The sequence below is a fragment of the Mytilus trossulus genome, chromosome 3 (genome assembly GCF_036588685.1).
Source record: "Mytilus trossulus isolate FHL-02 chromosome 3, PNRI_Mtr1.1.1.hap1, whole genome shotgun sequence".
Taxonomy (NCBI): Eukaryota; Metazoa; Mollusca; class Bivalvia; order Mytilida; family Mytilidae; genus Mytilus; species Mytilus trossulus.
Genome location: NC_086375.1, coordinates 52,538,578 through 52,610,666, shown reverse-complemented (window position 1 = coordinate 52,610,666; position 72,089 = coordinate 52,538,578). Strand labels below are relative to the sequence as shown.

The 72,089-nt window shown below is 31.7% G+C and overlaps 4 protein-coding genes across 4 annotated transcripts in view; all 4 read right to left on the bottom strand.

Moving 5' to 3' along the window:
* Window positions 1-13,200: 13,200 nt before the first annotated feature.
* LOC134710878 (splicing regulatory glutamine/lysine-rich protein 1-like) lies at window positions 13,201-17,279 on the bottom strand. The gene is made up of 2 exons (XM_063571288.1): window positions 17,251-17,279; window positions 13,201-14,371 (listed from the first exon to the last, which is right to left on the bottom strand). The coding sequence occupies exons 1-2, from the start codon at window positions 17,277-17,279 to the stop codon at window positions 13,201-13,203; spliced, it is 1,200 nt and encodes a 399-aa protein (XP_063427358.1).
* Window positions 16,937-39,668, bottom strand: LOC134711804 (coiled-coil domain-containing protein 39-like). The gene is made up of 21 exons (XM_063572691.1): window positions 39,473-39,668; window positions 36,612-36,731; window positions 35,723-35,869; window positions 35,061-35,219; window positions 34,417-34,638; window positions 33,902-34,093; window positions 33,576-33,679; window positions 32,192-32,429; window positions 31,204-31,458; window positions 30,700-30,837; window positions 30,112-30,228; window positions 29,452-29,591; window positions 28,529-28,604; window positions 27,324-27,483; window positions 26,956-27,062; window positions 26,526-26,597; window positions 25,991-26,059; window positions 25,199-25,261; window positions 24,580-24,696; window positions 23,957-24,107; window positions 16,937-17,728 (listed from the first exon to the last, which is right to left on the bottom strand). Exons 1-21 carry the CDS (start codon window positions 39,569-39,571, stop codon window positions 17,646-17,648), a joined length of 2,829 nt encoding a protein of 942 aa, XP_063428761.1. The 5' UTR covers window positions 39,572-39,668; the 3' UTR covers window positions 16,937-17,645.
* A 14,451-nt stretch (window positions 39,669-54,119) lies between these two features.
* On the bottom strand, window positions 54,120-56,704 carry LOC134709533 (extracellular tyrosine-protein kinase PKDCC-like). Its single transcript, XM_063569693.1, has one exon. It carries the CDS (start codon window positions 55,780-55,782, stop codon window positions 54,523-54,525), a length of 1,260 nt encoding a protein of 419 aa, XP_063425763.1. The 5' UTR covers window positions 55,783-56,704; the 3' UTR covers window positions 54,120-54,522.
* Window positions 56,705-67,706: 11,002 nt separating this feature from the next.
* Window positions 67,707-72,089, bottom strand: part of LOC134711803 (transmembrane 9 superfamily member 2-like) — a 19,767-nt gene continuing 15,384 nt past the window's right edge. The window contains exons 15-18 of the mRNA XM_063572690.1: window positions 71,979-72,089; window positions 71,436-71,547; window positions 70,611-70,782; window positions 67,707-70,086 (exon numbers count right to left, since the gene is read on the bottom strand). The exon at window positions 71,979-72,089 is cut by the window's right edge and continues 41 nt beyond it. Of these exons, the coding sequence (XP_063428760.1) occupies window positions 70,019-70,086; window positions 70,611-70,782; window positions 71,436-71,547; window positions 71,979-72,089 (463 nt within the window). The 3' untranslated portion in view covers window positions 67,707-70,018. The remainder of the gene's footprint in view (window positions 70,087-70,610; window positions 70,783-71,435; window positions 71,548-71,978) is intronic.

Genomic DNA, 72,089 nt, shown 5'->3' with positions numbered 1-72,089 from the left:
AACATCCAGTGGAGTTGGTGTTCAGACTTCATAAACAGTCAGAGAAAAACGACCTTGTGCAATGACAAAATATACAGGTATCGTCAAGTTGGAGAGCCGTGAATGTATACATATGTGTATAAAAAAATTATTAAGTATGGTTTTAATTCACTTATAACAAAATCAATATTCATACAAGTAAAAATAATATTTAAAGATCTAATTCATTGTTAAATTGGCAACCTAAGGATTGGAAGATTCACTTAGGTCATTTTTAAATTGCCGGGCTCGGTAAACACCATCGTTCCGTAAAAATTAGGATGTACTATTCCGTTCAAATAAGATGTGGGTTTTTTTATATATAAGAAAAGGTATTTCTAGTATTGACTGTTCCATACTAGTGGAAAAGTGAATTCCAAAGAATATGCTAGCTTCGAGGAAAAGAAAAGCATATGTCGAATAGACTACGCATGTTAGTGAATCTGTAAATTATAACTCTGCTATATTTAGTCCTCAGTCCTAGTACGATACCATTTGACCACGACTTCTAGCATTTAACTGATGAATACATATTCTCTTAACTACATACATCCAACTTGTCCAGTGTCAAATATTACGTAAAAGTTCACGTGTATAACATACTGAAGTTTTAAGAATACGGAAGAACCTGTTTAACTCAGATCAAAACTCTAAATTATGGTGTTAACCGACTCTCATGTCTTTACTATTAAAATTTATTCTATTTCTTTAAATTTAAGTTACTAAAGTATTTGAACTTTGATGGTTTCATTGGTAATCATATCACCCACACCTTCACCTTACTTTATTGTTTGCGTCCTTATTGTTAAATGCTGCGTGTTTGAAGCAGCATTCACCAGTAATAAAGTCTTTATTTTAACCACTACCAGGTTATGTCTCCCAGACACGAACACGATACAAACATACCACGTGTCACGAGATTATGATGCGATCAGTATCGAGCAAACTTTATAAATTTAGATTGAGACGATACAATTTTTTTAACAAAAGAAAATACAATTTCCTTCTAAACATGATTGGATTTGTCAATGTCATGAAAGTGATATTATTTTGAGGTATTATTTCTTTGCAACTTCATCTCATAAAAACATAACGGCAAAAATCAACGTTTAATTTTATCAATGAAAAGCTACTTTTCAGCGATTAAAAGGAAAAATAGTGCTTAATTTGATATTTGACTTTGAAGAGCAATTTCAACAAAATATAAATATTTGCATAACATCTATGTTGTAATTGGTTTCCAGAAGTTCTATTGTATAACATTGTGCTTCTGTATTCTCTTGTGATTACCGAAGCAAATATCCGTTATATTACATCAAACTCAGCAGTAATATTACATTGAGATGTAGTACTGTAAATGCAGGGGAAATAAATCCATTACCGTAGTAAAATAAAAACTATTTCACACACAGAAATAATTGCATTTGTATTGCTATCCGTGGCTTGAGAAGTAAGCGACTAAAATTAAAAACAATAATGGTTTTAAAGAGATGTTCAAATGTGTTGTACACACAGCGCCAAAGCAAAGAAGAAGAAAAAAACACAATTGAATAAGGTGCAAACAAGAACAAACGACTGACTGTCAAATAAGTGCAAACATGTAAAAAAAAATCAATGATAACATGCATATCCATTATCGCCCTATTCTATATATGTATACAGACATGAAAGGGCGAAGGAACTTATAATTTGTTTCATTGGATGTATTGAATTCCGATTAGGAAATTATTACACCAAGTTGTCTTTGTTCAAGATCGCGGTATTTCAGACACTCATCGTAACAGACGTATTGTCACATTAACAAATTATAGTGGTATGTATACTGAAAATCGGTAGAATCCATCATTATTATCGTGATTTTTTCAAGGCTGAAATTGTTGAAATTCAGTTGCAAAAAAAATAATCCATTATTGAACGTATGCAATACTTTTTTTTAAATTATATAGAATTCATATCTCTTCTTCGATGTTTAACATAACAATATTATCGATTTCAAAGATATATTCCAAGATAGAACGAACTATATTCTACCATATTATAACGCTTGTTGTTATAAAAAGCTAGTTCAACGTACTTGATCTGATACAATCAAACTTCTACCATCTGTATACATGTAATATAGTGATCTATAGTATCAGACGGTCTACTTCAGAAAAGATTTTATAAGGAATGACTGTTATATTTTTTTCTGTCTTTAAAGAAAAACATCAAAAATGTAGTGCACACTGAAATTGACTGGTTATTGTTTAGTGTGCAACACATATTTCGAATAGACATAAAAAAAAACATAACGGTCTTTCTTATAAATTTAAAAAATTTAGCCATTTTAAGCCAGAGTAAATCATGGAAAAACGTTGATGACGTCACGGTCATATAACAAAAATTCGTCTATGAACTGGTAGACAAAACAATGTCAGCCAATCTGAAGACATGCTACATTGAAAAGTAATTATATACAGATACACCATGTAAAGGGTAAACAGACAGTATTGTGCAAATACAAAAAATATCAAAACAAAAAAGAAAATAAATGAAATATATATACGTAATGTTTCCTTTTTAAAAATAGCGAATTTGTATTATTGATACGAGACTCAATGATTGTGTTAAAGCAGTATCATAGAAACGTCAATCAATAATGTTATAAGGGCAAGCAGAGTATTTGAAAGACATAAATATAAAATTTCACTAAAAATTATATATCCATAAAAAAGCTGATTCTTTGGTTATTTTTGTTCCACTAATCGGGATTAAGTTATATTGTCATTCTGCAGTCTGGCTACATTAAAAACACAAAAAATGCCACATCCGCACAGCCAATGTGTTCATAACGCCTGCTTTTGATTTATAAAGCTTTTAATACCCTATATTTTCAAATTAATAATAAAAAAAAAAGTATTTCATTTGACAACAATATGAAATAAGGAAATGTGATATGATTGCCGATGAGAGAACTATACACCAGAGACCGAAGTAGATGTTAGATATGTAACTGGTTTTAACATAAAATAAATTGAATTCAGTGAAAATGCCATCACGGAAAAGGCATCAGCAATATTAATCTCAGTAATCCGAATTATATGTAAATTAATTAAATTAATTTGATGAACAGAAGCTTTTTAAGAGGAAGATTTTTCTTTTATTACATTTCTATTTTTCACATGTAATATTGTCAAAAAAAATTTGGGGGATGTACAAAATTAAGTCAAACCGTTTAAAGTCTTCCCTTTGCGTCGAGAAAGTTGGAATAACAACTGAAAATCTATTAAAATCTTTCAAGTTGGAATTGAAAGCAAGTGATTTTTTTAAAGACTTTATCTTTTTCAAAATAATGCGAATCTGCTGATATCATTTACAATTCTAAAAAAAAATAAAAATGCTACCCTTTCTTTTCCCAAAATTTTGATTAGAATACTAATAACTGTTTCTTCAAATATAAATTTTCATTTTTGTTAGTATTCTATACAAAATTACAGTAAGTGACTCCTATTGTCTGGAAGAGGAGTTTGCGATGCACATACGGGCTGAGCATACGGGCACTCAAGTTATATCAAACAGTGTATATTGTATCAGTATTGGCATGAATTCAGTTTTTAAAATACGTTGTAGTTGCATTTTTTGATTTTATTAATGTTGTGGAAGAGGTCACAACTTTTAAATTAGAATCATAGAATAAAAAATATCTTACCATTGTTGTTTCTGTGATAAAAAAAATCAAATTGGATATATTTGTTAATTCTTTAATCTTTCCATGGAGCAGCCTTCATATTTTTCAAACATATTTGGGAAAATAATAGAGAAAAATAAAATTACAAATCGAGCGTATCGTTTTATCTTAAGTGAATTGAATTTATGGATATAGTCCCTAGTGTTAACAGTGGGTTACTTGCCAATAATTTTTATACCCCTTCCAAATTTATTTCTCCATGTTTAATGCCTCAAATTGTAACTAGGGGGGGGGGGGGGGGGGTGAAATTACACTGTAAAAAAATTTGGGTCCAGAATTTTAAAGGAAAGTAGTGATTTGGTCCAGCTGAAAAAGGTTGAAAATGAGCACTTCGGAAGCTGTCAAAAGATTTCAAGACACCCTAAACACAAAATTGTCCATATTTTGAGTTAGAGGCGATGAAGTTTTCTATTATTTTGATATAATTTGTCCCAAAAGTAGTACAACACACTGTAAAAATTTCATTGAGAAAGCGCAGGCGGGATGTTTTTAATTTTCATTTATGTTCTAAAAGAAATGCACTACGAATTAATTGTGTTCTCGGACCTACTGTATCGTGTTTATTAGATATATAATTATTGCAGGTATAATTATCCTGCTTTGTATACAAAATTGAATTAGTCGGATTTTTTAATGTGCTGGCTCAAGTGGTAACGGAACACAGAAAAACATGTTACCCTACTTATACACATCATTCTGTATTTAAAATGCTGGAATCTTTAATGTTACTCCTAAGGCCGTGATGTGGAGAAACAGCAACATTGATTTCAATGTCTACTGTTTTTTTTAGCATTTCGATGATCGAACTGATTTGCTTCTGCAATAGTAGCGAGCACTATACAAGTCAAGCGGTCAAATTATTACCGAAAGTAAAAACATAATAGATCAGGAATGTAAAACTACTTTTTGAGACAATGTTAATAACTGAACGTGCAAGACCCTCGTGAATAATCGTTAAAAAAAACCTCGTCGTATTATAACAAGCAAAATAGATTCATTACTTTTCATTTGAGGCAAAGTTATTCCAGTTTGGTCGTATTCCTTTCAGACAAAGTTAACCTTAGATACTTTCGACTATTCCAGTAAGGTCTTATTCATTCCAGACAAAGTTAACCTCAGACAGTTTCGACTATTCCAGTTAGGTCTTATTCATTCCAGACAAAGTTAACCTTAGTCAGTTTCGACTATTCCAGTAAGGTCTTATTCATTACAGACAAAGTTAACCTTAGACAGTTTTGACTATTCCAGTTAGGTCCTATTTGTTTTCGGGGATTGACGTAAAGAACATGTCCGATATCATTTGTGAAACGGTAATCCCATTACGGTCAATCAACTTGTGATGGCGTCCGTAAAAATAACGAAGTGGGGATTTCAACTTCACCATTTGGAACTCTTTGTTTAATAACTTCCCTGAGAGCAGCAACCCTCTATTAAGAAAATCATGATAGGAAATGCAAGCACGGGAATATCGTATCAATTGGGAGATATATACACCGTTTGCAGGTCCTGCTGGAATGTTGCTACTCAGAAATGGAAACTTAACAATTGGAAAGCTGAAATCATCTCTTTTGTCGTAAAGTTTTGTTTTCAACCGACTCTCATTGTCAATTTCTAGATGTGAGTCCAGATATGAGGCCGACTTAACTGTATCTTGTGTATCCTTTATCTTTAGTTCGATTGGATAAATGAGTTCAACATAGTCACCAAATTTTGAATTATTTAGTGAAAGAACATCATCTATATAGCGGAAAGTAGAGTTTGAACTGAATTTTAATGTGCGAATTGTTATGCGTTTAATTTTCTACATTGACTATAGGTAAAAGGGGAGGGTTGAGATCTAATAAACATGTTTAACCCCGCCGCATTTTTACGCCCGTCCCAAGTCAGGAGGCTCTGGCCTTTGTTTAAGTCTTGTATTATTTTAATTTTAGTTTTTTGTGTACAATTTGGAAAGTATTATGACGTTCATTATCACTGAACTAGTATACATTTGTTTAGGGGCCAGCTGAAGGACGCCTCAGGGTGCAGGAATTTCTCGCTACATTGAAGAAATGTTGGTGACCTTCTGTTGTTGTTTTTTCTATGGTCGGGTTGTTGTCTCTTTGACACATTCCCCATTTCCATTCTCAATTTTATTAAAGGATATTGCTAACTTCTTATCTTTCTTCCTAAGAAGTTCCTGTATGAAGTCAGCCCCATAATTATAAATTAACAAGTCTGCAAGAAGAGGGGCATAATTTGTTCCCATTGGAATGCCGACAGTTCCCCGTGTTGTGACAAGCATCTTGATAATGTCAGTTTCAGAGAATTTTTTGTTTGAATCAGAGTGATCCTTTAAAAAGTAGGATTTATCCCTCCCGAAGACAAGATACTTGTTTCTACGTTGGCAATTTTATTTTATGAAACAAAGCAATACCAACTCTTTCAATTTGTCTTTTAGTTTGGAATGTGGAATACGTGTAGAAAGTGTAGAAAAGTCAAACGTTTTAATACTATTACAAGATGAAAGAGAGTTAGATTGTATGTTTGGAATTTTGAAGTATCCACATCTGATTCACGCCACCTCTAGAATATGCAGTTTCACAATAACTTTGAATTGCTGATAAAATAGATGTTAATAATTTAGAAAGTGGTTTCGTGGAGCACTTAGAAGACCCAGCAATATACCGTTGTTTGTAAGGACACTTATGTAAGTTTAGGTATCCAATACAGTGATGGAAGATCCATTGTGAATTGTCAATACATAATTCATTTATCAAGCAGTAAATATAACGAGTTTTATACACGATGTTGTTTGTGGTTTTATCTGCGGGGACAACAACATATTTGTCATGAAGGTAGGATAAGTGTTTTGCAACATTTGGGTCTGTAAAGATTGGCGTAGCATGGGCATTGATAGACCAATTTAGTTTCTTAATTCTGATTTGTATCAACGTCGACCGACCTCACTGCCTTAATATAATCCATGATATATATATTCATAATTAACATGATATATATAAATATATGAATTTATCTTATGCAAGGCAATGGGCTAAGCGCGAGAAGGAAGACGTAGACACTCTTTCCGAATGACTCTTTCCGATAGCGTACATAGACCATGAAAGGTCTATGTACGCTAAATCATGACGTATTATTAAATAAATTCATATGCTGTATTAAAGATTAAAGATATACTGTTTATCGGAAAGAGTCATTCGGAAAGAGTGTCTACGTCTTCCTTCTCGCGCTTAGCCCATTGCCTTGCATAATCCTCGACTGACGCGTACTTCTCTGTAAATGAAACAAGTTTTACTTCGCCGGAAAAAAATATTATTAATAAGATCAGCGGGAGCTATCTTATAAGGTGAGGGTGTAATATGTTGTGTCCATGAAAGGTCTATGTACGCTAAATCATGACATACATCGTCCTTCTGATTAATTTACGATCACGTTGAAGATCTATTTAAAGAAGATGGCACATAAGACAATGGAGAAAGTATTCCCCTTTCATCTGTAAAACGTGCTTTGTATATATATTTTGACATGAACAAAAGTCATCATTTATGAAATCAAGAAAACATAATCTTGATATTAGTTCGGGTTAATCTTTTCATTTGCTACACACATAATAGGATAAAACGAAAATAATAATTTAAACAAATGGTCTGTTTTTGTTTGAAAAAAATGTATTTTGAGTGATAAATTGGTCACTTCCTGTTCATGAAAGAAAATTCGAATATGGCACCGGAATATCTTGAGAAAGGAAGTACTTAAGTTGATTTCCTAATACGCACGTGCAGAGCCGAGCCATTGGTAAACTTGTTTCGATGAAATGAATCGCCATAGTAATTACAATAAATACCATACAATCTTCTTAAGGTAAATGATACCATCAATCTTTAATAGAACAGTTGTCCAGCCTCATCATAGACCATTAGAATTCGACATCTTAAGCTTTTGTCTGAGAATCCTGAATAAGCATCTTATTCGTTTTTGTTACGTGTAATGAAAGACAATGGCAGTACATTTACACGCTTCACAAACAGAACAAAGGGAGTGCATTTTCTGTTCTTAATGCTGATATCTCAGTCGAAAAAAGTCATTGATTTTTTTTTAAATCTTGTACTTTTTTATGATCGGTGTGAGGTGGCTTGGTGGTTTTCGACGGTGCTGTATTAAAGATTAAAGATATATACTGTTTACCGGCTGAATTCAGAGGGTGATATGTTTACATTCGTATAAAAATAAGGCACAAATGTTTTACTCAAATCGCCCCTTCATGAAAACACTATCAAAGGTATTTAAAGATATAAATCATCACAGACATGTCTAGATAAAAACGCCTTATACGGAAACACTATCAAGAGAAGAAAATCCAGAAGACAAATCGCAGCGACAAGAAAAGGCTAAACGTTAAAAAAAAGCGTAGCCACAAATATATGTAAACTTATGTTTTCTAGTGTGTAAGGCTGATGTGTTTGGTCTATCTTCTGAGTCATCCAACACAAGAGAAATGTTTGATTGTTTTAATGCTGCTGGACTGATCTATTGTGTCAAGCCAACACGAACAAAATGTAGTATTGTGTGTATTGCTGACTTGGTCTTCTAATGAATCAAACCAATATTAGTGACATTTTTAAATTCCGAATTTGATCGATTAGTGGATGCTTTTAAAGGATAATCCAGTACCGAATATTTCATACAAAGTTATAGTCAATTACATTTCAATTAATTTTATATGAATTGTATCAGTTTGACACGATTCAGCATATTTGTAGCGTGCTTTTAAGCTCAGTCAGTACCTCTAAACTAGCACGTTATCATGGTACCAACGAGGCGGTTCTTACAGGTTTTGTTTCTTAGAAAGAAGAAGATGTGCTATGAATGCCAATGAGAAACTAAACTCTCCACCCAATAACTTAATGTTAAATGAAGCTCATTTCGAACTACATATTATAACTATCCCCATTTATCATACTTTTGACAAAACTGCTTTTTATGAAATTGTTACTGATGTTAAGTCATCTGTAATTGATTATGTGTAAATCGGTTTTTCGTATTTTTGGCAGTCTGAGCATTATGTATATCATTGCTTCTCTTTCGTCTTTTCTTAAAACAAAATTAGAATAGAAAATGTGTATCCAGATAACAGGTATAATCATGAGCGGATCCAAGCAAAATATAAATATTTTGCCGATCTGCTACAAGTAGTTTTCATTGCAAGGCTGATCGCTCGTTGACATTCTTGAAATTGTTGATGTTAAATTTCAAAAATTATTGACATATTATGAATTTATTTATTAACAAATAAATATATGAAATAAGCACTAACCTCTTACGCTCGTGGTCAACCAAAATTTAATACTTATAAGTCATGAACAGATTAATCTCTATCAAAGCCAATCATCATTATATATAATCTCTTATGGTGACATGGGTTTGTTAGCGCTTTCGTATTTTACCGAGAAAATTCCTTGCCATATAGTACAATTAAGATAAACAAATGATAAGTAAAGTGGAAATCAACACACGGATGGATCATAAAAATATGTAAATTCGTTAAAGTACGACTTTATGTCAATAAGTCACGATCTGTAGTTGAATACTTTAATATATTTGACCTTTATTAAATAATAAGAAATCATCTCCGAGTGTGACTCGTGGACAAAAACGCTGTCTGAATTTGTTTTGTTTTTTTACCTCCCTCCTGGTTTTTTTCTCAACAGATTCAAACAATTTATCCTTCTCATTTCAGTATAATTTCATGGAATATTGAATTATTTGATAACGTCAGTGTATTTTCATGAATGTGACCTACCGAATTATACTATTTACCGGGTTTGTATTAACATGAGCAATACTACAGGTGTCACATGTGGAGCAGGATCTTCTTGCCCTTCCTGAGCAACTGAGATCAACCCAAGTTTTTTGGGGGGTTCGTGTTGCTCAGTCTTTATTTTTCTATATGTTGTTTCTTGTGTACTATTATTTGTCTGTTTGTCTTTTTCATTTTTAGCCATGGCGTTGTCAGTTTTTTTTTCGATTTGTGAGCTTAACTGTTTGTTACTTTGGTATACATGTTTCGCCTCTCTTTTAAAGGATACATACAGTAAGTAAAAAACAAAAGAGCCGAGTGCAAGTCTTTTAAAAGAATGCCTTTATATATATATATATGTTAGCTTTAACAACAAATAATCAGAATGTGTTGCTCAACGTGCTTAAACAAAAAATACAATGGCATTATATCTACCAAATAATTAAAACAAAGAGAAAACCGGACGAAAACACTAAAATATTAATGACAATGGCGGCCTACGATTGGTTTCAGATTATTTACAACCTTTCACAGATTATATCTAAATTAAAAAAGATTTTATATGAAATAAGGCGATTACAGACCAAATCAATATAGGCTTTATCGTTAATTGTCTACGATGACCAGTGAGGAAGTTGAAAGACAGGCATCAAGGTCAAAGTTCATTGTGATTATTAGGTCCCTGTGTCCACTTTCCCGTTTATAGACATGTCTAGATTTCCGCCATGTCAACATTTGACGGATTAACTCTTCAGGAACAATATTGTCTGTAAAGAATCTCAGATATATCTATAAATCAGTAAATGTCGTATTAGAATCACGTGAATTTGAATCCGAATAGGAAAGTGTCGTCTGCCGGTCAACTTGTTGTCATCCGTACACAAATCATGTCATTTATTCATCAGAGTATAATAGTACACTGCTTACGAGCTATACAAATTTAATATCAAAGAACTGATTCATGCTATTCCATGTTCTATTTAATCATAGACCGCATGTTTGGAAGTTGGCATTATGTAGGAGAACAAAAGAAAATGGTTGGCTGTGGAAAAGGACATGGCGTAAGCATTGTATGCAAGGGTTGTTCCATTAATGTCATTCATGATTAACACACTTTTAATTAGAAATAATCAGGCCAGATTTTAACCCGCATTCAATTTCTATTCTCAATTCATGAATACTAACAGAAACAGATGTGTATGAATGCAAAATATAGGAATAGGCTAGCACCAATGTCGGAACCAAAAACCGAGTCACGTCATAATGTAGTGCCTCTTTGATTAAATTGGCAAAAAAAACATACATTGGTAGAAAGCTGAAGATATGGACAAAAGGCAGTTTTCACCGAGTTTAATCGAGATAAAACGTTTTGAAAGCCAGAAAGATACAAATTTCGTAAAGATAAAAACTAAAGGAACTATACAGAACATCTAATTACAATTGTCTAAGGTACAACATCAGTGAATAGCCTTTTAACTCATCAGGTATTCTGGTAAAGGTAAAAATCATTGCACAACAATAGTTTAATATCGAGTCATGTATTTTATGTTTAATATCGAGTCATGTATTTTATGTTTAAAACAGTAAGATTTTCATCTGTTTCCTTTTCTGTATAAATATTGGTATTTCTAACAAATTTGATTGTATTGGACCAGATTAAGGTTCTTCTGCAATGTTCATGATTTTTTTGTGATGTTCTCTGTTTTACGGTAACCGATATGAGAGTATGTGGAAGCATTATATCATAAGGTTAAGTTTAAGCTTCGGAGTAGACATAAACAGTCTTTGATTCCATATATATACAGTCCACCAAAAGTTAAGCACCACCTATTTTTATTGCATCGATTTTTTTTTCCAATTTAGAAAATCATTTTTTCCAACAAAAAAAATTAAAACATTTATGTAGCAATTTTTCTAACATATACCATAAACAAGCCACAAATATAATTTAAGTCACTTATGAAGGTTCTATGCATTTAGGTTTTGCGTGCATAGAAATACTAAAGTAGTGTAAATTACACAAATCAAAGTTTTACTGTGATTTTATTTTTTACAACAATTATTCACCCAATATCATTAAAATTTCCTACAAATACTATTTGGTATGTTTCGCAAATTTAATGACAATATTTGAGTCATATGATAATCCAGATAAATATAATATGTATTAATAATATTAATGGTACCTAACCTTCTCCCTTTTTCTGAAATAATAGCATAACATCACAACACGATAAAATATCAATTGGAAGGCTTAACTCAATCAAAAAACGTAAATTAACCCACTATGAACGAATAAATTTGATCAGCGATCACAGGCACTTGTTTCTGTCAATGTGGGGTTTACTATCCATACCAGTACAGTTTTTTTTGTACTGGTATGGATAGTTAACCCCCATTGACAGAAACAAGTGCCTGTGTCAGCGATACCTGAATACAAATGCACAGTTAATAATATATTAGGGACAAACATTCAAGGCCAAAAAACAAACAAACAAGTCCAAATAAAGTCATGGCAAGACACCACCGCGAAATATTTAAACCTTCGAAATTAATCACTTTTGAAAAAAAAACCGGTTTTAATAATATCTACAGGTAAATGGAAAATAATTTTGTCGTTTTAGGTATACTACTTAGGTGTATAAAATTCTTCCAATAATTAGAAATACCAAGAAAGTTCTGTCATATAAATACATAATTTAACACTAGATACAAATTGGGGTGAATATCAACCATAAAACTATACAATTAGTTGGCTTCGGTGTGTCTTTTTTTTTATTTAGACCTTGTGTTGGCTGCTTGATGTCTGTTGCTGGAGATAGTATGTTGGCTGCTTAATGTCTGTTTGTTATTGACAGTATGTTGGCTTCTACATGTCGGTTTGTTATAGACCTCTGATGGTTGCTATTTGTCTGTTTTGGAAGACAGTATGTTGACCTCTTGGTGTCTATTGTTGTAGACCATATATTGGCAGTTTGATGGCAGTTGTTGTATATCATATGTTGGTCTCTGCAAGACTGTTTGTTGGCTGCTTGATTTCTATTTTTAATATGCTGGCTGTTTGTTGTAGACCGTTTGTTGTCTTCTGTTTGTTTGTTTGTTGTAGACCGTTTGTTAACTTCAATATGACTGTTTGTTATAGACCGTTTTTTGGATTTTGTTTGTTTTTTTGTTTGTTTGTTGTAGACCGTTTGTTGTTTTCTGCTTGTTTGTTTGCTGAAGACCGTTTGTTGGCTTCTGTGTGTTTGTTTGTAATAGACCAATTGTTGTCTAATGCTTGTTTGTTTGTTGTAATCCGTTTATTGGCTGCGATATGTCTGTTTGTTATAGATCAGTTGTTTGCTTCTGTTTTCGGTTTGTTTGTTGTCTTCTGCTTGTGGGCTTCTGCTTGTCTGTTTATTGAAGACCGTTTGTTGACTTCTGCTTATCTGTTTGTTGGCTTCTGTGTGTTTGTTTGTTATAGACTGTTTGTGGGCTCCTGCTTGTCTGTTTGTTGTAAACCGTTTGTTGACTTCTGCTTATCTGTTTGTTGGCTTCTGTGTGTTTGTTTGTTATCTTCTGTTTGTCTGTTTGTTGTCTTCTGTTTGTCTGTTTGTTGTCTTCTGCTTGTCTGTTTGGTGTCTTCTGCTTGTCTGTTTGTTGTCTTCTGCTTGTCTGTTTATTGTAGACCGTTTGTTGTTTTCTGCTTGTCTGTTTGTTGTAGACCGTTTGTTGTCTTCTGCTTGTCTGTTTGTTGTAGACCGTTTGTTGTCTTCTGCTTGTCTGTTTGTTGTAGACCGTTTGTTGTCTTCTGCTTGTCTGTTTGTTGTAGACCGTTTGTTGTCTTCTGCTTGTCTGTTTGTTGTAGACCGTGTGTTGTCTTCTGCTTGTCTGTTTGTTGTAGACCGTTTGTTGTCTTCTGCTTGTCTGTTTGTTGCAGACCTTTTGTTGTCTTCTGCATGTCTGTTTGTTGTCTTCTGCTTGTCTGTTTATTGTAGACCGTTTGTTGTCTTCTGCTTGTCTGTTTGTTGTAGACCGTTTGTTGTCTTCTGCTTGTCTGTTTGTTGTAGACCGTTTGTTGTCTTCTGCTTGTCTGTTTGTTGTAGACCGTTTGTTGTCTTCTGCTTGTCTGGTTGTTGTAGACCGTTTGTTGTCTTCTGTTTGTCTGTTTTTTGTAGACCGTTTGTTGTCTTCTGCTTATCTGTTTATTGACTTCTGTAGGTTTGTTTGTTATCTTCTGTTTGTCTGTTTGTTGTCTTCTGTTTGTCTGTTTTTTGTAGACCGTTTGTTGTCTTCTGCTTATCTGTTTGTTGACTTCTGTAGGTTTGTTTGTTATCTTCTGTTTGTCTGTTTGTTGTCTTCTGTTTGTCTGTTTGTTGTCTTCTGCTTGTCTGTTTGGTGTCTTCTGCTTGTCTGTTTGTTGTCTTCTGCTTGTCTGTTTGTTGTAGACCGTTTGTTGTCTTCTGCTTGTCTGTTTGTTGTAGACCGTTTGATGTCTTCTGCTTGTCTGTTTGTTGTAGACCTTTTGTTGTCTTCTGCATGTCTGTTTGTTGTCTTCTGCGTGTCTGTTTGTTGTAGACCGTTTGTTGTCTTCTGCTTGTCTGTTTGTTGTAGACCGTTTGTCTTCTGCTTGTCTGTTTGTTGTAAACCGTTTGTTGTCTTCTGCTTGTCTGTTTGTTGTAGACCGTTTGTTGTTTTCTGCTTGTCTGTTTATTGTAGACTGTTTGTTGTCTTCTGCTTGTCTGTTTGTTGTAGACCGTTTGTTGTCTTCTGCTTGTCTGTTTGTTGTAGACCTTTTGTTGTCTTCTGCTTGTCTGTTTATTGTAGACCGTTTGTTGGGTTCTGTTTGCCTGTTTGTTTGTTTGTTGTACACAGTATGTTGGCTTCTGTTTGTTTGTTTGTTGCAGACCGTATTTTGGCTTCTGCTTGTTAAATACCGTGTATTGGCTTCTGTTTGTTTGTTGCAGACCGTTTGTTGGCTTGTTGTCTTATGAATTTCTGTTTGTTGTAGACTATATTTGTTTGTCTGTGGTAGACCGTAAGTTGGCTTCTGCTTGTCTGTTGTAGACTGTATGTTTGTTTGTTGTAGACCGTTAGTTTGCTTCTGCTTGTCTGTTTGTTTGTTTGTTGTAGACTGTATGTTGTTTGTTTGTTGTAGACCGTTAGTTGGCTTCTGCTTGTCTGTTTGTTTGTTTGTTGTAGACCGTAAGTTTGCTTCTGCTTGTCTGTTGTAGACCGTAAGTTGGCTTCTGCTTGTCTGTTGTAGACTGTATGTTTGTTTGTTTGTTTGTTGTAGACCATTAGTTGGCTTCTGCTTGTCTGTTTGTTGTAGACCGAGTGTTTGCTTATGTTTTCAATTATTCATTCATCCATAAAGGAGTGTTTGTTATATTTAACAATGTCTCCTTTATGTTCGGTAACAATGAGCTATACATGATATAGAGCTACTATATTCAGCTGCAGTTTTTTTTTTTTTTAACAAAATTACTGTGAAAGTACTTTAATTCGTGGGTATCAATTTTCGTGGTTTGATCAATATTAACATGTTCGTGGGGTTTTAAATTCGTGGATTTTAGTTTTCTAATAAAAAAAAAATAATTGAAAAATGAAAGCCTTTTAAACGAAGGTTACATATAGTCTTGATTGAAGGAAATTGCAAAGTAAACATTGACCCATGTAAATCGTAGTGATAACACTAATTAACCCATGATAAAGTGATGAACAGATTAAAGACCATCAAAGGTGTTATAATTAGGCCATAAACATATCACCTAAAGAAAACAGTAACATAAACAAATGCTTTAAACGTATCTTCAATTGTCAAATAAATCTTATCAAAATCAAGCCCAGCATGAAATTATTATTTCCCATATGTACGAGAACTAATAAATGAAGATATAAAATGAACACTTTATCAAACTGGCATATCAATACCGGAAATCTGACTTTCGTCGATCAAAAATATTTTTTATGTGAATAAAAAGATCAAACGTTGTACAGTTTAGGTTATTAAAGATTAAATGGGTATAATCCTGCATGCGGTTGTAGTTCTGTGACTGCTATCAAAGTATTCGCAGATTTGGCGTTATTCAATATTTCTCTAGATCATATCAATAGTCAAACCTACCGATGGTGATCTTTATACCATGACTTGATTTGAACAATGGTTGTTTTATTTCGTTGGACACTTAAATTCGTGGTTAAAGTCAGCCACGGAAACCACGAAAATTGGTACCCCACGAATAAAAGTACTTTCACAGTAGATTAAAATCAACACTACCGGTCATCAAATATACAAATTCAAAAAAGGATTCTAGTAGAACTAACAGAATCTATAAAATATATTGATAAAACATGGGGGTCACTAGATATAAATATTTACAATCAAACATGGGGGTCACTAGATATACAAATTTACAATCAGTAAAAAAAAATCTAAAAATTGTTTTTGATCTTAGGACCAAAAATTGAATCTAAAAGGTGAAGTTGACATAATAATTTCAAAATTTGCAATTTTTACATCATCGATTTGACCACTAAAATATGTGTCAAAAAGAGAAGCCAACAATACCAAAAAGACATTCAATCTCATAAGTTAAAGTAAGCTGAAAATGGCATCACAAAAGGAAAAGGATAGACAAGCAATAGTTTTACAACATTACAAGAATGTGTCCATAGTACACAGATAACCCATACGCACTATCATTTTCTATAATCAGTGGATCGTGAAATTACAGAAAAAAACTCTAATTTGGCATTAAAATTAGAAAGAGCATATCATAGGGAACACCAATTGATCTCAAGTGTTTCAGAAGGCTAAGCAGATTCTGCTCCAAGTTGGGCACCTGTCGTGATGCACATATTAGTACACACCCAGTTATAGAACTAATTCAGTAGGTCACATTATGGAATTGAAGTAAGGACATCTAGAACATATCTGGTATCATCAAACCAACTTGTGATAGTATCCGTAAAATTTACAAAGGGATGATTTCAAATTCATCACTTGGAACTCTTGGTTTAATAGCTGACTAATGATGACCATCTGTGGTTGTCTCCTTTCTTTGATTACAACCATAACTTTTCACTGAACGTTTATATAACCTGCTCAACACAATATATGCCACTCATGGTGTATGTACTGCTTAAACTTTTAAAACACACATTAAATCAAGAGTTAGTTGGTTTTTTTGCTTAGTCTTCAGTTTTTGTGGACTGTTATTGGTTTGAAATCACAGTTAATGCTGAAACATTTTCTACATGCAAGATACCCTATAGTTCATTAGAATATATAGAAGTATGAGAAAAATGCTAAGAGCAACCCTATAAAACCTGTTGGCAGAATTACCACTTGAAGGTCAATACTTCCTAATCTGGATAGTAACAATAATTGCATATAAAAAAAACAACAGGAATATATTTTCATGTTCATTTTAATCAATTTTACTTCAAATATTTCATGTAAAGTATTTGTATATATATATATATAATTATAGAGTATGTACAATAAAGTAATCGTGAAAGTATAAATAAATTAAAAAAACATGGAATGTTAAGTTCTTGCAGAGAAAAAAAGTGATACATTCACTACAGAAACTGACAAAAATAATAAGATAATTGATACAGGGGAATTAGTCATAACTCATCAATGTATTCATGTATTCCCTATGTAAAGTTGAACGTTATCACAGTTCTTTATTCATATCCATAAAAAAAATCTGATTATTACACTGGAAGATATAACATGAATACTTCCATTATAATTTGTATCGAGGTTGAAATTCAAAAGATCCTGCTTTTATTGAGACAGTTAAAATTTCATACATAAATCCTAAGTCCTAGGAAAAATCTTATAGTTAGAAAGATCAACACATAATAACAACTTACAACCTGCATTTTATTTTACCTGATAAATACTGTAGTAATATTAGAGCAGTATCTTAAAAAAACATAGAAAACATTCTCAAGTTTTATGCAATTCAGTAAGCAATTTCTACTTAAGTTTCAATTTGTTCTATTTTATTGTCAAGTTTTATAATAAAACTATCAAAATTCATAAATGTTTTTATCACAGCTGAAAGACACACTTGAGGACGGAAACAGACCAGTCACAACTGGACATGACTAGCGTCCAGATCTTCCTTGACCACTTCTTACACTGCTCATAGAACTGGAGCTACGAGAACTAGCTGGGGAACGAACTCCACCTAGAAAAGAAAATGAAAAGATAAATATGTAAAAATATCTGATGGCATGAGATACAGATGTCAAATCTGTTTCTGATTATTTTTAGATTATACATATGCAAACTTTATATTTTGATTCAATAACCTGCAAAAATGACTTGTTCTTTCTATCTTTCATCATCAGGCCCTGTCACACTTTCAATGGCATTACAATAGGTAAATCAGAACAAAAGCCAAACAATTTGTTGTTCAAATTGAATTTTTATCTAAGCAGAACTCTGATTACAAAATAGTAATTAAATGGTCAGGATAAATATTAAATCGACTAAGCATAAGAGGTAAGTATTTAAAAATCTCAATGGAAATCAAAAGCTAAATTAAGCAATTTTTTTTATGGGGGCTACTAAACAGTTAAATTTAAGGTAGCAATAAACAGTTAGGAAAAAATACTAAAATTTGCCCTTATGAATTTTACCATTCCCTTTTCATTGCTTTCTTGCAATATGAAGCTTACTGTTTGTGTCATATATGGGCATATGTATGTAATCAGAATCTTCCATAGATTTTATTTCCAGTATATAAAATGGTAAAATATAATTTCTTTTTTGTGTATCCATGGCAACAATCTGCATTTATTTGTTATAAAATATTGCAAAAAGGGGGGGAAAGATGTCACATATTTCCCCAAAATTTGACTAAAAGTAGAATTTCAATTGCCTGAAGTAATACCTTTTCTGAAACTGTGTACATATATCATTCAGCAAATCCAATGAAAATCATATGTCTTTCATCTCATTTTTTTGTAAAATTCCTTCAAAAACTTCGTGTAGAAAAAGAGTGTTTGTAAACAGTACATTAATTTCTGGACCGATGGCCGGTCTAGCTATGAAAATACGGACTGTCTAACAGAAAACAGCCCATAAAACATGTAAAAAATAATCTTGATGCTCTTATAAACCACCTTTGAAGGCTAAATTAGCACTCATCTGTCTAAAAATGAATTTTATTTCACAATAACTTTCCTTTTTGAAAAATCCACAGGGGCCATAATGCGAAACTAAACTCCTAACTGTGTATTGCTACCTTAATAGTAAATATTTTTTTCAAATTCTCCCTTTTAACTTATTTTCTGAGTTCTGCTAGCTAAAACGAGTAAATTGGCCTTTTATTTTTGAAAATTGGTTGAGTAATGAATATTTTATGAAGGTTAGCAGTTGACACTGAAACGCAACAAAAACTGATTTTAAGAAAGGTGCCAAGTCAAAGTGTAAAATCTTGTCTCTACCTCAATTTTTAGCCAAATCTTAAAAATTGTACCTCTTTTGTCAGTTTTTTAATGTTGAATATCATAATAAGATCTCTGATGATGCACCATTGAACAAAATTTAGCAATTTTAAGCATAAAAATGTTAATCTTTATGCTTATTGCATACCAAAGACTTGATTAAAAAACTTGGTGATAGGGAATCAATTTCTTACATCTGATTTAACTATACATCTAATATATGCCAAAATGGAACATGAAATCTTGATAAAAACAATAATATGATATATTCGCAAGAAAAAATCCAACGCGTTCAATACTTGGGCTTCTACATGCAGCCCAATCCATCAGAAGCAAGTGTTAAGCCGATAGAGAACAAATAAAAGCCTAGTGTCAAAATGTCTAATTTTGGTTGCTAAGGACTGTAAACAATAAAATTGACACATATTGTCATTGTTACACACTTAATTTACTCAGAAGTTGATTTTGAATCTAAATATCAATAGATTTGTGGCATGAAAAGTCTTAAATTATACAATTCTGAGCTTGGTAAGTATGCCATAATAGTAAATATTTTTTTCAAATTCTCCCTTTTAACTTATTTTCTGAGTTCTGCTAGCTAAAACGAGTAAATTGGCCTTTTATTTTTGAAAATTGGTTGAGTAATGAATATTTTATGAAGGTTAGCAGTTGACACTGAAACGCGACAAAAACTGATTTTAAGAAAGGTGCCAAGTCAAAGTGTAAAATCTTGTCTCTACCTCAATTTTTAGCCAAATCTTAAAAATTGTACCTCTTTTGTCAGTTTTTTAATGTTGAATATCATAATAAGATCTCTGATGATGCACCATTGAACAAAATTTAGCAATTTTAAGCATAAAAATGTTAATCTTTATGCTTATTGCATACCAAAGACTTGATTAAAAAACTTGGTGATAGGGAATCAATTTCTTACATCTGATTTAACTATACATCTAATATATGCCAAAATGGAACATGAAATCTTGATAAAAACAATAATATGATATATTCGCAAGAAAAAATCCAACGCGTTCAATACTTGGGCTTCTACATGCAGCCCAATCCATCAGAAGCAAGTGTTAAGCCGATAGAGAACAAATAAAAGCCTAGTGTCAAAATGTCTAATTTTGGTTGCTAAGGACTGTAAACAATAAAATTGACACATATTGTCATTGTTACACACTTAATTTACTCAGAAGTTGATTTTGAATCTAAATATCAATAGATTTGTGGCATGAAAAGTCTTAAATTATACAATTCTGAGCTTGGTAAGTATGCCATAAGGTAGCAATAAACAGTTAGGAAAAAATACTAAAATTTGCCCTTATGAATTTTACCATTCCCTTTTCATTGCTTTCTTGCAATATGAAGCTTACTGTTTGTGTCATATATGGGCATATGTATGTAATCAGAATCTTCCATAGATTTTATTTCCAGTATATAAAATGGTAAAATATAATTTCTTTTTTGTGTATCCATGGCAACAATCTGCATTTATTTGTTATAAAATATTGCAAAAAGGGGGGGAAAGATGTCACATATTTCCCCAAAATTTGACTAAAAGTAGAATTTCAATTGCCTGAAGTAATACCTTTTCTGAAACTGTGTACATATATCATTCAGCAAATCCAATGAAAATCATATGTCTTTCATCTCATTTTTTTGTAAAATTCCTTCAAAAACTTCGTGTAGAAAAAGAGTGTTTGTAAACAGTACATTAATTTCTGGACCGATGGCCGGTCTAGCTATGAAAATACGGACTGTCTAACAGAAAACAGCCCATAAAACATGTAAAAAATAATCTTGATGCTCTTATAAACCACCTTTGAAGGCTAAATTAGCACTCATCTGTCTAAAAATGAATTTTATTTCACAATAACTTTCCTTTTTGAAAAATCCACAGGGGCCATAATGCGAAACTAAACTCCTAACTGTGTATTGCTACCTTAATAGTAAATATTTTTTTCAAATTCTCCCTTTTAACTTATTTTCTGAGTTCTGCTAGCTAAAACGAGTAAATTGGCCTTTTATTTTTGAAAATTGGTTGAGTAATGAATATTTTATGAAGGTTAGCAGTTGACACTGAAACGCGACAAAAACTGATTTTAAGAAAGGTGCCAAGTCAAAGTGTAAAATCTTGTCTCTACCTCAATTTTTAGCCAAATCTTAAAAATTGTACCTCTTTTGTCAGTTTTTTAATGTTGAATATCATAATAAGATCTCTGATGATGCACCATTGAACAAAATTTAGCAATTTTAAGCATAAAAATGTTAATCTTTATGCTTATTGCATACCAAAGACTTGATTAAAAAACTTGGTGATAGGGAATCAATTTCTTACATCTGATTTAACTATACATCTAATATATGCCAAAATGGAACATGAAATCTTGATAAAAACAATAATATGATATATTCGCAAGAAAAAATCCAACGCGTTCAATACTTGGGCTTCTACATGCAGCCCAATCCATCAGAAGCAAGTGTTAAGCCGATAGAGAACAAATAAAAGCCTAGTGTCAAAATGTCTAATTTTGGTTGCTAAGGACTGTAAACAATAAAATTGACACATATTGTCATTGTTACACACTTAATTTACTCAGAAGTTGATTTTGAATCTAAATATCAATAGATTTGTGGCATGAAAAGTCTTAAATTATACAATTCTGAGCTTGGTAAGTATGCCATAAGGTAGCAATAAACAGTTAGGAAAAAATACTAAAATTTGCCCTTATGAATTTTACCATTCCCTTTTCATTGCTTTCTTGCAATATGAAGCTTACTGTTTGTGTCATATATGGGCATATGTATGTAATCAGAATCTTCCATAGATTTTATTTCCAGTATATAAAATGGTAAAATATAATTTCTTTTTTGTGTATCCATGGCAACAATCTGCATTTATTTGTTATAAAATATTGCAAAAAGGGGGGGAAAGATGTCACATATTTCCCCAAAATTTGACTAAAAGTAGAATTTCAATTGCCTGAAGTAATACCTTTTCTGAAACTGTGTACATATATCATTCAGCAAATCCAATGAAAATCATATGTCTTTCATCTCATTTTTTTGTAAAATTCCTTCAAAAACTTCGTGTAGAAAAAGAGTGTTTGTAAACAGTACATTAATTTCTGGACCGATGGCCGGTCTAGCTATGAAAATACGGACTGTCTAACAGAAAACAGCCCATAAAACATGTAAAAAATAATCTTGATGCTCTTATAAACCACCTTTGAAGGCTAAATTAGCACTCATCTGTCTAAAAATGAATTTTATTTCACAATAACTTTCCTTTTTGAAAAATCCACAGGGGCCATAATGCGAAACTAAACTCCTAACTGTGTATTGCTACCTTAATAGTAAATATTTTTTTCAAATTCTCCCTTTTAACTTATTTTCTGAGTTCTGCTAGCTAAAACGAGTAAATTGGCCTTTTATTTTTGAAAATTGGTTGAGTAATGAATATTTTATGAAGGTTAGCAGTTGACACTGAAACGCGACAAAAACTGATTTTAAGAAAGGTGCCAAGTCAAAGTGTAAAATCTTGTCTCTACCTCAATTTTTAGCCAAATCTTAAAAATTGTACCTCTTTTGTCAGTTTTTTAATGTTGAATATCATAATAAGATCTCTGATGATGCACCATTGAACAAAATTTAGCAATTTTAAGCATAAAAATGTTAATCTTTATGCTTATTGCATACCAAAGACTTGATTAAAAAACTTGGTGATAGGGAATCAATTTCTTACATCTGATTTAACTATACATCTAATATATGCCAAAATGGAACATGAAATCTTGATAAAAACAATAATATGATATATTCGCAAGAAAAAATCCAACGCGTTCAATACTTGGGCTTCTACATGCAGCCCAATCCATCAGAAGCAAGTGTTAAGCCGATAGAGAACAAATAAAAGCCTAGTGTCAAAATGTCTAATTTTGGTTGCTAAGGACTGTAAACAATAAAATTGACACATATTGTCATTGTTACACACTTAATTTACTCAGAAGTTGATTTTGAATCTAAATATCAATAGATTTGTGGCATGAAAAGTCTTAAATTATACAATTCTGAGCTTGGTAAGTATGCCATAAGGTAGCAATAAACAGTTAGGAAAAAATACTAAAATTTGCCCTTATGAATTTTACCATTCCCTTTTCATTGCTTTCTTGCAATATGAAGCTTACTGTTTGTGTCATATATGGGCATATGTATGTAATCAGAATCTTCCATAGATTTTATTTCCAGTATATAAAATGGTAAAATATAATTTCTTTTTTGTGTATCCATGGCAACAATCTGCATTTATTTGTTATAAAATATTGCAAAAAGGGGGGGAAAGATGTCACATATTTCCCCAAAATTTGACTAAAAGTAGAATTTCAATTGCCTGAAGTAATACCTTTTCTGAAACTGTGTACATATATCATTCAGCAAATCCAATGAAAATCATATGTCTTTCATCTCATTTTTTTGTAAAATTCCTTCAAAAACTTCGTGTAGAAAAAGAGTGTTTGTAAACAGTACATTAATTTCTGGACCGATGGCCGGTCTAGCTATGAAAATACGGACTGTCTAACAGAAAACAGCCCATAAAACATGTAAAAAATAATCTTGATGCTCTTATAAACCACCTTTGAAGGCTAAATTAGCACTCATCTGTCTAAAAATGAATTTTATTTCACAATAACTTTCCTTTTTGAAAAATCCACAGGGGCCATAATGCGAAACTAAACTCCTAACTGTGTATTGCTACCTAAGTTTAAAACAATTAATTTCTACAAGATACCAATTATTACCACAAAGAAATAGTACAATTTACTATGGCTAGATATCTTTTGGGATATTTTAAGTATTGCCAAGAACCTATACATCTATAGCCTTTATGACCATTTGGTAGGTTGCTATCTAAATTCGTTTTAGTGGACCACACTGTTTCTACTAATGAAATATTGACTTACCAAAGTCAGCACCAATCTGGACAGGTGTTGGTCTGCCACTGACACTTGGTGGCGTTTTTATACTTCCTACACTGCTACGACCAGATCCCAAGCTGCTTCGGGAACTACCAAGGGCTCGTCCACCGCTTGGTGTAGGGGGAGGTAAGTTAGCCTAAAATATTTCAATAATCTTTTAACACAACATCAAAAACATAGTATCTAAGTTTTCCTTACATAACAATCGTTCATGGCTGTTATATAAGATTGGTGGAACTTTAATGATCAGAAAATCAAAGATTTACTGCAATTAAAAACAAACTTATAAAATTACTAAAATATCTTTTTCAATCAATTGTGCATTTAATCAAAACATCCACACAAAAGTTTTGAATAACAAACTATGTGACCCAAGTCAAGAGCCTAGAATTCAATAGTTGTTCATTCATATCAGTCATATTTGTTTTCATAAATTATATTGCCACTCAAGTCCAGACTACCAAAATTGATGGATTGTTGAGAAATTTCTGTAGTTATTTAAAAGTGTTACCTCAATGTGGAGTGATCTAAATGATTCTTTTTTATGCTTGTATAAATGAGATGATAAAAGCTTTCATATGAAGCAACTGATCACTTTTTAAATTTACCTGTGAAAAATACATGTTGACAGCCTCTGCAATATCTGGATGTTGTGATACCACTGATCCAACTTGGGACATTATGTTTTTGTTGAATTCTCTCATTTCTCGTACATTGAAATCTTTCTGTAATATAAATTCCAGCTATTAGAATTCATTGTATTTAATTTCATATTTCAATCGTTTTATGCTTAAACAGTGTAATTTTTTCCCCTTCAATCAATATTGAAGAATCAACACTAAAATATCAATCGATGTAACAAAATTTGTGCATAATCATTGTTTTCTTCTTGTTCTTCAGAGGATTCAATTTTCTGTAGTTGCCATCTTTAACAAATAAGTATTTTTATCAAATGTATGATGTTTCCAATATTTAGCAGATTGCATCTTTACCTGTAATATTTTGAATTCTGTCATTTTATCTTGAGGTCCATCTGGCATCAACAAATCTGTTTTTAAAACATTCTATATAAAGCAATACACTAGAATGGGTATATTTTCCTGGTGTTCATTTCTGGATTTGGCTCTTAAACAGTCTTTAAAAATTTATTTAAATGATTGAGTATGAAAGCTACTTTTGTTTTGATTATGTTCTGGTCATAACTTATTGAATACAAATTATACAAACCTCCTCTGGTGTTTCTCCTTTTGATTTCTTTGCAGATCTTAGTTCTCTTGCATATCTGGAGTTCTAATAATAGTAGAAGAAAAAAATAAATACATGCATGTCTGCATTAATCAGTGGAATTCATCATAGACAACCATTTTACCAGGTCACAAAATGTGATGTGTGTACAAGATGTGATAATACTACCAACAATATTGCAAGACAAATTGCTATGATTTTTATAAAATTTAGTAGAACCTCCCACAATAATAGCTAAATGTAATTCATGTATAAGTTCTAGTAGTCAACCAATAATTATTTGAAATCCCAAACCATTTCATGTGATGTTAAAACAAGTTACATTAAGAAATAATAAAAACTTACATAAAATAAAAAGATATTAAGTATTGCAAAAATAATTTCAAATAAGTCTTTTTTAGAAGGGAACAAGAATGTGTCCTCAGTACACGAATGCCCCACTCGCACTATCATTTTTTATGTTCAGTGGATCGTGAAATTGGGGTAAAATCTCTAATTTGACATTAAAATTAGAAAGATCATATCATAGATATTACGTGTACCAAGTTTGAAGTCGATTGGACTTCAACTTCATCAAAAACTACCTTGACCAAAAACTTTAACCTGAAGCGGGACAGACGGACGAACGGACGGATGGACAACGGACGCACAGACCAGAAAACATAACGCCCCCCTTCTATCGTAGGTGGGGCATAAAAAACAGAGATGCTTCTCTCAACGAAAGTCAAAATATTTTATTACAAGCCCTTAACATTATACATACTAAGTACTTACAGATTTTGCTACTCTTTCCAGTTTACCTCTTTGGTCTTCCATTTCTTTCTCAAGCTGTGCAACTTTGTTCTAAAATAATCATTTCAATTCAGTATAATTATCACACATCGATTTCTATTATCATAAACAATACAGTTAATTAAAGCTTAAACTAAAAATGCAAACAAAACGTCCCTTCATAAAATATGCATTCTTTTTTGATTTTTATAAAACAATACAAATGTATAAATTCTTATCAGTTTTTGAATAAAACATGCATGTAACTTCTAAATCTTAATTTTATTTCTATTACCTTACACTGTAACATTAACACTATCTATGAAGAACACTATTTCATCCTCAACAAAATATATTTTTCAAAACTCATATCAACACTTATGTATAAACTTCCTTTGATATGGTGTTCTTATTGCAGCACAGACAAAATTATTTAAATTCTTAAGAATCAGGAAAGTTTGAACTTTATATTCAATCTCCCTGATGTGATAAGATAAGGGAAGAATCAAGATCAATTAGATGTTTTGGTTAAACTTACTCTTTTTTCGTCAATCATATCTTCATAAGCATCCTGGTCTCTGCATAGATTGTCTAATGTGTTACTCATTGTCTGAAATAAATTACATAAGTTTATGTTTCATATACACTGTAAAAGATGAAAACAACCAATAAGGTTCATTTTCTTAACTGTTCTAAGAGATGAATTAAAAATAGAAATGAAGTGCATACCTTGGGTTAAATGTAAAATGTTCCAAAGGTAGGAAATGAGCAACAACTAGTAGGTCCATTATTGGTGAAAATCTTCATTGATCATTAAAGTTATGAGAATTTTTATTAATATGCAACTGATGAATTCTTTACTGCAACAAACAATTTGGAAGATTGCATTAGATGATAACTTTTATATCCTGTTCTAAAGAATCATGATCATGAATAATACCAAGATTGATGTCATTACATGTAAATACCTTAAGATCTTCCTGGAGTTCTCTGATTTGACGTCGTTTATATTTGTATTTATCCATAACGGCCCTCATTTGTTCTTCTAATTGTTGTTTCTCCTCCATTTCATCACCTTTAAATATACATAAATATTATTATATATAAGTTTTACAATATAAATTCTTTAATAATAATTCATTAAAATCTTTAATACCTTATTTCCATACAATGGTTAAATGTCTACAATAGACTTGTACATTAATGAATGAAATATGTGCACATTATTGTTAATGAAGGATGATAAAAAGAGAAATCTTATGACTAAGTAAGTCCACATTTTCATTCAGGATTTTTCCTTAAGTTTGGTAGGTTAAAATAATGATAAAGTCCTTACTTGTTTCTGTGACTTTGTTAAAGCTTTTTCTGTATGTTTCATTTCTTTTATTCATCAATTTGAGTGTATTCTCAAGTGCTCTGATCTCCTGCTCAGCCTTCCTGATTCTAGCATCTAAATCATCACCTTCTCTTTGTAATTCTTCCTTTTCTTGAGCAGCCTGATAATAATACAGAGTTTAAAATAAATTGATCTAACCCTACTCTGGAAATATGCAATAAAATTGTCTAAAATGTGACAGTTGAAGTCAATTTTCTCTAGTATAAGTTTATGACAACAGCATATTCCATATGATGTGTAAAAATTACTTATGTCGATTGGTTAAAGTCCTACAACTCTAGACAGACAAATCAGAAAAATCCAAAAGGAGGTTCCCCACTACTGTGAAAGTACTTTTATTCGTGGGGTACCAATTTTCGTGGTTTTCGTGGGTGACTCTATCCACGAATTTAAGTGTCCAACGAAATAAAACAACCAATGTCAACATCAAGACATGGAAAGATCCTCATCGGTGTTTTGACTACTGATATGATCTTTCAATCCTCATAAAAATATTTTTGATAAAGTGTTCATTTTATATCCTCATTGTTCTCGTACACTATGGGAAATAATAATTTCATGCTGGGCTTGATTTTGATAAGAATTATTTGACAAATCAAGATACGTTTATAGTATTTGTTTATGTCTCGGTTTTCTCAAGGTGACATCTTTATGGCCTAATTAACACCTTTGATGGTCTTTTATCTGTTGATCACTTTATCTTAGATAAGTTAGTGTTTTCACAACGATTTACACCGCCAATGTTTACTTTGCAATTTCCTTCAATCCAGACTATTTGTCACTTTCGTTACTATATTTTTTCAATTATATTTTTTAAAGAAAAGGACAATCCACGAATTTAAAAACCCACGAACAGGTAAATATTGCTAAAACCACGAAAATTGATACCCACGAATTAAAGTACTTTCACAGTATAACATAATGTTTAATGAAAAGTTTCCTCCATTCAAGAATACATCAATAAGAAGCTGTATGTAAAAATATTGCCTTAAATTTGATTGTTCAATAACTCTGGAACAATTAATCAGAAAATTTTCTAAATGGTTAGTAACTATAACATAATGTTTATTATAAGTCCATCTGAGTTTTAATTTTATGTTAAATGTCTTATTCTGCAGATTAACAGAAAATGTGCAACTCTTTACCTTTATGACATAATAAGCTTGAGATCTCTCCTCTTCTCCCTCTGGTGGAGCCATGGATATCATCAATATTTCATATCTGTAAAAGTAAAATTACATCCATCTTAGTTTTATATGCTAGCCCTAAATATCATTATATAAATAACACATAGCTGAGAGGGTGATAGAGCAGATTGGTACCCCGAGAAAACATTGTCAACCGCGGCGAAGCCAAGGTTGACAATGCCTTTTCAAGGGGTTCCAATCTGCTCTATCACCCTCTCAGCTATGTGTTATTTAATTTATTATACTGAATGTCCTAACATTATTGGCTTTTACAGATTAATTTTATTTTAAAGGTATTTTCTATGACGTCACGTTCATAACAACGCTACGGGTATTAGAAAAAAACAACTTCATTGTTCTTTGAATAATCGATTTCTGATTGGTCTAGACGAGAGGGTAACATTAAAAAAAATTGTCACCCGCTCAGCCATGTGATAGAGTAAATTGACACCCTCGTCTCAGCCAATCAAAATATGGCATTTTAACGTGAAGTATAATAAAACAAATTAACAAATTATTGTCTTATTCATCATTATATCAAGTTAAAAGATTATCTCCGGACCAAACTGCAACACATAATCAAAGTTAGTCTCTATGAAATAGTTAAAGTAAAGTTTAAAGCAGTTTTAGATGTAAAATATATTTGCTCTATGAACAACAGTTCTCACTATGAACTTAGATACATGTGTACCTTAATTTGCTAGGATCACTGAAATAGAACATGTATTTGTCACAGTGACGAAATATGGAACTTTAATATAAGGGAACTTGAAAGGAAAAAATATCACTTATTTAAGATCATTTCATGGTTTCTGATAAAAAAAATACTAAAATTAAAAAAAAAAAAAAAAAACCAACATAAAACATTTGATGATTTTTACCGTTTCCTCAGTTTATCAATTTTAGAGATCCTTTCATGTAACTCAGCACTGATTTGTTGTCTTTCTTCATCTGCAGCTTTGTACTGAGCTTGTAACATTTCTTTGTGAATTGTTATTTCTTGTCTTCTCTCTTTCATGGCCTGCAATAGAAACAACAGTAAGTAAATGGCCCATTTCGAAGGTCTGATGTAAAAAAAACATTGCTGTTTTATCAAATGAATTATAATAACAGTTCCTGTAATATGTCTAAAAGATGTATATCTAAAACTCTTACAATACTAAGTAAACTTTAAACTTTTGAATTTTCAAAGCATTAAACGAATGCAGTTATAGAAGTTATATTTGATGTCTATACCATGTCAATCTTATTTTATAAGTCAAATGAGGAAATAGACCCTTTACAGAATGGCCCTTACAAGTTTAAAGTTCATCCAAATAAAAATGAAAAGTACAGATATATTGTCTCATACAAGCAAGAGGTTTAGCTAGCTGTAAATCCAGGTTAATCCACCATTTTCTACATAAGGAAATGCCTGTACCAAGTCAAAAGTATGACATTTGTTTGCTCATTTGGTTTTGCCATTTGACTATTGACTCTCTGTTTTGGATTTTTCTCTGAGTTTGGTATTTTTGTTATTTTACGTTTTGGTAAGTACTTACAGTTCCAAGCTGGAGTCTACGTTTCTCTTGACTAAGGACATCATCAGATCTATCATTTAGATTTTCCCTGATTCTTTTCAATTCTAGTTTAAGAATGTTTTGGTCAACCATCAAATCCTGAAAAAAAGAGAGATAACACACAATTAGAGAAATACAAATGTTAACAAACTGATCCAATAGCAATTATCTATGCGTATAATTACAATTTTGTTTTGTTGGAAAATATATATGTGTGTAACTGACTTTGACTTCACAAATAATGTTCTATTTGATTAAAGTTAGTTTTGCACAGGAGGCATTACTGCAGGTCAATTCTAGTCAAACTAATTGATAAGAGTTAACAGTATGTTTAATTATACAGAATAAAGTAAATGTTTATTTTTTCAGAACATTTTGGTTTAAAGAATTGTAGCTTTTCTTAAAAAAATAATACTAACAAAATTTAAACAGGATGAGCTTCAAATGATTTTTCACAATACTCAAAAAAATGATTAATAATTAAAATTTTCAAGTATTAAAGTTTCAGTGATGAAAAGTTACCATGAAATAGTCATTTGCATAGCAGTATTGTTAGTAATTTATATTTACCTGTTTATCATGAATTATAGTCTTCAGTTCCCTCTCTGAGCTATCATTGTATAAGTTTAATTCTTCGATCTTACTGGTCAGGTCTCCCTTTTCTGCTCCACTCTTCTCAAGTTCCCTTCTTACTCTTCTAATGTCATCCTGAAAAATAGTAAAACATTCATCAATAAAAAAAAATACTGTTTCTCTTTGTAATTGTAAGTATAAGTGGCAACAATGTTGTAATTATATAGTATTGTCATTATTATATTCACCATAAGGTTAAAACCGTTCAAACTACAAAGGTATAACAAGCAAACAAAAACGAATGCCTCTTGTAAAAAGATTTTAAGATGCGAAATTTTATACTTTTGAAGGATATTAACTTTGGTATTTCTTTATCTATGCAAAGGTTTGAATATGTCTGATATATTGTTTGAAATTTGGTTAATAGATATATTTTCTTACAATAAATTACTGAGACAAACTTATGAAAACTTTGTCCTATCTGAAGGCCTATTTTCTCACCTGTAGTCTTTTGAGTTGCAAAGTTAAGAGCGTGTGAGTATTTTGTTTTTGTTCTAGGTCTTCTGTAAATTCTTTTATTTTTTGTTCTAGTGCCACTTTTTCTTCATTGCTTCTCTCCCCTTTCAACCTGTTAATTCGTCTTTCTAACTGCTGTACAGCAAAATCTTGATTGTAAATGATTTCTTGTTGTTTCAATGAATCTGTGTCTAGTTTGCCAACTTTACTGTTGAGGTTTTTGACAGCTGCTTGACTTCCCTGCAAATGCACAGAAACAGAATTGAAGTAATACATATATTTAAAAAAATTATATTTATATATAACAGTTATTATCCATTAGAACAAAAACTGTGTTATAAATAATATTCAACTTGGTCACCAAATCGTGAATGTATACATAGGGGTAATTTGCAATGTAATGAGAGTGCAAATGAGTGGATTGTGTAATTTTTTTAACAGAATAAAGATTACATAAAATTAATGATCTTTTGAATATTGAATTTCATATAACTCTTTTATCTTTATCACAATAGCATTATTGCCTGTATTTGGTTTTATTTTTGAGATATAATTAGTTATCAAAAATACCAGGATTATAATTTTATACGCCAGACGCGCGTTTTGTCTACATAAGACTCATCAGTGACGCTCAGATCAAAATAGTTAAAAAAGCCAAACAAATACAAAGTTGAAGAGCATTGAGGACCCAAAATTCCAAAAAGTTGTGCCAAATACGGCTAAGGTAATCTACTCCTGGGGTAAGAAAATCCTTAGTTTTTCGAAAAAATTCAAAGTTTTGTATACAGAAAATTTATAAAAATGACCACAAAATTGATATTCATGTCAACACCGAAGTGCTGACTACTGGGCTGGTGATACCCTCGGGGACGAAACATCCACCAGCAGTGGCATATAAAATGTGAAAAAACAACCTATTGTTTGAAAATGTCCCTTTTCTGTCAATATTTGTATAGTTTTTTTTATTATTTACCTGAATTTCAGCTTCTGTGTTTCTCTCTTTCACTTTACAAGAATGAAGTTCTTCGGTCTTTCTAAACTGAAGATCCCGTAAATGTTTTAATTCAGCATCAATGGCATGTTGTCTTTTTTCTTCCTCTTGTAACATCTCATCCATACGAGCAGCTCTTTCTTCAGCACTCAGGGTGGATTCAGTAGCTATTTTTAATTTTTCTATAAGTGTTTCTCTTAATTCTTTTGCTTGTTGTAGCCTAAAATATATCAAGTAAGATACAAGTTATCATGAAAAAACGTAAAACACAGTTAAATACTTCCAGAACAACAAATTCTACTATTTTGATTTTCTTTTTACTGCAATTTATACAAAATCCAGATATTAACACACAAATTACAAAAATCTCAATTTCAATTTGTCAAGTTTTGTATTGTTGTCATTGAACCTTGCATCTCTGACCATGATTTTTTTTGTTTTTACATGTAGACAAAGTTAAGCCTTCCAATTGATATTTTATCATGTTTTTTCTATGTTGTGATGTTTTACTATTGTTTCTGAAAAAGGGAGAAGGTTTGGTACCATTAAAACGTTTAATCCTGCTGTAAATGTTTGCACCTGTCCTAAGTCAGGAATCTTATGTACAGTAGTTGTTGTTTGATTCAGTAATTTATATGTTGTTTCTTGTTTTTTATATAGATTAGAGTGTTGGTTTTCCTGTTTGCATGGTTTTACACTATTAATATTGGGGCCCTATATAGATCGTTATTACGTGTAAGCCAAGGCTCCGTGTTGAAGGATGTACATTGACCTGGGATAACATCCCTAATGCGCCTTGAAATGAGGAACTTAAAAAGTCACGTGTAAAGAAAAAAATTCTGTGTAGTGAAATTGGACATGTTTCTATTTTTAGCAAATGACTGAACTTAATTATTTGTGGTGATTAGGAAAGTAGAGGAACATAGAATAAATGTGTAAAAACTATGGAGCTATTGAATGTGTTCAAAGTATTAAATTTTCAAAGAACTTATTGTGTTAAAAAGGGGATATTTTACAACAAGGAGCCGCATCACAAAAGGATGTTCGGGGTTTGCTAATTTACGGAAAAAGTAATCTCACTTCGTACCCCGAAAATTTAACCACATATATGTGAAAATGTCACAGCTTCGAAACGAGCTATCATACATATCCAAGTTAACGATATGGACTGAGCTACAGGAAAAAACGTTACCATTACCGCCTATGTGAAAACAATTAAAGAGTTTGACCCCCCTATACTGGTTTACTTTTATAAATTGTTATTTGGACGGAGAGTTGTCAAATTGGCACTCACACCACATCTTCCTACATCTATTGATAGAACTATGGTTTTAAGGTGTATACAAATAAAGTTAAAAATACTTACTTGACAGTTTTGTCTCCAACATCTTTCTTTAACTGAGATACCTGTGACCTTGTAACCTCGAGATCAGTGGCAGTACGATCAACTGTTCTCTTCAATGCATCTAACTGTAAACACATAACAAAACATGTATCATTTTTTTTAACTCTAATATTACAGATAGCTTATAATAATAACTGAAAACCAAATTAATTTAACTTCCCTCATTGTACGGAAATGTAATCCTATTAGAAGAAATAAGATACAAAATTTGAATTTATAAGTCATTTTTGAGAATGAAAAAAATTTAAATTACAGACTTTTTTTTATATATTTTTGAACCTATATACCTCATCACTAAACTGTATTCTCTGTGTCTCAGCCTCCTGCAGATCAATCCTCGTCTTTGCTGCTATTCTCTCAGCTATGGAGATCTTCTTCTCCTGTTCTCTATTATTCTCTAATTCATTCTCAAGAAACTGTTGTTTTTCTTTTATTGCTTCCTCCCTCTTTCTTACTTCACCTTTAACTCTGGCTAGTTGCTGAAAGAATATATATGATAAAATCTTGAAAAAAAGTGAGAATAACTTGAACTTTTTATAAGAGCACAGTCAGAATTATTAGCTTTTAAGTTAAAATACAAAAAGGTTATCATAGATTAAAGAATTACAAATTAGAAAAAAATATAGTTAAAAAATATCTGTATAATTTAGCATGTCTGCACTGTATTTTCCTCAACAATAAAAAATGTTCTTGTCAAAATGAGGTATAAATGGTAAAAAAATTTAAGTCTGTCATAACCATTGTCCTGGCTAGGAAAAATATAACTGCTAATCATAACAAGGTTATTTAAGATAATACTTACAGCTGCTAACAAATCCATTTCTTTGTCACGTCTTTGCATCTGTTCTAAGGTATTTTCCCATTGCTGAATAATTTCTTGTCTTTCCTGGTGAGCAGTCCTAAAGTCTTCAGCTGTTTTGTCAAGTTCTATCTGGGCAGTAAGTGTTTGTGTTGTCTCATGGTCTAGAACTTTTCTTTTGCTGTGATTTTCATCTGTTAATCTTTCCATTCTTAAGGACAGTTCCTACAAATATAAATCATTCTCAATATAAAATTCACACAAATTCATTTTTTTCCTTGTAATTCATCTTATTTTTTATTTACACAATAAAGATAACCAATTGTGAATCATATGTAACTGTTTTGGAAATTAGTATGGCGTTCATTATCACTGAACTAGTACATATTTGTTTAGGGGCCAGCTGAAGGACGCCTCCGGGTGCGGGAATTTCTCGCTACATTGAAGACCTGTTGGTGACCTTCTGCTGTTGTTTTTTTATTTAGTCGGGTTGTTGTCTCTTTGACACATTCCCCATTTCCATTCTCAATTTTATTACATAAAAATAAATTATATTCAGTATTTGTTATTTGTAATAAATTTATCAGTGTTTGATATGAATTTCTATCAAATGTGAATTTAAACATAAACAGAATACTGGTAGTTACCTTTATTTTACTCTCATCATGTCTGGTATATTTCTGTATGGCCATTGAATCCTCATCTTTACGAGCAGATTCTTCTAACCATGCCTCCAAAGCTTGTTGGTCCCAGTTCATCTGGGATTTCATCTCTTCTAACTTCTGTGTTTGTTTGAAGATATTGTTCTAACAGAAAAGAAAAGAAACCACATCAAATATCAGTCAATTTTTGTCTACAGTTTAAACTCATCTACATTTTCATGGATTAATTCCCTTTAAATATGTAGCAAATCAAGATGTGATCATGTACTTGTAGTCTTTGACAGCTTAGACAATATTGGAAACGTGTACTGACAAAAGAGGTCTCTAAACACATTAGCTCCAAATAGATCTTTAGTTAGAAGCCATATTAATTATGTGTATCAGCAGGGAAAATGTGTCAGCATAAATATAGTGTATGTCAAAACACATACTTGACAGCGCCTGGTGGTGTCTCATAGTACAGCTCATTTGTAAGATGCTTAAATCAAATTGGAAACATAACATTACTAAACTTTCTTCTTAATGTCATGTTTCTTTGGTTTATGTGCAATTTTGTCCAAATTAAAACTTTGAAAATTGACTCTGAAATAAGACAGGATATCTTCATTTTCACATTTTTCTGTGATGTGAAATACATTGTAAATCACCTCAAACATATTTTTCTTTTCCTTCAATTCTTCCACTTCTTTACTAAGTTTCTGTATTTCCTGTTTCAGTCTACCTTCTTCACGCTCAGCAATTCTTAGGAGATGATCTTCAGTTTCAATCTCTTTCTTTCTGGCACCAACGAGGCCCTTTAATATACAATAGTCAGTATAATTACATTACATTTTGATGTCATTCCTGTTGTAGAATACATTTTTTTAACTTCATAAATCAGGTTTAAAATTTAATTCTGATAATTGAACCAAATTAAACGGGAACTCAAACATTTCAAAGAACCTAAACAAAATATGCATTATTGACAAGAGAAGTTAAAAAAAAGAAGTCTTGGAGTTTTCATGTGGTCTTCATTCACTGGCATGCACAACACACTTGGATTTTTCATTCTTTTATTATTGTATAATTTTATGTTTAATCTATTGGTATACTATTATACATTGTATATTCTCTTTTTGTTTTGAATTATAATTTCTTTGATATGAATATGCAATTCGGTATATCTTTGCATAAGCATACATGTATTGTGCCAGTCTACTTGTTATGTACAATATTGAATAAAACAAATTTGTAAGAAAAGAAAGAAAAAGGAAGTAATTGCACAGGAAAAAAACTAAAATATTCATGAATAAATTCAATCTTCCTGTTTCAGTTAGTGCAAATCAATAAATTATATACTGATCATGAACAAAATTCAAAGAGGCAACAAACAAATGAAACTATTGGCTTTAATGTTCACCTTTAGACCAAATTAATTCACATGTGTATATAACATATTTAAGGATGCAAATTTTACATGTATAGAATGTCCAATGAGCACAATTTCTTCAAATGAACAATGAACACATTATAAGCAAGTTTACATGTATTACAAACCTGTGTATGTGTAAGCTCTTGTCTAACATTTTTGAGATGTTCAGACATAGCATGCACACGATCCTCAATCTCTTCAAGTTCATTTGTGAAGGCTACAATATTTCTTTGCTTGACTTGTACCTAAAATAAAGTAATGGATGTAGTATAAATATAATTATGCCCTTTTTTAGGCAAAACAACTAGTGCCATTTCTGATTATAAGTCTTTTTTTCATAGAGCAGACTTAAAATTGACAAGCAATCAAAACAACTTGCCACAGCTCCTTCACCCTTGAAATAGGGTTGAAATGGCTCCGTGTTGAAGGCCGTACTTTAACCTATAATGGTTTAATTTTTAAATTGTTATTTGGATGGAGAGTTGTCTCATTGGCACTCACACCACATCTTCCTATATCTATGAAAAGGATTTCCTGCATTAGAATATACAAATACTTAAAAGATAGTTCAATGGGGGGATAAACATATTTCATATTTATTGAATAATTTTTATTATTTAAAAAAAAATTACAGAATAGTTTTATATTATAATTATATCTCAATAGGTCAGAGGTTAGCAAGTATGTATCTCATGATTATGCATTATTTTACGAATATTTATCTCTCAGTTATTTAATACGAAGTTTCCATTTTTTTCTCATCAATTGATGTAAAAATTTGAAACATCTATGATAAGACCCAGTTTGAAGTGTCCTGACACAGTGAGTTCACTATAAAATATGTTTACAAGTGTAAAATAGTTATGAGTTTACTAAAATTCATGTCATCTGTTTTACCAAAGGCATCTGCACGGCAATGACAAAATAGAAATAAAAATGAAATAAGCAGGCGCGTAGCTCCATATACGCTAACACGCAGTTGCGTGCACATCGGTTCGGCAAGCAAAAAAAAATATTGCGAAATTAAAAATTTATAAATTATATTTTAAAGGAAACACCTATGTTGTCACTTTTTTAATTGATGAAATGTCATTAAATAACGGCATTTGGTTTCAAAATAGAAATGTTTATTGAGATCATGCATGACAAAATCGGACAGTAACTAAGATTTGAATTTCATGTGTTATACTAAGTCTAATACATGCAGTTTCGGAGCACATTTTACAAAGTACAATTGATCTCTTTGGAATGAGATGTACCAAATTGGCAATCGGCATTAGATTTATCAGAACCCTTCAATATCGTTGAAATTATGCCACGGCGATGTGTTCGACGGACTACCAAAGCCACTCATCATGGCCTGCAAACACGCCAAAACAGTATTGGAAAGTCTCATTATATTTTGCGTTTATAGACCATATGATATAGAACCGGAGAGTGGAGTCGCGTCTGGTATTATCAGAACATCGCTTTCTCGTTTTGTAGGAAATATAACAAACGAACAAATCTCAACATTGCATGAGACATACGAAACTGACCTGGTATGTAATTTTGACGAATTCAATTGGGAGGTCGCTGGATGGCGAAGACGTACACTGGTTTATAACTTCTCGCGAGTGCTACCGTGGAGATCTTTCAGTGTACTAAAAAAAATGTACGTCTGCTCAAATCAAATGTACGATCAACAATGAACAATGACCGGTAATTATCATCGCTAGCATTACTGCATATTCATCGGGATTTCAGTGTGAATATTGACAAATAAATAGAGAAGCTCGTTTCTGCCAAGACCCGAAGAGCAGATTTTGGACAATTTTGAATAAATTCTGTATCAGAAAAAATGTGAAGTTTATGTTTTCAATTAACCATGATTTACTCTATTCATGCAGAAGCTTTATGAATAGTTTTACATTCATAAATTGTTTATAAGTCCTATCTACATGTAACTCCTCTTTCAACTGTTCTATGACCGAAAACCGAAAAAAAAACCAATTTCCTGCATAAAAGGGTCACAAAATTTTTTGCTTGCACATTGTTTCTTTCTAGCTACGCCCCTGATAAGGGCCCTTATTTGTCAAGGGAAATCAATTAGAGTCATAATACTTGCTTTATTTGACTTTTAGAGAGACATGATCAATGCATAGAATTTTTTAAATCTTAACAAAGATATTTCAATCCTTTTTATGTTGAAACAATCATCCCTAATTGCCTGTAATTGGGCTTCTTTATTGCCATGTAGTTGAACAAGAATTGAGTTTCACACAAGAAAAAACCAATTGCCAATGAGTCATCTACATGTTTCTGTCAAAGTAAAAAAAAAGTGGATGTAAGCCAGTATAAAAAAAATGCCCATCAAAATCAAAAAGAGATTTCATCTTTCTGAAACACAAAATGCATTTAACTTTTTTATATCTAGTGGATGTCAGACATTAAAACTTTCCAACTTCACAGGTAAGCAGGGGCGGATGCAGGAATTTTCGAAAGGGGGGGTGCTAACCCAGGGCAAAGGGGGGGGTGCAAAACATATGTTTGATACAAATGCATTGATCGGCCCAAATAAAAGGGGGGTTTGCACCCCCGGAACCCCCCTCTGGATCCGCCACTGGGCAAGTCTAATTTCAGAGTAGTTTTTGGCATGTTAATACAGCCATATTTGTCCATTTGTTGTGATGAACCTTAAACAAACTATCAACTTCATTTTCACAAATGACACTTTGCTTCTGTCATATCTTAATAGTTAATGTTTTGGTTTTATTCAGATAATTCAATATAATAGTTGACTCATGGACTTTTAATGACAGATCGTTACTGTGAAGTTAATTCACTGCCTTTATAGTTTGTGCTTATAAAAAGACACAAAATACATTTACAGATACTGTATTTAATTTGTAAATTACTTGATGGTCTTAATTGGAAGGATATACGAACAAATAGAACGAAAATACCTCCCCCTTTTTTCAAAAACATTGTGAACACAAGCAATTACCTTGTCTTCTAATGCCTTATTGTCGGCATTAGCGACTGGCATACTTAGCCCTTCATCCCATTCTATTTCACTTAATATACTGTTCGTCCCTCGACTCATTTTGATGCAAGAGGCAGAAAAACTCCGCCGAAATGCTGGAATGTTTCAGATTGCTTGGAGACAAGTTTCCCGGATGTAAATAAAAGGGGAGATAACTGGCTGTCGAAAATATTAAAATGAAATATAGACCGACCTCACTTGAAAGTCATTGAAAGTGTATGAATTATCAGAATATATTCAGTGTTCGTATAGACTATTTAATAAAAGTTTAAATAAAACAACAAAGATATGTAGAGCCTCGCTAAATAAACATGACAATGTATGTTCGCTCTATATCTTCTTCCTTTCTCCTTAATTGGAGCACCACCATGATTAATGGTGGAATGGAGCACATTTATAATAGCACACTTTTTCAACACAGATTTAATGTGAGCGTTTATTTATAAACAAAGTTCTTGGGGACTGGATTTTTTTTAGCACTCCAATTTTCCCAGATGATTATGTCATGTTTATAACAGTGACTGCTGTCAAGGATTTGTATAGAAATCCTTGCTGCTGTGGATAGTAAACTTTGGAATTATAGCAGATACAAATTACCCTCTCATGATATCGCCCTGTATTCCTGAGTATAGATAACCTTTGTGTTTTGTTGTAAGCGGTTCTTCATCTCCTTTTTATATACAAAAAACCAAACATATTCTGGTTGATGATTTCATTTTGGCGCATGCATGGTTTAACAGTATTGTTGATACTTAAAATTCGATCATGGTTTTAAGGCACTTTCATTGCTTATTTCGTCATACATCGTCCTTGAGCATATTTTTTTTATAATTAATATATGATAGTAATAGTTTTCATGGTTTTTTTTTATTATAAGATAAAAACAAGATACAGATTAAACATGTAGGTATTTGTCATAAAGCGTCATGGAGAATTTCTTTGTTGTGTTTCTCCTTCAAACACTCATTGTAAAAGCTGATTGAATTGTTCGTTTGATATCTTTTTTCTTTTCTTCAAATGATCTGTATATAGTAAACCTTCATTTCGAAGAGGTGCAATACTAGTCCAATAATTATGACGTCTTGAAAGGCTAAGGCGTCAAAGAAAAATATATAATAGCCTTTCAAGACTTCATAATTATTTGGACTAGTGCAATACCATTTTTTTCAATTGTTTTCGCTTTTTATGTACGAAAAGCTTCTTTTTTTTTTTTAGCTAGGTCATTTGTTGCATCTCTGATTCTCAGGTTATTGTATCTCAACGTCATATATCATGTTTTCAATATTTTTCCAGTAGGTGATGATTTCTCATCTCTTTCTGTCATGGTGTTTTACTTTGGTTTAATTTGGTTTAATATGATAACCATCATGTTTGTTCTTTGTATATACTTTGTTCATCTCATTTATTTATTTTTTCAAGTTCTCCCATATGAGTGTACGGTTTCTTTCATTTTTTTTAATTGTTCCCTGTCTGCTTTCTTTTAAATACCTTGTGAGGTGACCGAAGTGGAAGTTATAATATCACTGAAAATTATGTTATTGTCTCCTAGAAGTGGCAATATTTCTACGAAGTATTTGCCATGCACAGTATAGATTAAGTGTGCGGTCATTTCTTGTTCGTTTGTCAACTACCTGTGTGATCTTGTAAAATGTGTAATAGGCGTTGATGAAGAGAAGGATCTGGTTTGCTAGGTATTACTGATGAATCTGACCAGTCAATATTGCCTAAATTGAAATCGCCACTAAACATGATATTTGCACTGAATATGATGCATATCCTATTTAGTGAGGTACTAACTGTATTCTAAAAATTCCTCTTCATCTGATGGTAAGCTCCAAGATAGGTGGTTATTTTTTTTTATTGATTCGCATGATCTGTGTCTAGTTCAAGCACATTTGATAAGTCAGTGTGTTAGTGATTGTGTTAGACATGTTAGAGTAGCACACCTCCATAGCCATATTTCCTGTTATTTAGTGTAGATTGTGTTTTGGATGGTGAAATATATTCATATGCTGGTATATCACTTGGAAACCAGGTTTCAGTACCATAGATTACATCCGGTTTCAATGAGTATATTATTTCATCAAGTCTTGTTACTCACGATTGAAAATTCATACTGAGTACTCGAAGTGGTTGGACTGTACTTTGTTTCTGTTTTGCCTTAATTTCAATTGTATTTGTGTATTGGTGATGATGTATGAGTAGGTGTCCCAATGTGTTCTTAGTAACGATAAAGTCTGCGAAGCTATTATATGTTTCAATAGTATATTGTTTTAAAAAATGTAATAGAAAAGATTGGCATCTGTGACACAAATGTTCTATCTATTATAGGTATAAATATTGCACGTAATTTGGACTCTGGTGGATAGTTGTTTCATTGGCAGTCATACTACATCTGGAAATTTTCATAAACACTCAATAATTATGTTCATCATCAAACAAATATTTAAAAATGACATGACAACGTTCCGTAAATTGGATGTTTTGGAAATTCATACAGTTATAACTCCACTTCAAATGATAAATGCACCAAACATAAATGTTTAGTACTGTAAATTCAGAAATTATTGCGAGGTTTTTATTATTGCGAATAATGCGACAGAGTCGTAAACGCAATAATTAAAACTCGCATTTTGCAATATTTTAACTGAATAAAGCATGACTTTTCCCAAAATCTTAAAAATTAAAATCGCATTTAAGTTGAAATTGACAAAATCGCAAAAATAAATGCACGCAATAATTTCTGAATTTACATTATTATTATTATTTTTTTTGCAACAGCGTATCGAATTTAAAGAAAATATATGTCCGTATTGTACTGAATTGATAAATTTTACTTATTTTTTTCATCGATTTCACTGTCTTGTATACAGAGATGTGCATCTATTTTAAGAATGTAATCAAATGTTTTTATTTTCATTTTAAGAAAAGTTCATAATGTCAGTAGCTGTTGAATTTAATGTCTGATTAAAATCTACCACACTGTACTGTCTGTAAAGCTGTTCCGTGTCCTATCGAACAACCAAAAAAGATAAAAACACTTCCACTGGAACTTAAGGTATAGAAATAGACAAAAAACACGTGCCAAAATATTTTTTATACTTAAAGGTCAAAAGTAAGCACATTTGCTGAATTCCAATCTATCAAACAGCATGTATTCATCATATGTTGTAAAAATATTTCTAGATGTACAGTGGATCAATTGAACACTGATGATGTCCAATGCTATTAGTATTCTAAAAGCTTATTCCTTAAAATCAATATTATATATAACTTCGGAATTATCAATTGAATATTTTTGAAATTCTTCGTTATACTGTCACCAGAAATAACATTCCCCGTTTCCATTCTCAATCTTATTACTTCATTTCAAAACATTATATATAATTTATAGTTAGATCCCCAAATATAGGTGACCTTAAGCCCCAGTCCCACTAGACCACGATCGCACCACGCTCACCGCGATCTAAAATAAATTTAGATCGTGGTGAGGTCGCGGTATGAGCGGCATGAACATGTTAATTTATGTTGCTCTCACGATGCTACTTCGTCCTAATTACGCTTCTACAACGATCCCGCTACGATTAAAGCACGTTCTCACCGCGCTTATTCTGCGACCTCACTACGCTTATAAAGATCTTTCTACGTTCTTCACGTTCTCACTACGACCATACCACGAGTAATCCGATTGCAACTCGATCTTACTGCGATTATAGCACGTTCTTACCACGATTATACTACGTTCATACCGCGATCTTACTACGTTCTCAGCAATACCGTCAATATCGTGTTTCATATCAATATAGTTCCATTCCTTCTATTTCTGATTAAAACGGAGATTTCTCGGAAACAATACAGTCATGCCACCAAAATCTACTAGAACACGTGGGCGTGGTTGTAGGGGTTGATGGAGAGGCAAAGGCAGAGGGAGCAAAGTATGAACATCATACTAAACTCCAAATAGTACACAAGAAACTAAAATCTAAAACAGTACTAACAAAAGACTAACAAAGACCAGAGGCTCCTGACTTAGGACAGGCGCAAACATATTGGGGTTAAACATGTTTGTGAGAACTCAACCCTCCTCCTATACCTCTAGCCAATGAAGAAAAGTAAACGCATAACAATACGCACATTAAAATTCAGTTCAAGAGAAGTCCGAGTTCGATGTCAGAAGATGTGACTAAAGAAAATAAACAAAATGACAATAATACATAAATAACAACAGACTACTAGCAGTTAACTGACATGCCAGCTCCAGACTTCAATTTAACTGATACTATACACATAAGAAGTATGATATCAAGAGATGTCGGAACGACCAATAAAACCTGAATTACAACATATTGCTGGTCCATAAAGCTCAAATGACGATATTTTAGTGAACGATAGAAGAGATGACACAGATGTGTCAATATATATAGGAAGATGTGGTATGAGTGCCAATGAAACAACTCTCCATCAACGTAAAAATCTATAAAAGTAAACCATTATAGGCCAAGGTACGGCCTTCAATACGGAGCCTTGGCTCACACCGAACAGCATGCTATAAAGGGTCCCCCAAAAAAAATACTAATGTTAAACCATTTAAACGGGAAAAACCAACGGTCTAATCTATATAAAAACGAGAAGCATGGTTGAGCCGTTAGAGCAAATGGATAAATACATTCAGACAAACAAAATCTAGGGAGTTTTTTTTTTTTATATATTTTATGTGAAAATGACAATAAAAATGATGGTCGTAGTTGGGTCCCGGTGAGAACGTGATGGTCATAGTAAGGTCGTGATAACGTCGCTGTGAGATCGTAGCGCAATATCTCCGAATAGAATCACGCTCTCGCTACGATTGTACAGCGACCTTTGCGATCTTACTACGATCTCAGTGCGCTTTCACTACACTTCTACTACGACCTCATTTCGTCACGACCGCACCACGATTGTTTTGAACATGTTCAAAGTTGGCCACGCTCTTCGCGATCTTGAAGACCTCACCACGACCGTGGTACGACCTTACTGCGACCTACACGATCATCAAAATTTGCATTTTTTTTCACAGATCGTAGTGCGATCGTGTCCTAGTGGGACTGGGGTATATACAGATTTGAAAAAAATATTAAAGATGCCAGTTTTCGTTTTTTATTGCCTGAATTTGTATCACAACTGTTTACTGGTGAGTCTTGTCTAACTGTTCTGTTGTACTTACTTATTAACCGGATCATTTATAACTTTCCTCAACCCCATACCATATTCACTTAAATGTTCCAATTATTTTTCTTTGGAGACTTTGTGGCATTTCTTTATGATTGCTATTTCTGTTAGTACAATTGACCATTCTTGATCAACATTTCGCTTTTGATATCTTTTATTTCATACTTTTGGAAAATGAAATCTGCATATTTTGAGTATTGACCTTTAACCTTTTACAAAATATACAAAATATATTTAAAAGCGTCTGTACATAAAAAAATAAATAATCAGAAACTAAAAATACATGTTTGCAGACCGTGAGTGTAAATCATTTCACTCACCATTTGAATGAAATAGATACAACTAACATTATTTTATAGAATCATTTTATATAGATCATATGCATGTACGCACTAAATTCCAATATTTCTCTTTCGATTGACTACTTCGTTTCTTATAATAAAATTATAGAGTCTACAATGGGAAAGTCGATATCCTTTTGAGATATTTTAGCACTTTTTGCATACATAATACGTATTTATTGTCTCTTTGAAAGTATGGCCATTAAGGGGCATGTTGTATAGGCAACGACGCTCGCACATGCCTTCAGGTATAATTTACATTTACATCTCTCAGATGAAAATTGCAATGTCTTTGATACTTTAACTGCACTACGAGTATATTGAAAAAAGTTACTATTTTTTTCTGTTGTGTCATTTATTTCCTCCATTGTCGTAGTTTCAATGGGTCAGATTTACATTTACACTGTATCTTCAGATAAACATGTGAAATGTATCAGTGACAGGCATACGTACGTGTTTATATGTATTTATTTGGTATGTTATAACTAATGAGTGTCATCTTCTCTTGTAGACCAACATCTAAATAAAGTAAACAAATACACATTTCCTATCCCCGAGCAACCAATGGGTACACATTTCAATCGAGTTCAGACAACTGATACGGTATCCATCAAAATTCTTTAAATTTTCGTACCTCAATAAAAATATTTTTTTAAAGGGCCATTAGGTATCAAATTCAAATTATGTAATGACTCAAATTCTGATTATTTGATTGCTATACATGTGACCCCCGAAGATTGCCGATGGTCACATCACCTGATATAAATATGAATATAGATATAAATGTAAAAAGATAGGGAACACGCGCTATCATAGTTTAGATATCGATAAAAAATAATAATAAGAAGATTGCCAATGTGAAAACAATCCATCAAAATTTAATTGAAGTGGATGTAAACAATTAGAGGCACCCGAACGGCCTCTAACGGATACCTGCCAGACAAATATATGTGTACCTTACAAGTATTTAATAAACATGATATAAATGACATATCCATTCGCAAACACAATGTTTCGGTACGTTTGCATATATAAATACCGTGACTTATACGATTATATATTTCGTGACAAAACATTATCATGTAAATTTATTACGTTCTTCAAAAAAAATCATGATAATATAGGCATATTTACATGATTTATACGAATTGCGTCCCCCGTTCGGTAATCAGTCAAAAGCGCAAGGGATGTGTACAGTACAGATGTCTCTGAGGCAACATAACACCGTTTGACCTCTCAAGGTAACATCCGATGTCAAAATGAATGATTTGCTTTCGTTGTAGGACTATAATTCATTATAAATTTCACACATTCAAAGACTGAATATTAAACACAAATAAGATTTTACAAATGGTTATAACATGTTATTAGTTTGAGTAGGATTTGAGACTGCAAAATTTTAAATGAGCTGATGCAGTTATTTGTCTTCATCTAAACAATAAATTCAATTTAACGTGTTTTATGTTGACTGTTTTGTTAGGAACAAGGTATCTAGAACTCAATGATTTGTTTTATGATTAACGTGTTTGTCATTTTGAACAATAAAATATGTTTAAATTACAGAAAATCTCAATGGATCTGTATTTATTTTCATAAAAGGCGCACCTACACGCTAACGGCACGTTAGTATCATTAAACTCGAACTCCTATTGGGACCAGATAAAAGTCATAGTAGGTGAAAATAAATCATACTGATGCACTGAGTACGGGGCGCCGAATGGGACTCTTGTGGTTTTGTACTCAAAATTCAATTTTGTACGGACAAAAGTGACTTTTGTTCAACAAAAATGAGTTCAGTTTAACAAAATTTGTATCATACAAAAATACATTTGAAATTTTGTCATACAAAATTATCTATCAGCGGACAAAAGTCACTTTTGTCATGACAAAATTCATTTTTGTTACAGAGACTTGACTTTTTTTACCTAATTTGAAAATTGAGCGACAAAAGTCAATTTTGTATTTAAATTAGTTTAGTTTGGTTTCTGTGAACTAATTTGCATACAAAATCGACTTTTGTTACACAAAATTGACTTTTGTTACACAAAATTGACTTTTGTTACACAAAAATTACTTTTGTTACACAAAATTGACTTTTGTTACACAAAATTGACTTTTGTGAGACAAAATTGACAAAATTGACTTTTGTCTCAACAAAATTGACAAAATTGAATTTTGTCTCAACAAAATTGACAAAATTGAATTTTGTCTCAACAAAATTGACAAAAATGAATTTTGTCTCAACAAAATTGACAAAATTGAATTTTGTCTCAACAAAATTAACAAAATTGAATTTTGTCTCAACAAAATTGATTTTTGTCTCACGAAAGTCAAATTTGTCTCACGAAAGTCAATTTTGTCTCATAAAAGTCAATTTTGTTGTTACAAAATTGAATTTTGTCATCACAAAAATGAATTTTGTCGTCACAAAATTGACTTTTGTCTCAACAAAATTGACAAAATTGACTTTTGTCTCAACAAAATTGACAAAATTGACTTTTGTCTCAACAAAATTAACAAAATTGACTTTTGTCTCAACAAAATTTACAAAATTGACTTTTGTCTCAACAAAATTAACAAAATTGACTTTTGTCTCAACAAAAATGACAAAATTGAATTTTGTCTCAACAAAAATGACAAAATTGAATTTTGTCTCACAAAAGTCAATTTTGTCTCACAAAAGTCAATTTTGTCTCACAAAAGTCAATTTTGTCTCACAAAAGTTAATTTTGTTTCACAAAAGTCAATTTTGTCTCACAAAATTGAATCTCACCGTACACAATTGACTTTTGTGATTTAATTTCCATATCAGGTAACAAAAGTCAATTTTGTATGCAAATATGTTTATATTTGCATACCTTTAAGACAGAATTGACTTTTGTCATGACAAATATGAATTTTGTCTGCAAAAATGAATTTTGTCATGACAAAAATGAATTTTGTCTACACAAATGAATTTTGTCATCACAAAATTGAAGTTCTCACAAAACAAGTCTGTAGCACATAGTTTTGTAAGACAAAAGTGATTTTGTTATGACAGAATTGAATTTTGTACAAAACCACAAGAGTCCCATTCGGCGCCCCGTACTGAGCATTTATGACAACGTGATCTACGTGATCATGGCAGTACTTAAACACTTGGTACTTATTTGATCATATCCTGGACGACTACAAACGAATTTAAATGATAAACGAATTGAAGATTTGCTATAAGAATGATTACAGAATCTTTCGAACCATGAAATCAAATATCCAATAAAATTTTCCTCAATCCACGAGAATTGGTTCCCATGAAACTAAATGAGCCCAGTACTCCGCGACAAGATCAAGTCAATTTTTTCACTGTACAATACAAAAAATGTTAAGCTACCAAGACACACAAGACAATATTTACAAAATGCACAGTTCAAAATAAAAATATATATTCAGCTATTTTGGAGAATGTTTTACTTTGGAAATGTCAAAATAACAAGTACAATTCTTAATGAAATAGTTATAAAAAAAAACAGTTATAGATTCAGGATTCAATATTTTATATAGTCTCACCACATACAAACATAAAATAAGATTCACATACATAGATATAAAACATTAAAACATTTGCATTTCATGTACCAATCTTAAAAAGATTTATGAGAGACTTATAAGATATACTATATATATACATATATAAAAATATTTATACACATTTATAATTAAAATTCTGACACAACATACATTTTTACTAAAGGATATTAAAATTTGTGTTTCTTTAAAAACTAGTGGAATAAAATGCTATTTCTTCTTAATAAAATATTGTTGCAGGTTTTGGCAACTATAGCAGCAACATTGTCATTACTAAATAAAAATGTAAATTTTTCATTATCTGATAAAAGGTTAAAATGTTCATTAAAATGTAAAGCTTCATGTATCATGATTTGTTTTAGATCCACATACAATGGGCATCTTAAAATGACATGCATTTCATTTTCAACAATAGAGCTCAAGTTAAAACATGTCCTCTCGTGGACTTTTTTTTTCTTCATATCTTCCAGTTTTTAGTTTTAGTGGAGCTACCCCACATATAAATTAAGCGAATGAACTTCTGTTTTTTAATGACATAATATTTTGCAAATAATTTTCAGTACAATAGTTATTTTTAAACAATTTGTTTGTAAGTTCTTAATTTACTTCCCTCTGCATATGCAGCAACTCTTGTACACCAGTTTGATTTAAAATTATCAAATACATCCTCCTCAATTTGTTTAAATACAATTTTTGTTCAATACATTTGATTCAAAATTACAATATTGCTCATAACTATACAATTTTAACATTTCTATAACTCTAAAACTCCAGTTTTTAATTCTAGTATTACACTTTCGTATAGACCGCTTAAAAATTTAAAAATTTATCCTGTGTGGGTCCATTATGGAACACCTAGCCCAATGTCTCAAGACACTTGACCATTGTTTAACGCATGGAGGTTTCCAGCCCATATCACCAGGCCATGGCATCATTTGGTGTGTATTTGCCAACACCCATGAAAAATCTCATGGCCCTGTTTTGGACTGCATTCATGCAGGAAAAGTGTTTTGTTCCCCAAATACCTGCGCCATACTTAATAACTGACCATACCATTGTATAATACAGTTATGAAAAAAAAATGTGCTGGAAACCACCATGCGTTTTACTCTTTACAATTAATAATCCTAATGCTCTACTGCCTGACTTCGCTACTGCATTAGCCATTAACTGATAATCTAAATATTCAGTAAGTAATAAGCATAAATACTGATAACTTTTTACACATTCTATACCATTACCACCAATAGAAAAAATACATTTAGTTTGCAAAACAGCTGGATTTCTAAAATGCATGATCTTAGATTTATTTATATTAACTGTCAGCTCATTATTGAGACACCATGTATTAAGCACATTCAACATTTTTTGTAAATCTTCTTCATTCTCTGCCATTAGAATAACATCATCAGCATATAACAATATGGCTAATTTTTCTTCATCTATGGTAATACCAATATTCAAAGCATTAATATCATCAACCAAATTATTTATATATATATTAAACATTATAGATGATAAAACACAACCTTGTTTCAATCCAGAATCAACATTAAACAAGTCAGTCATATTACCCTTAATACGTACACTACATTCTACATTAGAGTATAAAGCTTTTAAAGAATACAGAAACTTTGAACTTATACCTAGATTTTCTAGTTTATTAAACAAAAAAACTCTATTAATTGAATCATATGCTTTCTTAAAGTCTATAAAAGCTATATATGCTAATAATTTACACTTTTTCCTGGTTTCTATTATTGATGTTATACTGCTTATATGATCAATTGTAATTTTGCCTTTCATAAAACCGTTTTGCTCGTAATATATACATAAATATGGCAGATTGTGTTTATTAGGACTTCGAGTTAGTATGGCTGTTATGTACATAGTGATAATAAATAAAACATAATCATATTGAAATTACAAAATACGAAGTGTTCCGCAGATGCAAATATTTATATAGATACAAGATAAGCCTTAATTATCTTGTAAATAAGGTTAGAACTTATTAAAAAAAACTTGAAAATTCTAAACTATGTAACTGAATTATATATATAACAAATGTCGAGGAAATTGTTTCAAAGCTCATTATATCTAAAGAAAGAATAGATTCTGTATTCTTTCTTTGGAGAAAATGAGTTTAAATTTAATCTGTTCAAACAATTTCCTCAACTCATTTGAAATGTGACTTTTGTCTTTATTATCTTATAACCAAATCAATGAAAGCAATAGATACATTTGGTAGTGATCGTCTTCTTGGTGTCAGCTGGGAAAACATTTCATATTAAACATTTAAAGTTCAATACGTTTAACAGCAACGTTGAGATTTATAATCCGCAGCAGAAATGATAGTATTGCCGGCTTAATTACTCTTTATGGTGACAATTCTCACAACGATGTTAATTCTTCTAAGATCTTAATTTAATTGCTGTGTACGATGCATTCGAGAAAGATAAAATTATATTACTTCTGTTCAAACTGTTTTTGTGAAAAACGTTGCGCAAATTTAAAATTCAATTTGTCATAGAATAAGCGATATGATAAAACGAAAAATCAGTAGAATGCAAAAGATAACGTAAACATCATAATAAATTCTCAATTCAAATGAAAGAAATCAGACCAACTTCTATTTAATCTCCACAAAATATTGGAGAAATACACAGTCTAAACTATGGAAGGACTGACCTTGAAGTCGAAGGAAAAGAGTTCCTTGTAATTATAATGTTATTGAAATTATTGAACCAATTCATGCAAATATATATAACAACCTTGATAAATGATGACTTTAAATTTGCACTTCTGTTCTCGTACTATTAACAACAAAATTGTTATTTTTGTAAAGCATCATATTTCTGTTCTGCATTATGTACACTATACAACAAAAATATTTTCATTTACCTGTGTACATTGTTCTATTTTGCGGCATTTCGTTCAAGGTTATGGCTGTCTTTATGAAATTGTTTAAAATATCACTAATCTTTTTATTGAATTTGTAATTTCATTTTGTTATCCATCAACTTTATTCGTTCAGTATATTTATATTCACTTGTTTGCATTGGTATGTCTTTTCATAGAGTTAAGCCATTAATTTCAATTGATATTTTATAGTACATGTGTCTTTCTATATGTTGTGATGTTACGTACACTATTGTTACAGGTAAGGGTGAAGGTTGGTACCTATCCAAAGTTGTAAACCTGCTCTATTTGTTTGCACCTGTCCTAATTCAGGAAATTGATGTTCAGTGTTTCTCGAATTATACATAGATAAGCCAGTTGGTTTTCCCGTTTGAATTGTTAAACTAATCTTTTTAGGGGCCTTTTATAGCTTGTTGTTCGGTGTGAGCCATTGCCCCGTGTTGAAGACTGTATTGTGGCGTATAACGGGTTACTTTTAAATACATAAACACACATACTTTAAACTGACCGGTATGTACTTTTTTGAACATTTATATCAATCTAAAATGCATATTAAATAAAAGCAACAAACAATATTTCATATGAGTTTGTTGCTCAAGTTTTGAGGATCGTGACAATGATAACACGTGATTGATAAACAATCACCATAGAGCATGTTGAGCAGTTGCAAAATTAGCGTAGTCACCATTGTAAAAAAATAAATCATGCGTTTCCATATGTAAATTTTACTTTTACTTAAAACTTGTGAAAATATTTTATGTGTTAAATTTGTTCTTTGAAGAATTAATTATTACAATCCATCCCGATGAAGTTGCGAATACAAGATGACTATCCTTTTTTGTATATAGAGGATATGATCTTTTCGATATCACCCGTAACAACACGAGACACCAATACATATGTAAGTTGAGGGTTGAAACAGTTTGTGATATTGAAAAAAGTCATTTTGGGGCCCTTTAAAGCTTTTGATTCGGTGTTAGCATGCAAGATGTGGTATGATTGCCAATGAGACATCTCTTAATGTTTTTCTCGTGACATGAAATTATACAGATTTTTTGATAAAGTGAAATAAAGATTTCGATATTCTAATGCAGTTTAACTTGTTTTATTTGCACACACCAAAAAATCAAGTGATCAATTAAGCCAAACCATGACAAAGATGTTTGATAATGATAGAATTAAGGAACATTTCCCTTTAATGTGTGGTAAAGTCAATAAGGTTTTGTATCAAGATATACCAAATACATGCATTAGTTTTAAAACCTTGGAAAACATTTGTATTAATCTAATGGAAATCTAAGACGCATTGTTATTCCTGCAATCTAGCACTCTCAACATTTAGCAAAATATTTTTTTTACAATTTGTTATATCAACAATATAAAAAATGCAATGTCTGAAATGTCTTTAAATTACATTACATTTATATCTAATTTAGAGTTACAATGCAAATTTGTTTGAATCCGAACTGCAGTGGAAGACATATCTGTTACTAATTAAATCAGAACATGTTCGTTGCTCTATGTAATCAGAACAAACAAGGGTAGATATTATTCAATTGAAAATTTAGTTTGAATAATTAAATTACTTGTAGAAAGTCTCTGTATTTTTATTGAATTATAAAATCTTATCTCTATCAGCACAGTAAGCAGGAGATGTAGACAGATAGTATTAAAGCAACGACAAACAGAAAACCTAATTTATTTTAACATGTAGGTGCGTTGTAGCATAATCAAATAAAGACAAATCATTCTTCTTTCCTGAAATGCAACATGACAGCATTAATGTCTGATTTACTTTATCTGTGTATCTTCTTTGTATCATTCAGAAATATATTTATTGTTGAAATGGCGAAATTAATTTCATACTGCATATAACAATTAATTATAACTATTTAATACCATTTGAGAACAATTATGATATACACAATAAAAGAATGGAAGTAACATATAATTGGAGTCTTTATTTTTTTAGAAAATGAACTACGGTCATTTGTAAATTCATAATTCTCACGAAAATGTAATCCATAATAACACAAGTACCTCTGATAAAATAAATAACACACAAACATATTGTTTCTGTTTTTTAATTTATTATAATTAAGAGTTTAATATTTAGTATAGACACTGGAAGATGTATATCGTTGAATACCTGCTTTTACCTTTAGCTACATTTGTATATGTATGTTCTTTTTTTCTGTCGTTTCGTTTGATAACGTTCCCATTGACATATATATGTATCCTATTTATTCTTTTATGCATGAAAAATAAGTTGTAATATGATTGCAAATGAGACAACTCTTCATAAGAGACCAACTGACACAGAAAATAACAACTAAAGATCACCTTAGACATGTATTGTCGAAATGCGCATCTGGTGCAAGAAAATTGGTACCGTTAATTTTATTACTACCACTGGGTCGATGGCTCTGCTGGTGGGCTATAACCCCCGAGGGTATTACCAGCCCAGTAGCTGGCATGAAAATACGGATTTTTTGTGTTTTTAAAATTTGCTGTAACAAAATATTAGAAATTATTATTAATTAAGGAATGTATCTCCCTCATGCAAAGCTCTGATTCCTTTCACGGATTTGGCTATACTGTTTTGACCTTTTGGATTTTAGCTCTTCATCTTTTATATAAGCTTTGGATTTCAAATATTTTGGTCACGAGCATCACCGAAGAGACATGTATTGTCGAAATGCGCATCTGGTGCAAGAAAATTGGTACCGTTAATTTTATTAGACCTTCAAAAAAGAACAGACCTCATATCGTATAGTCAGCTATAAAACGTTTAAATTGTGTTTGTATTTGATATTCTCTATTAGATTTATTAACATTTTAAGAGTTTAAAGTTTGGCATATTGTTCGGACACTAATACAGTGTTGTAGTTCGTATGTAATATGTAATTTGATTTGTGTCACTTTTATTATTTTTATATGTGTTATACAAGCTATAAATAATATCAAAATACATTTGAGCTAATGACCATACACTGAAAATAAAATTTTCTGTATGTTAGATAATTGTTGTACAAGAACAGCAGCAGAAATATTTGACGTGTCAATTCGAGCTAATAAATCACTTACTTTTTCGCTTACACTACTAGGAAATAATTTAGGGTGCAATAATCGGCTTAGAAATAGCTTATTCATCATTTTCAAGTTATTTTTTGCATTCGATCCAATGCACAATCCCATATAGCAAGGAAGATCAAATTCACATGTGGTACTTCTGGCTTTGGTTTCATTGCCGTATTCGGTGTCTTGAGTATCATAATAAATGTCACAGGAAGGTTCTAGATTATCAACATCATCTAAATCGATCATCTTGATTGAACTGTTTACTAGAAGAAAATGGGTTTCTTTGAAGTCTCTAACTCTTAAAGATCCCAAAGGGGAATTGTCCAAATAAGATAAAAAGTCCGCAAGATCGATTGCGTGCTGAAGTCTACTATCGAAAGTGTTAAACTGTAAATTAGCTACGTTTAATCGCTTTCCATATTCATACACTGCGGTGACGCCGTGTTCAGATAGGTCGGTACTATCAGTTTCTTCGCTCCTAACACAATATCCTAACAGTTTTATGAATCCCGGGTGATCCATTTGTTCTAGCAATAGAATTTCCTTCATTAACTTCATGTTGGGAAACATGAAGCATTCGTGTCTTTTGACTATATCTTCATCTGACAACTTTTGAAAACAGTTTCTAACGTCCTTTTGATGTCTGGTTACCATTTTTACCGCAATCTCTTGGCCGTGGTAATGACCTAAAAAGGCTTGTTTTGATACTCCGTGTCCGATCTTTTGTTTTAACGAAATCTTATTTATATTTGTACAGTTGAAAAGATATTTTGGTTTCACTATATTTGTTTCGATAAATGTGCGGTCAGATTTAGGTTTTTGCGCTTTTATTTTTCTTGGATGCACTATTTTATCCAATTCGTTCATGAAATTATTTTTATCTGTGAATACTGTATTTCGGTCCAATAAATTTTTGATGAGGGAAAGTAAATAGACTTTCTCCTGTTCCAGTTCGTCATATTTTTTAACCAATGATTGTAAGTACCGAGACACGTTTGTATCAGGTTTGGTATTTTTCAGTACGGCTGTCGAATATACGGTTTTACTTGTTGATATGTCTGTATCTTCGCAGAAGTTATCAATAACACGGAACATAATGGACAGGTATACTATCATAGGCACAAATATTAGAGACAGCTTCATGTAACGTCTATCCATCTTCGTTACACTCTGTTCTCACTTTGGAATTTATTTAAGTGATGGAGATATCCTTATATCAATGGTAAATAAATCCTTTTATGTTTTAAATCAAATTTATAACCATTCTATTTCTGTAACGATTTGAGCAAATCATCAGCATTATCATGCTTTCAAATTAGAAAAAAATGCAACACTGTTTTGTTTGTTAAAAAAATCCCAGTCAGCTAAGAGCTAATGGCGATTAAATTTGATTCCAATATTCCAAATAAGTTATTATAAAAATCTACTATACACATTTGTCTATTTCCTTTCAAAGGCGTTTAAAGCACTATACTTTCGTCCAGAGTCTTTCGATAATGCGTCCGTAGACGATTCATTAAAAAAGATAATATGGCCGAATGAAGTACATGGCACATAATGTTCAATTACCCCAAAGTAAACGCCAATTTCTTATAATTATTTAGACTTTCTATAGCTCCGTCATTAATGATTGAGAACTGTTGTCTGAACAAATTAGTTTTTATCTTCTTTTGTCACTAAGATAGTTGATGATTTGTTTTAGACCATATTGATGGCAATACCAATTCAATAATGCCAAGATGAATATTCCTGAAAGAAGAGGAAAATCACATTTATCTGTGGAACATTGGTAAAGATGTTATTTCTTCGTCACCTGTTGTTTATAATAATGAAGTTATTGTAATCCCAAATAGAAGAAGACATGCGGCACTCTAGTTTTATTATAAATTTTCCCCGTATTATCAATCGATCTCGAACTTCTCTTATTACGACTTGACTTTGTTAATCAATTTCCAGTATGTCCGGAAAGCAAATTGTCTCCCAGATGTGGGAATGATAGAACTTAATAAAGAGGAAAATATGCCCATTTCTTTTCCTAAAACTATGTAAAACAATTATACTATACATTAATGGATCTAATGTTCGGTATTCTCGGAGTCTATTATTTTCCAACACTTTATGCCATAAATTTCAATTTACATCCAATTGTATCGTATTATCTTTATGTCTGTTGATGAATATCTTCGATTTTCTTTCCTGGAAATAAAAGGTGTTGATTAGGACTGACAGTCACGGTGCTTTGACACTTTTTGTCTTGTTTCTAAGCTATTAGACACAATTTAGAACAACTGCTATCCATGACATGATGATACAGCTGATAATTTCGTGGGAGATGTTGTCCTTAATTGTGGATTTGTCATTGTATAGTAATAAAGTACTAAATTGTTAAAGTGTAAGACAATATTCATATTTTGCGTATAATAGCTAACGGTTTTTAAATGTTTTATTTTGATCGATATAATATTTGATTATTTTGTTTTATGGATGCAACGCATGTTCCTGTATGATCATAGATTTAAGAATACAATCTATGATAAAAAAATCTCTTTTTTGTATACCGTGTCTTGTTGGTGATTTTTACCGATGATTTACAGGGATCATATCCAATAAGAGCTCGTCTTTAAACGAAAAACTCCACACTAAAATTTACGACAAAAGGGACGATTTATCGTTCCCTATTGTTAATTTTCCATTTTTATATAGTGATGTTCCTTTGGCACCATCGTACGGTGTTTATATTTCACAGCTCGTTCATTATGCCCGTGTCTGTTGTGACATTTTTTTATTTTAACAAACGCAATCTATGTATTACTGGTAAATTATTAAACCAGGGATATCGTTACCATAACTTACTTAAAACCTTTACTAAATTTTTCCATAGATATAAAGATTTGGTTTTCAAGTTTGGTTGTACCTGTAGAAAACTTATTTCAAACGGGATAGCTCATCCTCATTTTTACGGAAATGCTGTTAGCCGTGCCCGGAAATTTAGAAATGATCCTTGTAAACTTATCGCTCCTTCAAATAGACTTATTCTAAATGGTTATCAATTCAACACTGTAATAAAATCATTGAATATATTGTTTTTATTGGTATAAACTTTGATTTTGTATCAGTAAATAAAAGCAACTAAATATTACTAGTATGTTATATACATATACACATTCATGGATCTACAATCTGTCGATACCCGTAACTTGGCATTGCACAAGGTCATGTTTTTCTCTGACTGTTTATGACGTCTTTACACTAAATCCATTGGATGTTGAATGTGTACGGATCGGATTGATTGGTTAGTCTTAGATGCATTTTTTTAGTTGTTAGTGGCTTTGAACTAGCTGTCAGATTACTGTGAGTACTCTCAGATCTGTTCCTAGTGTCTTTTTGTTGTCGGGATGTACAAGTACCCGGCCACGTCCAATTGTATTTTTGTCCATCAGATGAGTTAAGACTTTTTCAACTGATTTTTATAATTCGTTCTTATGTTTTACTGTTGTACCACTGTCCCAGGTTTGGGGAGGGTTGGGATCCCACTAACATGTTTAACCCCGTCACATTATTTAGGTATGTTCCTGTCCCAAGTTATAACCCTGTAATTCAGTGGTTGTCGTTTGTCAAGTGATGTGTTATATATTTGAGTTTCGTTCATTTATTTATATAAAATAAGCCCGTTAGCTTTCTCGTTTGAATTGTTTTACATTGTCATATTGGGGCCTTTTACAGCTGACTATGCGTTATGGGCTTTGCTTATTGTTGAAGGCATTGTTGGTGACTTATAGTTGTTAATTTCTTTGTCATTTTGGTCTCTTGTGGACAGTTGTCTCATTGGAAATCATACCACATCTTCTTTTTTATATCTTCAAACGATTTCGGCCATGCAAACTTATGTAAGATCGTGTCATGTTTGTCATTTTTGCTTCTTTAAATTTCTCTCTTTCTATTATAGTTTTCAAGATAATTTGCTAAAGAAAAAAATGATGCAAAAGTTCACTAAGAAATTCACGAGAAACACGTTAAGCACCACAAGTTTTTTTAACAGTATAGAATTTTCCATCTCAAAGTATTTTGCCAATTGGTACAGCGAATATTAAGAGAACACTCTTTACTCAAGTTATGCACTGGCCAAAAACTAACGCAAAATAAATTGATATTAGAATTTCGCCTGGAACACTGCCAAAACAAAGGTTCTGGCTTTAAATCTACGATGTTTGTGTCTGTCTATTGTACTTTTTCTTATTGTGTAATTTTTAAATATGATTTTTTAGCTCACCTGGCCCAAAGGGCCAAGTGAGCTTATGCCATCCGTCGTCAGTTAAAGTTTGGAAGTATTTGGCCTAGTAGTTTCAGAGGAGAAGATTCTTGAAATAGTTTACGTCGTCGTCCGTCGTCCGTCGTCTGTCGTCTGTCGTCGTAAACTATTTCAAGAATCTTCTTCTCTGAAACTACTAGGCCAAATACTTCCAAACTTTAACTGAATCTTCCTTATGGTATCTAGTTTATAAATTGTATCCGAAGTTTTGATCTATCAACAAACATGGTCGCCATTGCTAAAAATAGAACATAGGGGTCAAATGCAGTTTTTGGCTTATACATTTGTATCTCAAAAACGAAAGCATTTAGAGCAAATCTGACATGAGGTAAAAATGTTCATTAGGTCAAGATCTATCAGCCCTGAAATTTTCAGATGAATCAAACAACCTATTGTTGGGTTGCTGCCACTTAATTGGTAATTTTAAGTAAATTTTGCAGTTTTTGGTCATTATCTTGAATATTTTTATAGATAAAGATGAACTGTAAACAGCAAAAATGGTCAGCAAAGTAAGATCTACAAATAGGTAAATATGATCAAAATTGTCAATTGTCCTTTAATGACAATTTTTCACAATTTGTTCATCATATTTGCTAACTTTAAAAAATCTTCTCCTTTAAAACTGCTCAACCAAATTCAACCAAACTTCAACTGAATGATCAGTAGGGTGTATAAAATAAATTTGTGTTTTATTTTCTATTTCGTCAAAAAACATGGCCGTCATGGCTAAAAATAGAACACAGGGTAAAATGCAGTCTTTGGCTTATATCTCAAAAACTCCAGCATTTAGAGCAAATAAGACAAGAAATTAAAGTATTTATTAGGTCAAGGTCCACCTGTCCTGAAATTTTCAGCCGATTTTTCAGGTACAATGCCCCTGAATTGATGATTTTAAAGAAATTTTGCAGTTTTTGGTTATTATCTTGAATATTATTATAGATACAGATAAACTGTTAATAGCAAAAATGTTAAGCAAAGTAAGATCTACTTATAGGTCAATTTGACCAAAATTGTCAATTGACCCTTTAAGGAGTTATTAAAGACTTTTTTCACAATTTATTCATCATGTTGACTTACTTTAAAAAATCTTCTCCTTTGAAACTGCTGTATCAATTTCAGCCAAACTTAGGCTAAATGAGTTTCAGAGTATCTAGTATAAATATATATTTTATTTCCTTGTATGTCAAGAAACATATAGCTCCTATGGCTAAAATAGAACATAGGAGAAAATGATTATTTTTTTTGCTTTTGAAGAAAATAGGACGATTCAAAGAACATTTAAATAAATCGAAAAGCAAAAATAATCATTGATGACAGATTTAACCCAAAAAGTTAAGGTGAGCGATTCAGGCTCTTGAGAGCCTCTTGTTTCTGATTTCACCGCCGCCTATCTTTTCTGCTCGTTTCTGCACATTTTTCTTTTGGAGACTTTCTGGTTTCATACTTAAAAACACCTCCAATTTTGTTCCAGCAATGATCTGCTGTAATCTTAGTTTGATTAGTTTAATTTTGAAAATACAGAATGAAATAAAGAGTCTTACTAATGACCGAAAGAATGAGTCGCTCCTATTAGAGTTATGCTTCTTGTTTTGCGAGGAATCATTACTTTTACCTTGTTAAACTGAAATAAATCTACAAAGCTAAGCAGATTCACCCATCAGATGAGTTAAACCTTTTTTGGCTGGTTTTTATAGTTCGTTCTTATGTTGTACTGTATAACCACTGTCTCATGTTAAGGGGAGGGTTAGGATCCGCTAACATGTTTAACCCCGCCACATTTTGTATGTATGTGTCTGTCCTAAGTCAGGAGCCTGTAAATCAGTGGTTGTCGTTTGTTGCTATGTTACATATATTTGTTTTATGTCCCATTTATGAGCATTATGTTTTCTGGTCTGTCCGTCCGTTCGTTCGTCCGTCTGTCCCGCTTCAGGTTAAAATCTTTGGTCGAGGTAGTTTTTGACGAAGACTTGAAACTTAGTACACATGTTCCCTATCATGATCTTAAGAGTTTCTTCCCCCCTTTTCACTGTACATTGAACATAGAAAATGATAGTGCGGATGGGGCATCCGTGTTCTATGGACACATTTTTGTTCTTTCATTTTTTTGTAGATAAATTGGTTCGTTAGTTTTCTCGTTCCTGATTTCGGGGCCTTTTATACTGACTATGCGGTATGGGCTTTGCTCATCGTTGAAGGCCGTACAACGACCCATAGCTGTTAATTTATGTGTAATTTTCTCACTTGTAGAAACTTGTCTCATTGGAAATCATACCACATCTTCTTTTTTTATATTGGAAACAAAATCGAATGTAAGAGAACGACTATTCTAACTACAGAATGCTGTGTATTTCATTGAAGTTGAAGATTATATGAGAACACTAGTAACTGAAAAAAGCCGATCCCTCATTCATAAAATGACAAATCGATATTGCGTTTCCCAGTCTCGGTTGAACAACTTACTTAGGTATGACAGTTAAATCATTAATAAAGACTACTTATATACCTGTTGGCCGTAAACTAAGACCATTTGGTCATTCATCACTTTTTTGGCTAAGCTTTTTATGTCATAGCAATTATCTAAGTAAAGAGACAGAGGATAATTGATAATTGGATGACAAAGTAAGGAATTACATAATGATGAGAGCATCTTTAGATACCATAATCATTTAAAATTCACGCATGATTATTTTTTACAGCACCAACAAAAACATATAGTTTAAACAAAATTGTGTTGATGGGTTTCTGGAATACACAGCATAATTGGATAAATGTACGGTAGCGTATTAGGGACATAGAAATTTTTTAAATTGGCAGTGAACTTTTTTTTCTAAGTAAAAATTTTGACTATAACTTGAAATTTTGACTTTTCAAATCCCGAAATTTTGACCTTTGAAAAGTCGAAATTTCCATTTTAAAATCAATATTCCGACTTATTAAAACTCGAAATTTCGACTTATTTTAAACTCGAAATTTCAACTTATGTTAAACTCGAAATTTTAACTTTTTTAAAACTGAAAATTTCGACTTTTCCTCAGTATTTATACGTGAGCAGTTATCACATTCACAGTCATTTATATCAGCAAGCGGAGAAACATATAAATCATAAACTTGATAAGCATGCATATATTGTTAAACTTGATCATTTTAAAGAGGTTATTTTAGTAAGAAAATCTTGTTTTTGCGGAAGAATAAATGGAATATGTTTCACGTACAAATATATATTTCAAGTCTGAACTTCATATAATGTGTATCAAAGACAGCCCCAATATTCCGACACACTTTATTACGCCAAACTTTTTTTCAACAGTCTTATATATAAAGACAAGGGTTAATAGTAGTGTCTTAAGAATGCCAACTTTTAAAGTTTAATCAATGTTCATTTTCAAAATTCAAAAACTAAAAAACCAAGCAGCTCATGAGTCGTCCTGAATATGCATGGCATATTTGCCACTTGATTTACCATTGTTTAAACAAGGCAAAGTCAGTGACTTGCTATTAGTAAACGAAACAGGCCTTTGAAACATAGGATGCTAAATGTCCTCAGATATGACGATAATATGACAGTGCCGTCGAAACTAAAACATGGAATATATGGAAAAACATTTTTTTCTGTCAACATGCATGTTCTTTCCGAATGAAATTCTTCAATATCAAATGTTCATCCATTTCTTAATTTAAGAATAAAACCAATTTCTTAATATAAATTGCCAAAAAGTTTGAATGACGGTTTAATAATTTGCGTCCATGTCTACATTCTACGAAATTTTGAGTTTAAGTGGAAATTTCGACTATTTATAAAATCAAAATTTCGAGTTTTAAAAAAGTCAAAATTTCGACTTTACACAAAGTCGAAATTTCAAGAGGTTACAAAGTCAAAATTTCAAGTTTAAGTCAAAATTTCGGGATTTGAAAATTCGAAATTTCAAGTTATAGTCAAAATTTCGAGATTTGAAATGTCAAAATTTCAACTCTGAAAATAAAGTTCACTGCCAATTTTATTTTTTCTATGTCCCTTATACCACTGGTATTAAAGAGATAGTCGTAACTGGAAATACGATTATCCCAATATGGCGACGGCAGATATAGGTAAAATCTTTACAGTCATTTTTCTGAAATGTTGCATGTTTTTGTCAATAGTTACTCAGCTGCAAGGTTTTTATATACCATTACATAATATTTGAATCGTAACGGTGGACTGGAATTGTCTAAGCGCTTTGAAAATTGTCGTTTTTCATTTCACCCCTATGTTCTTTTTTTTAGAAATGTCGGCCATGTTGGTTGGCAGGTGGATTCATTGGACACATTTTTCAACTAGATACCCAAATAATGATTGCTACCAAATTTAGTTAAATTTGTCTCAGTAGTTTCAGAGAAGATTTTTGTAAGATTACAAAATTTACTATAAAGGACAATAACTCCTTTAATAACCATTTTGATTTTGATAATGTTGACATATTTGTAGATATTACTTCGCTAAAACTATTGCTGTTTACAGTTAACCTCTATCTATAATAATAATAATATTCAAGATAATAACAAAATAAAATGCTTCCCTGAGTACAGCCTGATGCTACCGCAGAGGTCGAACCCTTAACAGTTGGGCCAAATTTATATACAATATCCAAACTCTATACTGTTTGAATTTAGATTGTGATAAAAATTTTGACATAACATAGGTTTCTGATACATAATGTGGTCAAAGATCTTATAAATCTATTGTGCAATACTGTGAAATTGAAGATTTCTTCTTAAAACATAACTTAAACCTAAAAAAAATGAATCCCTCAAAAAAAACTAGGATGAAATTTGAAAAAAAATAGGCAGGACAGGAGTTTTGAGTAAAAAAAAGGCAGGATGAGACACTTGCAAAAAAAAAAGGCAGGATGACAGTTTATGTAAAAAAAAGTCAGGATAAACTAAAAAAAACCAGGACCGATAGAGTGAAAAATAAAAAAGCAGGACAAAATTTTTCATCCTAGCCCCCCCCCCCCCCCTCCCTAAAAATCAAATGGTAGCTCCCTTATATGATCCAAACCCAAATTTCTTTTTGCAGTTATATAAAAACTGCAAAATATCCGGATGGATAGATCATGACCTGATAAACAATTTAATACCATATAAGATTTGCTCTTAATGCTAAAATGGTTTTAGAGATACAAGCCAAAATCTACATTATACCCATGTTCTATTTTTAGACATGGTGGCTCTCTTGGTTGGTTGGTTTGTTGGTTGGGTCATCTGACATATTTTTTTAAACTAGAGACCCCAATAATAATTGTGGTAAAGTTTGGTTAAATTTGGCCCTGTTTTTTTCAGAGAAGAAGATTTTTGTAAAAGTTAACGATGACTACAGACGCCAAATGATGAGAAAAGCTCAATTGGCCCTTTAACTACATAAACCATGTCAGAAAAATATGTACACCATGCAATCTTTCAATTAAGGTTGCCCTATTGCTTATGGTATGCACAAAAAATATAATCATGAAAATTAGGTCTTTCCACTTTTCACACTTTTCCATGGAAAGAAAGATCAATTGCTTTTGTTTCTGATTTTTATTTTTTTCTTCCACCTGAATTTTATTCTTGAGCAGTATTGTTGTTTTACAAGATGTCTTTTAGATATTTGGGATATGATTTTAAACTGTTAAAACGCTTTTGAAACTGACCGTTTAAACGAACACTTTACGTTGTAAGAGTTATCTCCCCAAACACTGTTTTTTTTTGTGGCTACTACTCCTCTGCAACCATAAACCAGGTGATCCACAGGGCGCAGCTTTATACGACTGCAGAAGTCGAACCCTGAACAAGTATGGACACAACATTCAAGCTTGATACAGCTCTGAATTTGGATTGCCATAAAATTTTTGACATAATATCAGTTTCTGACTCAAAACAAATGTCAAGATCTTACAAATCTATTGCCCAATAGTGTGCAATTACAGTTTCTTCTTTTAACTTTTCAAAAATTGAGAATTTGAGAAATTTGAAGAAAAAAAATTGAAAACAACTACCCCCCCCCCTTTTTTTTGGCAAAAAGTCCAAAACCAGGCATTTTTTTTATACATAATATACAAGTAGTGTAAGGGAGGTAAATCTGAACATACCCAACATTGTATGTTAAATGTTTTAGAATTACCTCCCTTACACTGCTTAAAACTGCAAATGTCTTAATTGTCCATTGACCAAAAATACCTAGTTTTCCCCCTTTTTTGCCCTTATTTTGAAACATTTTGAGCCATTACCCCCTAAAGTCAATACTAACCATCCCTTAATTATGGAAACTTGTGGTTTAATTTCAGAGAGATTCATATACACTTAAACATAAGTTATTGTTTGAAAACAAAAAAATAATTATTTTGGGCCCCTCATTCCTAAACCATAACCCCAAAAATCAATCCCAACCTTCCTTTAGTGGTATTGAACCTTCTTGTAAAAATTTATAGAGATCCATACACTTAAACACAATTTATTGTCTGTAAACTAGAGAAATGTTTCTTGTTGGCCCTTTATTCCTTCATATTCGTGAAAATTAACCCCAAAATAAATAATAGCCTTCCGTGTGTTATATGGATACTTGTGGTACAATGTCAGAGATATCCAGAGACTTCATTATTCCCCCTTATGTATTTGATATAAGTGATATGCATTTTTAACTTATAAACCATCTGTGATAGAGACCTAGGTTCTTTTATTTTGAGGTCCTTGATTCAAAATATTAGTCAAAAGGACAAGATCATAGTCTGAATTTTGATTTTGGATTATTTTCACTTCTTTTCATAAATTGTATAAAATATTGACAACACATTATTACTAAAATTGTTAGTTACAACATGTCAAAGTCATTTATCTTGGTTGCAAGGGTACGCTAACATGTAACAAGTCCAACTAGATATCATTGAGATGGAAGCCATCTCTGTGGGCCCCGCTGTCAATAACGTTGGGTAAATAAATAGTGTGAATCAAAATTGTAAGCGATGGACAGACCAACAGACAGACAAACCTTTGACCTAGGAAGTTGTACATACATCATGACACACCCTCTGGTGTTGGTTAAAATGGATGTCAAGTATAATATTTAAAATCAAAACGGTTCCCAAGATATAGAGCGGACACAATCTTCAACTTAGGACACAGGGTTGCCAACTAAAACCAAAGGTTTTTTTACCTTGACCTTTGACCTAGGAAGTTGTACATACACCATGACACGCCCTCTGATGGTGGTTAAAATGGATGTCAAGTATAAACTTTGAAATCATAAAGGTTATCCAGATATGGAGCGGACACGATCTTTACCACAGGACACATGGTTGTCAACTGAAACCAAAGTTTTTGACCTTGATCTTTGACCTAGGCAGTTGTACATACATCATGACACACCCTCTGGTGTTGGTTAATAAACATGTTAAGTATTAAGTATAAAATCAGAACGGTTATCTAGATATGTAGCAGACACGATCTTCATCACAGGACATGGGGTTGTCAACTGAAACCAAAGTTTTTGACCTTGACCTTTGACCTAGGAAGTTGTACATACATCTTGACACACCCTCATCTTCATCACAGGACATGGGGTTGTCAACTGAAACCAAAGTTTTTGACCTTGACCTTTGACCTAGGAAGTTGTACATACATCTTGACACACCCTCATCTTCATCACAGGACATGGGGTTGTCAACTGAAACCAAAGTTTTTGACCTTGACCTTTGACCTAGGAAGTTGTACATACATCTTGACACACCCTCTGGTGTTGGTTAAAATGGATGTCAAGTATAAACTTTGAAATCATAAGGGTTCTCAAGATATAGAGCGGACACGATAATCACCACAGGACACAGGGTTGTCAACTGAAACCAAAGTTTTTTTACCTTGACCTTTGACCTAGAAAGTTGTACATACATCATGACACGCCCTCTGGTGGTGGTTAATAAACATGTAAAGTATGAAGTATGAAATCATAATGGTTTTCTAGATATGGAGCAGACACAAAGTTAAAGTGTTACGGTCTGACGGACGGACGGACGGACAGACTGATCACTATAGGGCGACCCGACTTTTAGTCGGGGCCCTAATTAAGAAGTTTGAAGACTGACCAATAAACTATGAAAATGAGGTAAAGACCAGATGAATCCTGCCAGTAAGACATTTCACCTCATAATAATCACATAATTAACCAATGATGTCAAGGTCAGAAAACGCAGCCTGCCAGACAAAAACTGACATATGTACCTTACAATAATTCAATAATCAAATATAATTGACTTTTTGTCCAAAGGTACCAAATCAGAAAACTTTATATTGACCTATTTACCAGGAAAATGAGGTAAGTCCGACAAAACTGTCCAGTCAGACATGTACACCTTAAAATCATTCCATACACTGAAGAAAGGTGACCTTTTGCTAATAATATCTTAGTTAGGTATTTCACAATGTAAATGTCGTGGGGTATTTGGATTAATGGCTACATGACAGAGGTGATAGAAGTGTTACCATACTGTGTCAAGATTAATGATTATCTCATCGACAAATCATCTTTTTTTTATTGTCCTTTTGGTACGAAGACTTTGTTTAAAAATCTTGTATGTCTTTTCCCTTTGTTTAGTTGTTACATGGGGATGTTTAGTCAATTTACCCTGTAGAAAAAGTAACTTTAGGATATCCTAATGCAATTGTACATCTAAATATTGCTTAAAGTATGTCTCTTGAACATGAGACCAGAATTTAATCAAAAGGGAGCCTACATTCACCTTATACCCCTAAAATTATAAAGACACAATATTTATATAATTTTATTTAATTTAAGCATTATCCTTCATGAGAACACCAACAGTCATAAATATCACATAAAAATGTACCCACTATATACATATACTGTTATAGTATTCCTTATGAACAGAAAATTGTGTAAAACTGTGCAACTTATTAAACAACAGATTATTAATCTATAAGTAAGTAAAATAATAGTAAACAATATTTCCTAAATAGTTATAGTTAATTCTAGACAAAGTTTATAACACTGTGTGTTTCTACAGCCCTTTTCACCACAGGCTTCAAACTCATATTAAAGTGAAAAATGTCTACAAGTTGTGATCAAACACTGTTCTTTGACTAAATGAAAGAAAATTATTTAAGTTCATTCAACTATTGATAAAGACTCTTAAATAATTTTCATCTTAAATTAAATACAATTTATTTTTTGCTATATTAACTTAATAAGTAAAATCAAAGTCGATCTCTGATGCAGGATTTTTCTGGTAAGAAAGGAAGACACAGAATAACCCTTGAGTGAGTTTCCTTATCTTACAATAGGTTCTTCAACCAACTGGAATGCTCTTTATACATATAATCAATGAAGTCATTCACAACGCTATTCGAAAATTACTTAAAATACTCTAACACCAGTTATTCATTAAAGAATAAGTCTTGTTTTTATTATCATTTCCTAAAATCTACTTAAATCATTTTCTATATATTAAATGGATATTTTAAAATGTGCTTATACAAAATGAGTATTTACACCATTGCATATATCAGTGATCAAAGCCAACTTTTTTAATACCTTACATAAATTGTTTACATTTTTACACTTATATTTTACTTTTATACTTGTCTTCCATAACATCAGCATAAAATATTATAAATTATTAATTGTATACAATTTCAATTCATTTTTTTCTTACAAAGCATATCATACAGAATGGCTTATTATGAGAATCAGATAAAATACTCTGCTGAAAGGTTTACAATATAACTTATTCACACATGGTTTTCTATGACATTTGTTCAATGAAAGGCACAAGATCATACACATAAAGAGTTAATAAATACCACATTAAACCAATTATTCTACAGGTGACTATCTACCGTTAGTAATTTACAACACACAAAGTGAAGTAAAAAGAATACATCATGGTCTGGAATATTTTTTATACAACTATTAATGCATACTCTACTAAAGTGATCATTAAGGGAATCCAAATTTTTTTTTGGAATTGTCAGACTATATTCTGTATATAAATCAGTAACTGGATAGCTTGTCTGTTACACTCTTTTTGAATCATCAGTTTGTGTTTTTTTTTTTACAATTTGAACATTTTACTATCAAATGCAACCAATTAATTCGATAAGTTTAGTTTCCATTGCAAATGTATGCCAAAACATGACTATTCAAGAAACAAAAAGGGACCTTTAGACAAATAAAAACAATGTTACAACAAATACACACTAACAAAAAATTGATAACTATACTAACAAAATCATAAATATGTATGAAACCTCATATAAAAAAATAAACATATAAAAAGAGCAAGAAATTGATGTCAGATATTAACTATACCTTTATACAATACCACCCATAATTTTAATTTCTAACAGAATTGTATTTGTTTTCACCCCTACTGCCGACATGACTCAAATGTCATGATGTGTCAAATTCTCCAATTTATTTTTTTCTGGGAATGCCCCGTGACAACTTAAGTAAATAATTTCAATCCATAACTTTTTCAATTTTCTATGATCTAACTGCAAAAAGTAATTAAACTTGTAAACAAATCATGATTTGATTTGAAACATGTGAAATGAATAGATCAACTGACATCACTTTCTTGACTTATAACAAAGAGTATGAGAACAGTGTAACATTATCTACAGTTATAATGTGAAATTAGCTGACACTCATGCTTCACATTTATTCTTCACATTTTGCTGTATGTTAACTCACTACAAGAAAACTGGTTGCAGCTTCTCTACATACAAAGGATAACAGTCATGTAAATAGTTCACATATGCTTAGTTTTTATTGTGTAAATAACAATGGTAGGTATAAGTGTGGCACAACTGAAAATATAAAGTTGTGTTTCTTTATCTTGTAAAATCTCAACCTTAGAAAAAGGGGAGACAATGTTCCACTACTTACCAACACAAAGCATAAATAAAACAATTTTGTACATGGCATGTTGTAGTAATTTCATCACTACTTTTAAAATAACAAATTCTGACCCATGATATCAAACAACTTAGGTTGCTTCCCCATTAGTTTACATCCATTTATCAGTAATAGTAGCCCCCTGGTAAGTATAATATCCATTTTTAATCCACTTTCACAACACTGTATATCTTTGTTACAAACCAGAAACAGGAGAAGAAACCAATAGAACCTACAAATATACAAATTATTTACAATTACAAATATACAAATTATTTACAATTACAAATATACAGTTTTCAATTACAAATATTCAAAATTACAGTTTTCAATTACAAATATACAAATTTACATTTTTCAATTACAAATTTACAAAATTACAGTTTTATATTTCGGTAAACATTTCTTTACTGACTGATTGGTAATGTATGTTGTTGCCCTGAAGGCAGATATTTCAAAAAAATATTCCAGATGCATACTAAATAAACAAATTGTTAAGCATCATTGGGTCAAGTTAAAGCAATGTGTGAAATTAAGACTATCAATGAAAAAAAAGGTATGTCAGGTAAGAGCCCTGCAACAGTTGGTAGCTTTTCAATTTAAGTCTCTGCTCCTGTTGTTTTGAAGTTGTTTATTTCTTATTCATATACTGATTTTTATGACAAATTTCCTCGTCTTGTATTTTTTTCGTAGCTGTCTTCTAATTATTTTGTTTTCATTTTTTATAAAAGACTAACTATATTACATTTGACTTACCTGTTAACAAGAAAAACAAAAAGACCATAATAAATGTATATCCCAAATACAGGAAATAACTAGCAGATCCATGGATTTCCAGCTTAGACACCAAGTAATGTATACAATATATAAATAGATAGATGGCTGTAAATCCACTGGTTAGGAAAGATCTCCACCACCAATGGTAGTCCTTAAAATAGAATAAGTTCATATTACAAATCTTTCTATGAATCAATTTGATTAAAAAAAGAGTCAAGCATCTTTTCTAAAAATAGCGAGGTCAAGCTTTCAAAAGTGCATACTACTGCCAATACAAATGTGAAAAATCACAGATTCAAATATAAATAAAATAATGGTTATTCTTGTTGTAGCTAGAATAGCAATCTATTTTAAAGGCATTATATCTACTTTTCTATATTGGATCAAAATTCAGTAGTTTTAATTTCAACAAGACTTTTTACCATTTAAAGTTTTATAACATTGATTTCTAAATCTTCTTTTTTGTTTTCTTCAAAATAATTGATCTTGACAAGTCATCAAATTCAATAACAACTTAAGAACCACAGCACTTTTGTTTTATTTTCTACCTGTCTAGGTAGGAGGTATCATTTTCTCTCCCCCCCGCCAATTAAATTGTTATGGTTAAAAAATTGTTAAAAGTAATCATTAATCGATTGTGATAAGGTATTGAGTTTGTCATAGTGAGTGGATCTAGAACAAGGATGATATAGACCTTGTTACATTGAGTGTGTATGACTGATGGGGAGTTGCTGTCTCACTAACATATTCTATACACCTCTTTCATTCAGATTTGGTTATACATAACATTTAAGGTGAACCTACCTCTGCACACAGATGGAAATAGCAGAGTAAAATGGTAGCTTCTGAACAAGTAATGATGAGTATAGTGAATACAAGGAATAAAAATCCAAACATGTAGTAAGTCTGATGAGACCTGTAAAAATATAAAAGGAATATAAATATTTGAATATCAAACATCTGAAGGGATTTGTAAAACATATACAAAAGAAATAATGTCTAAGCATGTCGGCAGTCTTATTAGAGCTGTACTAAGTATGTAGTGCATTTTCATGATTTTTTTAAAGTATTGTATTCGAAGAAATGACACAATCATGATTCCAAATTGACAACAACATTTTTGGTGAGTGGATGTTTTTTACAGCATTCTGAGAAGAAGAACAATACAAAATAATACATTCCTCGTTTGTGTGGCTAAACTATTTTCATTGTCATCTTGGGACGTTGTCTTGTCCTTATGCAAGAAACCTTTGAGGTATAAAAGCATATAGCAAAGATATTGTGATTCAATATGATTTTCTACAACTTAAATTGTTAAGAAATGATAACAAAACAACAGAAACTTACCAAATGCTATTTAAAATGAAGAAAAGTTGAATAAAGATACATCCAAATGGTAGAACACCTCCCATAATAATTCCTGGAATAGGTCTGGTGTACATAGATTGATCTGGGATT

Bases quoted from the DNA above. Each gene is read 5' to 3' on its own strand.
- LOC134710878 (XM_063571288.1), bottom strand. From the start codon at position 17,279: ATGGAAGTATTCATGTTATATCTTCCAGT. The intron at 14,372-17,250 runs GTAATAATCAGA...ACAAACAAACAG, and splicing joins TTCATGTTATATCTTCCAGT to GCAAACAGAACCCAACAAAC.
- LOC134709533 (XM_063569693.1), bottom strand. From the start codon at position 55,782: ATGGATAGACGTTACATGAAGCTGTCTCTAATATTTGTGCCTATGATA.
- LOC134711804 (XM_063572691.1), bottom strand. From the start codon at position 39,571: ATGAGTCGAGGGACGAACAGTATATTAAGTGAAATAGAATGGGATGAA. The intron at 32,430-33,575 runs GTAAGTATTTTT...GATATATTTTAG, and splicing joins GTTGGAGACAAAACTGTCAA to GCTACAACAAGCAAAAGAAT. The intron at 30,838-31,203 runs GTGAGAAAATAG...ACTATTTTTCAG, and splicing joins TGCAACTCAAAAGACTACAG to GATGACATTAGAAGAGTAAG.